Here is a 70,430-nt window from a genome sequence, read left to right on the forward strand (position 1 = left end):
TTGGATGGCACGGCTTCAATAGTGATTTGGGCACTGGTGGGCGGGTTCCAGAAGGTTAGAAGTGAGGCTGGGAGACAGGAGAGAGCATCAGTCAATATTAGGACCTGTGCATTGTGATGGAAAGATGGAGCCCTGGGTCCTGAGCAGGTCTCTTCACCCCTCCACCTTAGGGTGTCTGTGTGTGTGTGTGTGTCTGTGTGTCTGTGTATTCCCTACTGGGTCAAAGTCAGCAGTGTGACCCCCATTCCTTCAGCACCTCTGGCCTTGGCATTTCCCTGTGTGGAATTCTCTTCCCCAGGGGTCTGCACGGCGTTCTCCCCACCGCCCTCAGATCCTGCTCACATCAGGGAATTCTTGGGAGACCCCTCCCCTGACACCTCCTCTAGAGACCCTGGGTCTTCCCTTTCTGACCTTTCCCTGCTCTGTTCCCTCCAGGGCTCTTGTCAACACTGGACCTCACATTCTAGATCTCTTTGTGTGTGTGTTTTCCTCTTCACGACAGCATGAGCTCCCTGAGGGCAGAGACTGGTCTGGTGCTTGTTGTATGTCACTGACTAAAACTGTAAATGCTGGTGGATGAGTTAATGAGTGTACCTGGTGGTTATTTTTCAACTTTGGATTGGTGGGTAAGGGCATCGTTTAGTGCCCTGGTTCTATTTTTATTTGGAGTGTCACCCTGATGCAGTTCTTATTCCTATCATTTTTCAGATTGTAGTGACCAATGATGATTAACTTGAAAAACATTTTGAATTGATTTTCCTCTTTTTTTTTCAATCCCAGTTCAATGTGACTTTCCTGTTGTGACCCCTGTGCCTTTCTGGTGTTCTGTCTCCTCAGCCTTCAACAGAAGCCCTCTGTCCCCTCCCAGAGCCCTGTCCTCCCCAGGAGACCCCAGCCAGTCTCTGTGCTCCCTCCTCCCACACACTCACAGGGAGTCCTCCCCTCACCTGTGAGCAGGAGTTCCTTCCAGGGGACATGCACTCTGCAGGGAGAGGCTGAGAGGGGCCCCATGGTCTCTGCTGTCTTCTCGGTCCTCCTCTGTGCAGGGGAGCTTGGGCTCCAGGAACACTGTTATCAGGGCTGCTGTGACTGTCAGCTCTGCTGTCCTTCCTTCCTCTGTGCTGAGCCTCCTCCCCGGGCGGGAGCACTTTCCAGGGTCACATGGGTCATGGGTGCGGTCTCTGCTCAGGAGTCCTCTGTCCCCTCCCTTCTCATTTCTGCCTCTTTTGTCCCTCCTCCTCTTCCCCTTCTGTCTGTATTCAGCTCACCAAAAGAGGCTCTGAGAAGCAAGGCTTGTTTGGACCCCTGTCCCATAACAGGACCACCCCCCCTCCCCAGTGCTGACCTCTGCTGTGTCTGGTCTTGGGTCTGTCAGCACCAGGGAGAGTCCCTGTTATCCTCAAACCTGGTGTCATTTTCTCTGTGACAGAGAAACCCCTCTATGTGTCCAGGATGTTCCCGGTGTTTTCACAAAGGTTGGATTTCCTCCCAGAAAGGAGGTCACAGAGATGTTTGGGGTCCTAGAAATGGACACATCTAGGGACAGGGCCCAGGTCTAAGAGTCTTACTTGTTCTTTCTGCAGTGCTATGTGACCCTAATTTCCTGGGAGTGGCTGAGAATGAAGCTGCATGGTGCTGTGTGCTGTGGTACTATGTCACCCAGACCTCAGACCAACATTATGATTCTCTCTATAGCTTGTACCACCTTTATACTTTTTTAAATAATTAAATTTAGTTTACAAAACATCCTTGTCTTAGCAGGGCTCAGTGGCTCACATCTGTGATTCCAGCTTCTCAAGAGGCTGAGGAGAGGATTGCTAGAGGCCAGGAGTTGAAGACAAAATATTTTCATCTTAGACAATATTGTTCATGAAATTACAGATTTGATGTGCGCTTATGTTTTTTCCTATCACGCATTAAAATAAACACAAAGTCAAACAAAATTTATTTACGTTTCACCGAAAATCAGTTTTGGGAAACGCTGATATAGTGATATAAGCATGGACTTTATATTCAGATAGATCTGGGGTCAGCTACTGGCTCTGTCACTTAACTGTGTTGACTTAGACAAGTCACTTGGCTTCTCTGAGCGTTGAATCCCTGATTTGTAAAATGAGAACAGTAAAATCCACTTTGCAGACTTGTTAGGAATGAATGAACTGCTGTGGGAGCCCAGTGCAGGTGGGTGCTGAGTATATGATGGTTATCATCATGGTTATTGCTATAGAATTCTGGTTATTTTCCAGAAAGAGTGTCTATGCTGGAATATTGGGCTTGTGGCTTTCTGCTAACATGCATGTATGAAGAAAGTACTTTTACTTCTGCCGAGCGCGGTGGCTCACGCCTGTAATCCCAACACTTTGGGAGGCTGATGCGAGGGGATCACACGCTCAGGAGATCGAGTCATCCTGGCCAACATGGTGAAACCCCGTCTCTACTAAAAATACAAAAATTAGCAGGGCGTAGTGGTGGGCACCTGTAAGCCCAGCTACTCGGGAGGCTGAGGTAGGAGAATCGCTTGAACCCAGGAGGCAGAGGCTGCAGTGAGTGGAGATCATGTCACTGCACTCTAGCCTGGCGACAGAATGAGACTCCGTTTCAAAAAAAGAAAAAAAAAAATGTTGGGGCCGGGTGCAGTGGCTCAAGCCTATAATCCCAGCACTTTGGGAGGCCAAGGCGGGTGGATCACAAGGTTGACAGATTGAGACCATCCTGGTCAACAAGGTGAAACCCCGTCTCTACTAAAAATACAAAAAAATTAGCTGGGCATGGTGGTGCGTGCCTGTAATCCCAGCTACTCAGAAGGCTGAGGCAAGAGAATTGCCTGAACCCAGCAGGTGGAGGTTGCGGTGAGCCGAGATCGCGCCATTGCATTCCAGCCTGGGTAACAAGAGTGAAACTCTGTCTCAAAAAAAAAAAAAAAAAAAAAAAAAAAAAAAAAAAAAAATGTTAATTTCGTTTGTTAGGATTTGTGGTGCATCTGTCGTTGTTTTCGTTTCCCAGTTTCACTACCTATTTTCTCTGTGATGTTGGTCAAGTTGCCTATGTTTTCTCTTGCCTCATTTACCTAATTTGTGAAATATGAGTAGCAATACACTGGTGTGCGTGTGTGTTATTTCTCAGCTCTGGCCACTAGAGAGCATAGAAGCATTGGCACCAACTGGCAATGGCATATGGTCTGCAAACACCATTTTCCCATGAAAGGAACCAGGGCTCCCTGGAGAAACAGCTGATCCAGAGCTCGGTCAAGAAAGCCCAAGAGGAGCCTGGAGCATCTTATGGGGCTAGAAGTAAGGATCTGCTTGAAAAATGACGGAGTTGTGTCAAAAGGCACAGAAACCAACTAGAAGGAGCTCGCAATGGCAGATTTTTGGACAATATCAGCGACATAATAAATAATGCTAGCCACCGGGGGCGTTGGTTTGTGCTTTGGCACTTTGGCGGCCCGAGGTGGGAGGGTCACTTGAGATCAGGAATTGGAGACCAGCCTGGCCAACATGGCGAAACCACGTCTCTACTAAAAACAAAAATTAGCTGGGCTTGTTGGTGGGGACCAGCCGTCCCAGCTACTCGGGAGGCTGAGGCGGGAGAATCGCTTGAACCCAGGAGGCGGAGGTTGCAGTGAGCCAAGATCACATCACTGCACTCTAGCTTAGGTGACAGAGCAAGACTTCATCTCAAAAAAAAGGTGGGGGGGCATACAAAATGTGATTAGATTTTATTCTGAGAATTATTTTGGGAATGGAGGAGCTATTATTTCCTCCAGCCACTAAGTAGCTCAGACCGAGGCCCACATTGCAAACTTTGGCGGGGAAACAAGGTTCGAGCCCAGCACCACCCACCCGACGTGGTTTCTGGTGGCGCCCCCTGGCGGCACAGCGAGCTCTCCTCAGTTCCTCACTCTGGTGCTTCAGGAGCAACTTTAGAAATTCCACTCAGTCCATTTATTAAACCCTTTCTAGGTCACACTGCAGACCATCTAATCTTCACAACAAGTGTGTGTGAGAAGTGGTATTTATTCATCTTAAGATGATATAACAGCCTAAAAAAAGTGAAACAGGGGCCGGGCACGGTGTCTCAAGCCTGTAATCTCAGCACTTTGGGAGGCTGAGGCGGGTGGATCACGAGCTCGAGAGATCGAGACCATCCTGGTCAACATGGTGAAACCCTGTCTCTACTAAAAATACAAAAAATTAGCTCGGCATGGTGGTGTGTGCCTGTAATCCCAGCTACTCAGGAGGCTGAGGCAGGAGAATTGCCTGAACCCAGGAGGCGGAGGTTGCGGTGAGCCGAGATCGCGCCACTGCACTCCAGCCTGGGTAACAAGAGTGAAACTCCATCTCAAAAAAAAAAAAAAAGTGAAACAACTTGTCCAGGGTTACAAAGTGAGTGGCAGAGCCAGGATTTGATCTAGGCCCCCCTGATGTCCAGGCTGAGGGTAAATGCCCAGGTGAGTCTAAATGTGTGGCCAGGTGGAGAACTACTGGTGTAGCGCAGTGGTTGTCGCCTGGAGGTGGTTTCCCCCAAGGAGACATTTGGCAATGTCTAGAAATATTTTTTGCTTTTATGAAGGAAGATGGTGCATGGGAGAGAGGCTGCTCTTGGCATCAAGTGGACAGAGGCCACGCGGACGCTGCTGAACGTCTCACAGTGCATAGAACAGCCCCCACCACAAGGAACTGTTCAGCCCAAATGCCAGTAGAGCTGCTATGAAGCCCTGGTCTGACTTAGAAACCTGAGGATTCGTCTTGCACTTAGCTAATGTTTGCTGAGTGCTGAACTGGACAGCATGAGGGATATGGAAACAGGGCACCAGTCTGTGCCACCAAGGAGGCTGCAGCCTAGAAGGGCAGGGCGTGGAGGCAGGAGAGGCACATGAAGGCCTTCGGGATAAGGCAGCAGATGATCAGTGCAAGAAGAGAGCATCTGGTAGGGCTGAGCGGGCTCTCGAGAGAAAGAGCACTTGTCTGGGTGTGGGGGGAGCTGAGCGCTTGTCTGGTCTGTGGGAATGTGGTTTTGAGCTTGGCATGTAAGTAAAGTTGAACTGGTGGGGAAACACAAGCCCTGGTCAGGAAAGGGCAAAGAGTCTAGTTTGGGTGGAGAGGGAGTAATTTTTAGTGAGTGGAGGGGTTGCACTGGAAAAGGAGGTTGGGGCTAGAGCTTTGAGTCCAGGCTGAGGACTCTAGCCTGGGTGTCTGTCACAGTGATGGAAAAACCTTCCCTTCCTGAATGGTGGTTTAGGTGCTAGGGCTGTGGGGCTCAGCAGCTTTCAGAGGGCTCTTTCTACAAAGTAGAGAACATTGGAAACTGCGGTGGAGAAGGGTGAACATCTCCTGATTTTAGGACCAAGTTGATGCTGAGTATGTAACAAAACTGCTTCACCGCGAGTGGCCCTTGGGGAGACGGTGCTCCCAGGTGGAAATATACATGGGGATGAACTCTTTTCAGCATGATTTCTTTGCAAAGGGCTTTGCATTTTGGTTGTAGTGAAAACTGGAGCAGATTAGAAAGCCTTAACCAAAGGTCTGCTACCTAAATGGTGCACTGTTGCAGCAGGGCTTGGTGAGGCTAAAGCTTCAAATATGGACACTACCTGGAGAAAGAAGCTTCTTAAGTTTATCAGCTACCATTAAATAGCATTAAAATACATGCATGTATTGTTCTCAATAGCAAAGACTTGGAATTAACTCACATGCCCATCAATGAGAGACTGGGTGAAGAAAATGTGGCACATATACACCATGGAATACTATGCAGCCATAAGAAAGGATGAGTTCACGTCCTTTGCAGGGACATGGATGAAGCTGGAAACCATCATTCTCAATAAACTAACACAAGAACAGAAAACCAAACACTACATGTTCTCACTCATAAGTGGGAGTTGAACAATGAAAACACATGGACATAGGAAGGGGAACATCACACATCAGGACCTTTTGTGAGGAGTGGGGCTAGAAGAGTGATAGCATTAGGAGAAATACCTAACGTAGATGAAAGGTTGGTGGGTGCAGCAAACCGCCATGGCACGTGTATGTCTATGTCACGAACCTGCACTTTTTGCACATGTATCTCAGAACTTTAATAATAAAAAAGTACATGCTTGGTGCACGCTGAAGAATATAAAGAATTCAAGCAAAGTTTGAGATCTGCCTGAGCAATGTAGTAAGACGTTGACCAAAAAAAAAAAAAAAAAAAAAGAGGCCGGGCGCGGTGGCTCAAGCCTGTAATCCCAGCACTTTGGGAGGCCGAGGTGGGTGGATCACAAGGTCGAGAGATCGAGACCATCCTGGTCAACATGGTGAAACCCCGTCTCTACTAAAAATACAAAAAAAATTAGCTGGGCATGGTGGCACGTGCCTGTAATCCCAGCTACTCAGGAGGCTGAGGCAGGAGAATTGCCTGAACCCAGGAGGCGGAGGTTGCGGTGAGCCGAGACCGCGCCATTGCACTCCAGCCTGGGTAACAAGAGCGAAACTCTGTCTCAAAAAAAAAAAAAAAAAAGAAAGGAAAGAAAAGAATGAAAGGAAGGAAGGAAGAAAGAAAGAGAGAAAAAGAAAGGAAGCAAGGGAGGAAGGAAGGAAGGAAGAAATAGCCAGGCAGAGTGTCGCACACTTCTAGCTCTACTTACTTGGAAGACTGAGGTAGGAAGACTCCTTGAGCCCAGGAGTTTGAGCTGTAATGATTGCACCACTGTATTCCAGCTTGGGTGACAGAACGACCTCCTGTCTTAAAAATAAAGATATAAGCAAAGAGTTTCTTATTTTTTATGAATGTATGGTTGCCTTCAATACTCTCCCACAGCTGCCACCAAGTTCGGCCCTGGGGAAATGCATTCCTCTTTTGGAAGAGGCTTGGGGGAGAAGACATATGGAGAAGGCTCCATAGCCAACATTTGCTGAACCAGCAGGATCTCATTTAACCCTTGCAACACTGGATGTAAGTGCGGTTTGCTCCGTTTAGTAAAGGAGGATATTGTCACTGAGAAAGGCTCACTTGCCCCCAATCCCTGCAGCTAAAAGGGGCTGCATTTTGATGCATCTGTGGCCTGTTCTGCCACATTTCCTCCCCCCATTTTCCTCTTCATAGACTGTCTTGTCTAACTGGATTCGGGCTGCTGGAGACCATGGAAGTTAGTGGCAGCAGCAGGAGGAGGGAAGAGATTAGAACTTTCATTGTGACTGTTGGTGCACCTGTACGTTGCTTGAAAAGTATCCGAAAGATTCCCAGTTGGAAGCTCCTGACCTCTGGGGAGGGCTCAGGCTGGCAGTCTGCAGTATAGTCCCGGGCCAGTGTTCCTATTCAAGGGCAAGAACAGCATGAGGTGACGCCATCCTGCAGTTAGGTAACAGATTAGACCATGTGCTTTATGGGAATCTGGGAGGTGAAACTGGTCAAACAAAAGAAATGCAGCGTTCTTAAGAACATAAGAAGGTGGGCGGGGCGCAGTGGCTCATGCCTGTAATCCCAACACTTTGGGAAGCTGAGGTGGGCGGATCACGAGGTCAAGAGATCAAGACCATCCTGGCCAACATGGTGAAACCCTGTCTCTACTGAAAAAAAAAAAAAAAAAATTAGCTGGGCGTGGTGGTGCACGCCTGGAGTCCCAGCTACTTGGGAGGCTGAGGCAGGAGCATTGCTTGAACCAGGGAGGCAGAGGTTGCAGTGAGCCAAGCTCGTGCCACTGCACCCCAGCCTGGCGCCTGGCCACAGAGCTAGACTCTGTCTCAAAAAAAAAAAAAAAAAAAAAAAAGAGCATAAGAAGGTGACTGATAACTTGGCAGCTGTGCCCGTTCTCTCCCGTACTCCTTCCAGCCTCCCACACCCCAATGCCTCATGATTTCTTCCTTGAGTCTTTTTTGCTCACTTGGATTTCCTTATAGCTTCCAATGACCCTCTCTATGTGAGTATTTGGCAGGGAAGTGGGTGCTAAGTGTTGGTAGAAGAGACGGTGACAAGGTCTGTTTGCCCTCAGTGCTCCCATTCCCATCCTTGACAGAATACCTGGAATAGCAGTGTTGCTGCCTGGGAAGTTGCCCTGTCCTTGCTCTGTTCACAGTTCCCTCCAATTCTGTAGCCACATAAGGTGGGAGCAGAGCAGGATCTGGGGCAAGAGGCCGCTCCCCCTGCCCAGAACATCGCCACTGGAGCAGTGGGTAACACCAGGCCTCCTTGTGTGTCCATCGGGAAGATGGCCATGGCTTTGTTGTTCCAGCGTAAAGGAGAGGGAACTGGGTTGGGGGAAGACCCCCAGAGCTGCAGGTTTGAGAAACAGGAGCCACAGGAGGGAAGGAGCCCTGGAAGTGTGTTTGCCCAGCTGCTGGGGCGCCTGGCTCCGGCCCTTGTTTGGAAATGGCCCCAGGCAAAAGAAGAAAGGTAATAATACTTGAAGTAAACATGAAGGGTCATGGAATATCAGGACTTACTAAACTTGACATTTATTTGAGACTTTAGGAAATATGCTCAAAGGAAGAGAAGAGGCTGGGCCTGAATGCTGGGTGATTTTCATGGGGGCTGAAGGAAGGTTAGCAAGGGAGCCCTCCTTGGAAGCCTCCAGGCAGGAGTGAGAGCAGGGGGTGTGAGTTTGTTTCCCTGACAGGAGGGAAGAGGCAAGGTGTGAGTCAGAGCCCTTTGAGTTTTGTTCGATCATTCTTTTTTCTTCACGTTTTCAAATTATTATGGGTCAGAAAACGGTTTTCTGATGTCCGTCACGGCGTTTCTCACTGGATAATGGTCTGGCTTTGAGTGGGTTCCGTCTGTAGCCTGGAGCTCTGCGAGGCAGGGACCTGGTGTGATTCACCTTTGTCTCACCAGTGACAGTGCACAGCAAACTCTGATAAATATTTCTTACAAAATAAAACTGAGTAAAAAGTAGACACCTGCACAGGTGTGGGATGGCTGAGCAGTGACACAAGCAGGAAAAGTCAGCGTCCCCAGGTCAGCTGGTGTGGCGTTTAGCTGCTAGAAAGGGATGAGGTGCCAGGATGGGGACGGGGATCCTGTGGCTCTGCTGCTCTGGGGACACCCCTAGGATTCAGAGTGTCTGCTGTGGTTGCTGCACTTCACTCGCCTGTGGGAAAGCGAGCAGAGGGTGTGGGGCTGCAGGTCACCCCACGTAGGAAACTGCCTAGGAAAGGTGGTATGAGTGGCACATTGTCGTGGACCGTCCGGGACGGGTAGGCACGTCTGCCCGGGGGTCTCTCGACCTGCAAGAGGGTCCCAATACCTGGAAGAGGGAGTGCGCCTGGAAAATTAATAAAGACAGAGAGAGAGAAAGCGAGGTGTCTGGAGGGCTGATAGGCTGTGCCTAAACAGCAAATTTTATTTTTCAAAGGCCAGGAATAAATACATTTTCTTGGCTTTGGTTTATGTCATAGTAAGAGGAATGTAAATCTATGCCTCACATGGCCTATACAATAGAGATGTCAGATACGCGATCAATGGTTGTAAAAAGTAACAAAATTTTCTACAATCACAAAGTTTGTTTGCATCCAAACATTATTCACAAAGCTTGTTTATATCCAAACATCATTCACAAGACTTGTTTATATCCAAACATTGTTCAGGAGACTTGTTTATATCCAAACATTGTTCAGGAGACTTGTTTATATCCAAACATTGTTTCAGGAATCTCTGAGTCAGGAATCCAAGCCATCCCTTATGGTGGCATTTTTCTTTGCAAATATCAACAGTTAGACCATTATCTAGGGTACAAGGCAGTTAGGTAAGTAAAGGTTAAAACTTATTCTTTTTTTTTTTTTTTTTTTTTGAGAGGGAGTTTCGCTCTCGTTACCCAGGCTGGAGTGCAATGGCGCGATCTCGGCTCACCGCAACCTCTGCCTCCTGGGCTCAGGCAATTCTCCTGCCTCAGCCTCCTAAGTAGCTGGGATTACAGGCACGCACCACCAGGCCCAGCTAGTTTTTTGTATTTTTAGTAGAGACGGGGTTTCACTATGTTGACCAAGATGGTCTCGATTTCTCGACCTCGTGATCCACCCGCCTCGGCCTCCCAAAGTGCTGGGATTACAGGCTTGAGCCACCGAGCCCGGCAAAACTTATTCTTAAAGTCATAAAAAGGTCATAGCAGGAACTGGTTGCTGGTAGGGGGTAACTTGGTCTAGCAGCAACGTATAGTTTTAGGCCCAAACGATATTGTGGTTGATATTAGAAACTGATCGTTCATCTTTCAGTTCCTATATTTCCGGATAGCTCGACTGCCTCCAGTAGGAAACTGTGTTTGGGATCAAACTCACCATATAGTGAGACTCATGCCTTTTAGGGGTCTCACACGGGAGTGTTCCCCACAGCACATGATTTTTTTTTTTAGACGGGGTCTTGCTCTGTCACCTAGGCTGGAGTGCAATGGCACAATCTCATCTCACTACACCACCACGTGGGTTCAAGCCGTTCTCCTGCCTCAGCCTCCTGAGTAGCTGGGATTACAGGCATGTGTCACCACGTCCAGTTAAATTTCGTATTTTTAGTAGAGACCGGGTTTCACTGTGTTAGTCAGAATGGTCTTGAACTCCTGACCTTGTGATCTTCCTACCTTGGCCTCCCAAAGTGCTAGGATTACAGGGGTGAGCCACCATGCCAGGCCGGTTTTTTAAAAACCAAAATTTGAAGATTGGTTGTATGAAAAGATGTTGGACTTATTCCACCCTGCAGAGAGTAGAATAAGGCTTGCCGAGTGTGAATCAGACCCATTTTGGCTCACGGCGAAAAAGAACTGTCACAGTAGAGCAAGTTTCCTTGGCAAATTACAAGTTTACTGGTGGAGTTCAGGGTGCGGCTGATGCTGACAATACATGTTAGATTAAGTTGTGTGTCTTTTTTTTTTTTTTTTTTTTTTAGACGGAGTTTCGCTCTTGTTACCCAGGCTGGAGTGCAATGGCGCGATCTCGGCTCACCGCAACCTCCGCCTCCCGGGTTCAGGCAATTCTCCTGCCTCAGCCTCCTGAGCAGCTGGGATTACAGGCACGCACCACCATGCCCAGCTAATTTTTTGTATTTTTGGTAGAGACGGGGTTTCACCATGTTGACGAGGATGGTCTCGATCTCCTGACCTCGTGATCCACCCGCCTCGGCCTCCCAAAGTGCTGGGATTACAGGCTTGAGCCACCGCGCCCGGCCTCGATTAAGTTTTAAGGTTACTAGGGCAGAGCTTGGCTTGCAACCTTTTCCTACTGATACTAGGTAGTATTATAAAAAACTATCCTTTCCAATGGGACAGTGTTTTATGATGCAGGCTGAGCTGTCTCTGACAGTTACTTCCGGTCTTTGTGAGTGGTTATAACTCTCTTACCTCATCTGTGACTTGCAGTTCATCCTCCACACCCTCCACGCTCCATCTCCATCCGGTCCTTGACAGGTGAGGCCCTTTAAGAATTAAGTGCATCAGCCAGGCGCGGTGGCTCAAGCCTGTAATCCCAGCACGTTGGGAGGCTGAGGCGGGTGGATCACGAGGTCAAGCGATCGAGACCATCCTGGTCAACATGGTGAAACCCCGTCTCTACTAAAGATACAAAAAAATTAGCTGGGCATGGTGGCACGTGCCTGTAATCCCAGCTACTCAGGAGACTGAGGCAGGAGAATTGCTTGAACCCAGGAGGCGGAGGTTGCGGTGAGCCGAGATCGTGCCATTGCACTCCAGCCTGGGTAACAAGAGCGAAACTCTTTCTCAAAAAAAAAAAAAAAGAATTAAGTGCATCGCCGGGCGCGGTGGCTCAAGCCTGTAATCCCAGCACTTTGGGAGGCCGAGGCGGGTGGATCACAAGGTCGAGAGATCGAGACCAACCCGGTCAACATGGTGAAACCCCGTCTCTACTAAAAATACAAAAAAAAATTAGCTGGGCATGGTGGCACGTGCCTATAATCCCAGCTACTCAGGAGGCTGAGGCAGGAGAATTGCCTGAACCCAGGAGGCGGAGGTTGCGGTGAGCCGAGATCGCGCCATTGCACTCCAGCCTGGGTAACAAGAGCGAAACTCTGTCTCAAAAAAAAAAAAAAAAAAAAAAAGAATTAAGTGCATTTACCGATGATGGTCGCGAGGTGGCGGCACTGCCGCTCTTGTGTTTTATAAAACCGGTCTACCCGGATGTGGGCAAGAGGCTCCTGGGCTTAAGAAAAGGTCATGAATGAAGTGAAAGGTAAATGATATTTTCCTTCTTTGTCCTGTGAGGTGACAAGGTTCAGAGGAGTGTGAAATGACTGCATTTTAGAACTGGAAGACGTTTCAGAGAACTGCTTCGCCGTCTTTAATGTGCTCACAGGTCCCCCAAGTTCTTGTTAAAATACAGATTCAGATCCTTTTGGTCTGAGATTCTGCATTTCTAAGGAGCTTTTGGACATGTCATTTGCTCCTGGTTGCTGCGCCACACTTTGAGTAGCAAGGCTTGAGGGTCATTTAGAAATTAATTCTCACTCCGTGTGATTTATAGATGGAGAGAGACCGAACTGCAGAGAGAGACGGTAACTTGCCCCCGCTAGCCATGCCCTTGCTGCGTGACTTTTTGCATTTAAACTCGGGGCTTCTGCTTCTCCGTCCGGTTCTCGCTCCAGCATCTCATGGCCGCGTCACTGTTGCTGGCGGCGTCTCTTTAGCTTAGGAAACCCGGAACCCCATTTTCACCCCACTCTTTGGTCTTAGCTCAAGATTTCACTTTGACTGGTTCTGCCCTTACTCAAAACCTTCAGGGGCTTTGCTGTAATCAGAAGGTCAAGTTCAAACATCTGTGTGTAGAGCTCACGGCTCTGCAACATGTGATCCTCCTTTAGCAAGCTTACCTAACTTCCCTGTTTTAAAATGGCTTCTTTCTGCTGTAAGACTCCCTGCGCCTTCTTGTTCCCTACCATACCCTGTTCAGGTCTCTCTCGGTGGTGGTGGTGGGGGTGGCATGGGCTCTGGTGAAGGCTCACTGAGGTTCTAATCCCACATCCATCAACAACCTGGGCAAGTTACTTCACCTTTCTGAGGATGAGCTCCTCCTGTGAAATATCCCCATATGGTGTTTGAGAAGGGTAAGTAATAACATCTGCAAACCCACTCGTACTCCTGGGACCCTCTTCAATACCAGCGTCTACGGTGGGGCGTGTGTGCATATTTGTGCATCTATAGTGGTACAAAGTGTGCATCTTTGCGTCATTGAATATGTCCATCACATGATTCATAATTTCCTTCTAATCAGTGGCAATTAGGAGCTCATGTCAGGCATAGGATAATAAATTTATATGGCAAATGTTTTCACTACAATAAAGGTCTCTCTGAGGTCAGAAGAGAAAGTCAGCCAGGAGGGCTGGATGCTTTTCTTAGACTTATGTTTCTCTTTGCCTCTGTTTTTTTTTTTTTTAATTTTGCTTTATTTTTTATTTTATTATTTTTTCTTTTTTCTATCAGCAGCACCTTTAGGATGCTTGATTTATTTTACTTATTTATTTTTATTGTATTTTAAGTCCTGGGGTACATGTGCGGATTGTGCAGGTGTGTTACATAGGTATACACATGCCATGGTGGATTGTCTCTGCTTTCTTTTTTTTTTTTTGAGATGGAGTTTCGCTCTTGTTACCCAGGCTGGAGTGCAATGGCGCGATCTCGGCTCACCGCAACCTCCACCTCCTGGGTTCAGGCAATTCTCCTGCCTCAGCCTCCTGAGTAGCTGGGATTACAGGCACGAACCACCATGCTCAGCTGATTTTTTGTATTTTTAGTACAGATGGGGTTTCACCATGTTGACCAGGATGGTCTCGATCTCTTGACCTCGTGATCCACCTGCCTCGGCCTCCCAAAGTGCTGGGATTACAGGTGTGAGCCACTGCGCCTGGCCTTGTCTCTGCTTTCTTAAGGCTGCGTCGTTCAAGGCCTAACCCAAATTCTGTTGTGTGAAATCTTCAACCATTTCTGACCCAGTTGATCCCACCCTTCTATAAATTATTTCGCTGATGTGTTGGCATTTAATTATGTGCCAGTCTTCCCAGTGAGATCCCACAGGAGGCTGGAAGGGTACTGGCTATGTGAGAATTGAAGGTCCATTGAGTGAGTTCTTTTCTTACTACCAGCTGAGTGTTAGAGCTGCTGTCTCTTTTTTTCAGCTATTGCCAACAGCAATTCCTCCTGCACCAGCAGCACCAGACCCTGGCAGGCCTGTGAATACCTTCCGCTCTTGTCAGGGTCCTTCCTGCCTCTGGGTTTTGGTGAAATTGGCATTTCCTTTTGCATGTTATTAGATGGCCCCTCTGAGGAGAGGATTAATGATATTCCCTTACGGAGAACCCAAGAAAATAACTCTAAGGAAGCTGAGCACAGTGTCCTCTTGCTTAAACAGCTGAGTGACAGGAGATGCGTACACTTTACTATTTTGTGAAATTTACAACAGTTTTGTTCTCTCACTTCAGAAGAGATTAAGGACAAAGGACCAAGTGGGGAGGGCAGGGTGGTTTAGGGGAGGTCATGTCCCTCTGATGTGGATTTGGTGAATTTTTCATTCAACTGTACATGGAACTGCGCATCTCTGCATATGTAGTCATCTGTTTCTATCACATGATTTATGATTTCCTTCTTGTCAGTGGCAACTAGGAGTTTCCATCAGGCTTATGATAGTAAAATTACATGGTGTGTGCTTTCACTACAATACAGGTTTCTCTGAGGTCTGGAGAGAAAATAGTCCAGAAGGGCTGGACACTTTACTTGGCGTTTTGCCTTCTCTCTCTCTTTTCTTTTTTGAGACAAGGTCTTGCTCTCTTGCCCAGGCTGGAGCACAGTGGTGCAGTCATGGCTCACTGCAGCCTCAAACTCCTGGACTCAAGCAATCTTGCCACCCCAGCCTCCCAAGTAACTGAGAGTACAGGCAAGTACTACCATACTTGGCAAATTTATTTATTTATTTTAGAGATAGGGTTTCACCATGGTGTCCAGGGTGGTCTTGAACGCCTAAACTCGTTATCTGCCTGCCTTGACCTCCCAAAGTGCTGGGATTAGAGTCATGAGCGCTGCACCCGGCCCTGCCTTCTCTTTTTATTGGACAGCAGTCTACTCACCCATCATTTTCCCAGTTAGGAGATTTTTGGCCTTCCCATTCCCCTACCATGGGTCCATGCCAAATACTGTGTCTGGAACTGGATGTTAGGCCCAAGGAATGGCTTCCTAGCTGATTTCCAGGATTCCGACCTTCACTGTGTATGCTGTGGGTTCCCACTCCTGGATGCTGGTTAGAGTCACCTGTAGGGCATTTAAAAACCTACCAATAGCTGGGCGTGGTGGCTTACACCTGTAATCCCAGCACTTTGGGAGGCTGAGGTGGGTGGATCACCTAAGGTTAGAAGTTTGAGACCAGCCTGACCAATATGGTGAAACCCCATCTTTAAAAAAAAAAACAAAAAAAAAACCAAAAAACCTACCAATGCCTGTGCCTTTTCCGAAGAGAGTCTGGTTTGATTGGTCCATGGTGTGGCCTAGGTATTGTCACTTAAAAATGTTTCCAAAGAAAATAGCCATTTTACTGTGTGAGAACTCTAGCCCAGAGCTCAAAGTTAACATCTTCAGTAATCAGAGATACGGACATCTTAGGGCATCCTAATATGATGGATGGAGAAGGCGTGGCATCGCCTCTGTGGTATTCTTACCTAAAGGGCATAACCTGAGTTTAATCAGGAGAAAATATTAGAAAAACCCAAACTGAAGGCCATGGTCCAAAATAACTCCAGTACTCTCCAAAATGCAAAGGTCATGAAGGCAAAAGAAATTCTGAGGCACTGTCCCAGATTAAGGGAGACAGAGGACTGAGCACTGAGATGTGATGTGTGATCTTGGATTGGGTCCTGGTCCAGAAAGGGGATGCCACTGGGAAGACAAGTCATTTGCAGTTCATTTCCTGTACAATGTCAGTGATCGTTTTTTGATTTTCATATTGGCACTGTGATGATCTAAAACAGTATTTGGGGAAGTTGAGTGAAAAGTACATGGAGACTCTGACTATTTTTGGAACATTTTTGAAAGTCTGAAATTATTTCAAAATAGAAGTTAAAAAAAGGAAAAACAAGTCGAAAGCTTCCACATCATCATATTAAGTTGCCCGAGTTCAGAACCACTTCTTTAAGGTATCTTGCCTAATACTGCTGTAACCGAGTAGGCCTATTTTTCTAGAGATGGCTTACTTTTTAAAATTATTTTAATGGAAATATTTTATTTCTTATAGTCCCACATTGTTGCTAGACCAATGGCTAGTGTCCTGATTCAGGACCATCCTGGTGGCAAAAGCTGCTTGTAACATGGGTGGGCCCTGCATGCAGGGATAGGAATATTCCTCTGTTTCAGAGCTTCCTGCTTTTTTTTTTTGAGACAGAGTTTCACTCTTGTTACCCAGGCTGGAGTGCAATGGCGCGATCTCGGTTCACCGCAACCTCCGCCTCCTGGGTTCAGGCAATTCTCCTGCCTCAGCCTCCTGAGTAGCTGGGATTACAGGCACGCGCCACCATGCCCAGCTAATTTTTTGTATTTTTAGTAGAGACGGGGTTTCACCATGTTGACCAGGATGGTCTCGATCTCTTGACCTCGTGATCCACCTGCCTCGGCCTCCCAAAGTGCTGGGATTACAGGCGTGAGCCACCGCGCCCAGCCGCTTCCTGCTTTTATATCCTCTATATAAAAATATAAGGCAGGCCTTCCCAGAGACTTTCTAGACATAATGCTCCAATGTATATAATCTATAAATTGGGTACTCATAAATTTTTTTTTTTTTTTTTTTTTTTGAGATGAAGTCTTAACTCTGTCACCCAGGCTGGAGAGCATTGGTGGGATCTCGGCTTACTGCAGTCTCTGCCTCCTGGGTTCAAGCAATTCTTTGCCTCAGCCTCCCAAATAGCTGGAATTACAGGCACTCAGCACCACGCCAGGCTAATTTTTATTTTTTTAGTAGAGATGGGGTTTCATCATCTTGGCCAGGCTAGTCCTGAACTCCTGACCTCATGATCCACCCGCCTTGGCCTCCCAAAGTGCTAGGATTACAGGCGTGAGCCACCACACCCAGCCACTCATAAATACTTTTAACTCCAAGTAAATTGGTTTCATTCTGCTGTCCAATGACTATGCCGCCTTTCAGCAAAAAGTAGGCAGAACTTGTGGCTCCCATATTCCATAAAGATAAACAAAACTTGGCACTGGAAAATTGTAACAGTACCTCCATTTTTCTAGAGGTGTTTTATTTATCCCCCATCTCTTTTCTTATTTTTCTAGCACCCTGCTTCCTACTTAGCCCTTCAGAAATGCATGTATGACCTTTCACCTCCGCCATCACCGGACGCTCCCTAAGGGGCAAGTTCTTCTAGATTTGTGCTCCTTGATGGGTCCGTTCTCAAGAGTTGACAGTTTATTAGTAGACCGTAGAATTCGTGGCACAGAGCTTTCACCTTTAAGGGATTGCCTCAGAACTTGCATCCTGGGTCACCTGGGAACTCACACACATTCGGCTGGCATGTCAGAAGCATACCCACTTGGCCATTTTTTTTTTGAGACGGAGTCTCTATTGCCTAGGCTGGAGTGCAGTGAGGCGATCTCGGCTCACTACAACCTCCGGCTCCCTGATTCAAGGGATTCTCCTGCCTTAGTCTCCTGAGTAACTGGGATTACAGGCACACGCCACCACATCTGGCTAACTTTTTTGTATTTTTAGTAGAGACAGGGTTAGCCGGGATGGTCTTGATCTCCTGACCTCGTGATGGGCCCGCCTCAGCCTCCCAAAGTGCTGGGATTACAGGCATGAGCCACCGTGCCCGGCCGACCATTTTTATAACTTCTGTCCAGGAAGGTGCCAACTCAGTTGCCCAGGAGATAACTTCCTGGTAACAGGGGGACTGGGCAGTTATCTACGTCTCATTTCTTCTCTTTCTCATTTCTTGCTCATTCTTGTTCATTTCCTCTCTTACCTTATAAAAATTCCTGCTTTTTGCTCCAAAGGTGAAGCAGCACATTTAAAGGCAGAGTGCTCTGTGCCTCTTCCTCCAAGCTGGCTTTGGAATAAAGTTACTTTTTTTTTTTTTTTTTTTTTTTTGCTATCAGACCTTGCTTTTGTTAATGGGACTCTACATGCAGCTTGCAACTAACCTGCTTTTTTGTTACACTGTCAGAGTGATCTTCCTGGAAATGCTGTTTGTAGTGTTTCTGACCTTCTCAAAGCTTTCCAGTGACTCCTGTCATCCATAGGATGAAGTTCCACTTCCTTCAGCTGCCACTCAAAACGCCCATAACAAAGCCGCAGTCTACTCCCTTGGTCTATGTGGGAAGTAGAAAGGTTCCTTTTTAAAGTTTCTTTTCCTGTTAAAGAATAAATATGCTAGTAATTCTTTGTTAAGCCCTATCCTATGTAGCTGTTAGACATGCCATGCTTACAAACATTAGAACATTCTATGTCCTTGTACTTTAACCAAAATGTCTGTGCTGGACGTGCTCACAGGCATGTCCCAGCTCTCCATTGCTTTTACGTGTTTAGAAAAGTTTTAAGTTATTAGCCAATCGGGTTTTTAGTTTAGATGGTGAGGTCTGGCTCCAACCAATGGAGATCAGACACAGCAGTAAGGACGACCCCAAATGCGTAAAGAATAAATTTGTCTGTTTTTCTTTGTTGGTTGTACTCTCATGGCACAATGGCTAGTGGGAGTACCCTTCCTGCAGTTCAGGAAGTGAAAATTGTGTTGTTGAAAGCTCCTTTGTCTCAGTGCTAATTTTTCTTTGTGACACTGAGCATCTATTTCCAACAGTCTATGTAGAAAGACTTGACCCACATTTTATGTTTTCATGTCTGAACTGATTCTAATTCTTTCACTACTTTCCACAATACCCTCAACTGTTTTCTCAGCCTCCTAAGCTGTTCTTTGTCCTAAGGCCCATTTCAGACTCTGACTCTTCGTTGAAGCCTGTTTGGTTATTTCAGTTAGAAGCAGCTCATCCTTTGAATTCATATAGGCTCAAAGGTTCTGCAGTAAAACACAATCTTTAGATTCAGAAATGTTCAGTGTCTGAATCCTGGTTCCACCTTTGACCAATTCTCAAATAAAGGACAAGTTAATTGGTATCTTGGGATAGAGGGATAATAGTGCCTACTTCTGTAATCCCAGCACTTAGGGAGGCCCAGGTGGGTGGATCACGAGGTCAAAAGATCAAGACCATCCTGGCCAACGTGGTAAAACCACATCTCTGCTAAAAATACAAAAATTAGCTGGGCGTGGTGGCATGTGCCTGTAGTCCCAGCTACTCGGGAGGCTGAGGCAGGAGAATTGCTTGAACCCGGGAGGTGGAGGTTGCAGTGAGCTGAGATCACGCCACTGCATTTCAGCCTGGCACGTGGCGACAGAACAAGACTCAAAAAAAAAAAAAAATAGTGCCTACTTAAAGTGTCATTGGGGGCATTAGATAAGATGGAAATATAAAGGTCGACAGTATATAAAAACATAAACAGTCTTAGACAGGATAACTGAAAGATAGTTCAGTGCTCCCCAAAGGTGTTGTGGGTTGTGCAGAAGCTCTTACCAAAATTTTCTGGAGAGCCTTTTAAAAATATTTCTGCCTGGTCATCACTAAAATGAGAGATACTCTTTTTTTTTTTTTTTTTTTTTTTTTTTGAGACGGAGTTTCGCCCTTGTTACCCCGGCTGGAGTGCAATGGCACGATCTCGGCTCACCGCAACCTCCGCCTCCTGGGCTCAGGCAATTCTCCTGCCTCAGCCTCCTGAGTAGCTGGGATTACAGGCACGTGCCACCAGGCCCAGCTAATTTTTTGCACTTTTAGTAGAGATGGGGTTTCACCATGTTGACCAGGATGGTCTCGATCTCTCGACCTCGTGATCCACCCGCCTCAGCCTCCCAAAGTGCTGGGATTACAGGCTTGAGCCACCGCGCCCGGCGAGAGAGATACTCTTGAACTGGACTGAATGCTTGGGACTTTAAGGAGTTCAACTGAAATTCCACCCCCCCCAACACAACTCAGTAAATTCGTGATCTATGGACAGAGGAATGTAATCCGATATGGGGAGAAGGGAGGGACAATGGGTTTCTAAATGAGAGAAAGCTGTGATGCCATCCACACCCATCCCTTTGCTCTCATCAGACGGCATCAAGGAAGTACAACTCCTAAAATTACGTAAAGGAAAAGAAAAATCTCAGGGCTATCAAACTCATTACACCAAAAGGGAAAGTTCACTCCAGAGTCACGTAATGCCACTATCTTTTTTTCTCCAGATGAACAGCTACACAGCCTTGTGTCAAGGCATTGCACATTAGCCCCACAGGAAGGTGCAAAGGCCTCAGGTTTCTCTAGATGACTGCCTTCACAAATTGTTCTTTGCTGGCCTTGAAACCTTTTAAGATGCAAAACAAGGACATGCCAATTGTAAATGTAGGTTTGCAATCTAAGATTTCACACAGATAATGCTTATCTTTCCAAGTAAAGAAAACTGGATGAGACCAATCATTCTTCCCTCTACTTGTATCTTCCTACCTGCCTTTCCCACTTGAAGGAGATATATAAATGCCAGCCCCCCTGAAAACCTCTGCAAAGACAACACAAGCCATAGAGAGAATTTCTTTTTTTTGAGATGAATTTTGCTTTTGTAGCCTAGGCTGGAGTGCAATGGCGTGATCTCGGCTCACCGCAAACTCTGCCTGCCAGGTTCAAGTGATTCTTCTGCCTCAGCCTCCCAAGTACCTGGGATTACAGGCCACCACGCCCAGCTAATTTTGTATTTTTAGTAGAGATGGGGTTTTTCCATGTTGGTCAGGCTGGTCTTGAACTCCCAACCTCAGGTGATCTGCCTGTTTCAGCCTCCCAAAGTGCTGGGATTACAGGCGTGAGCCACCCCTACCTGGTCTACCATGGAGGATTTCTGACCTTGTGATCTGCCTGCCTCGCCCTTCCAAAGGGCTAGGATTACAGGTGTGAACCACCGTGCCCTGATTTTTTGTTTAAGATACGATTTTTGTTTTGCCATGAACTCCTCTACTCATGGAGCTTTGCTCACCTGCTGTGAGGAAGGTGAGTTTCCTTGTCCTGTGACAATGGAGAGCAGCCTTCAGCTTGGTCCACTCCCAGAAAAGGAGCTGCGTTTAGGGTTTTATCTTAAAATGTGGTAGCTGCAGGTGAAGGTTTATTGCCAGTTGGCTTTAACCTCTCCTCATGCTTACAGTTCAACAGTGCTTAATTTGTGTGATCACTTTTTGTGTTTTTGATTTTCGTCATTCTTTCTTTGAGCTTGTCCAACTCTTGGCCCTGTCTAGTGTCCAAAACACCTTCCAACTTGGTCAAATCCATCAGGAGCTCTAGAAGATGGCGAACTGGCTTCAAAATCAGCTAAAACCCCTGAAACTGCATAACATCAAGTTCTACCTCAAGGAATCACCTGACAGTTGAAGGAAATATCCAAAAATAAATTTATTTGACATAATTTGGGATGTCAGCAAAAACCAGTCCTGCAAAGGTGTCTTTCATGGGAAAACTGGCATCTGTAGAGAATTTTCATTAATGTAGCCAGGATTTCTGTTGTCTGGATCTGGAAATAATTAACTGAGCCTGATACCTTAAAGATCCAAAGGAAATATTTACCATCTGTTCTCTCCAAGGGCTGCTACCTGTGAGGTTTCATCTATATAACAAGACCATCTTTGTTAGCCAAGCCGCCTCCTTTCTTCCTCTCATAACCTGTCTTGCTACTTAAACCTGATTTACCACCATAACCTGTTTTTGGCCATGCAGGAATCCAGGAAAATGATCAACCACCAAAAGGGTAGGAATTTATTATCAGCAAGGCTCCTGGTTTCTCTCTGTCTGTGCAATCTGTTCAGGCACATGGGAAAAGCTAGTTTCCTCTGCAAACTTTTGGTTAATGGGAGGAGAAGACTTGTGTATGACTAGCCTTGGTGTAGCGATTCTGGTGTAGTATTTGGTACCTTTTTTCATATGAATATGTATATTGTTTAATCCCTTTCATTCCAGAAATAGTCTTTTCCTCTGTCTCTTTCCTTCTGTTTCATTCATAAACAAATAAAATTCCCTCTTATCTTGTTTTATGTCCTTGAGGGCTTGATTTGTGGCCAAGTGGGAGGACTTGCTCTTGGACCCCACTATCTGGAAGGTGTGATTTCTGAGTCACATCAGGTGATCAGCCTGAAAATGACTGGGACCTGAGATTTTTTTATTTTTTATTTTTTTGGTTTGTTTGTTCCAAATGAGTTGAGCTCCCAGGAGATTTTGTCATAAGAGTCCCATCCATAAGGGGTTTTTGTTGCCCCAGCGCTTGTTGCCTGGTTAGTGCTATGGAAACAAGAGTCTTCTGTGGTCCTGTTCTATTTCTGGGAGTGAACATTTTATTTTGTTGGGGGGACAGATCTTTGGGATTGCATCATCACTGAAGAAACTACTGGGTCGAGTCATTATTGGGATCCATATACCACTGGATCCCAAATTCTAATTGTCAGTGGCCATAAGATGGATCCTTTAAATTGGATTCCTACATTAAAAGATTTTGGAGATCTTTTATTTCAAGTAGTTGATGGAAAGTTAAAATTAAAAGAAAAAGACACATCATAGTGCTATGACTAGCTTTAAAAATTCTCTTGGGTAAATTATAAAAATTTGACCTAAAACAAAGTTAAAATCCTTCGTTAGCTCAACCTGCTTGCTGTAGATCTCCTGAGAGGATTAGAATAAAAGCCACTCCACTCCAAGAATAAGAATAAAAGTCTTCCAGTGGTTAAAATTCCATGCTTTAACTCATGCAGCCTGGGTTTAATTCTAGGTCAGGGAACTGGTGCCTTTTGGTTTGATATTTGTGTGATTTTTGACTTTTTTTGGGGTATTCGTTCATCTCTTTGGATATGTCTTATACATCCTTGGTTAAGTCACAACCCTGGTTAAGGCTTATTAGTTTTAATTAGGAGGGTACCTTTGGCAAAAAAAATTAAAAATTAAACCCAGAAATATCAGCTGTTTGTCCCAGCTAAAATCTGATAACAAGGAATCTGAAAGAATTAGAAAAGAAAAGAGAGATCTGTGGTTAAAAGTCAGCCTGATTAAAAACCAACACTCAAGACCCTCCCACTTTTTCTCTTTTGTGTCCTTTAAAAAAAACTCTTGTTTCCAGTTGACTGCCATCTTTTGAATTGCGTGTTTGATCTCTCTTTTTTGTTTCCTTTCTTTTTCTTTTTTTCTTTTTTTTTTTTTTTTTTTGAGACGGAGTTTCGCTCTTATTACCCAGGCTGGAGTGCAATGGCGCGGTCTCGGCTCACCACAACCTCCGCCTCCTGGGTTCAGGCAATTCTCCTGCCTCAGCCTCCTGAGTAGCTGGGATTACAGGCATGGGCCACCATGCCCAGCTAATTTTTTGTATTTTTAGTAGAGACGGGGTTTCACCATGTTGACCAGGATGGTCTCGATCTCTCGACCTCGTGATCCACCCGCCTCGGCCTCCCAAAGTGCTGGGATTACAGGCGTGAGCCACCGCGCCCGGCGTTTCTTTTCTTAAAAATTGTTCTTCCAGGCCCCTCGAACTGCAAACACTTTGTCGGCCCCGCTCCTTAGTGGGCCCCGTCCTGAGCTCAGTGGCCCATGTGGAAAACACACACGAAATTAAAAGAAACAAAATCTCCTTGTAAAATCCTAAGGTAAATTTCTGCCGTTTTGTGTTACCTTGGTGTCTGTTTTTTCCCATGCTAATTAACACGGGTGGCATCCTTTTTTTTTTTTTTTTTTTTGAGACGGAGTTTCGCTCTTGTTACCCAGGCTGGAGTGCAATGGCGCGATCTCGGCTCACTGCAACCTCCGCCTCCCGGGTTCAGGCAATTCTCCTGCCGCAGCCTCCTGAGTAGCTGGGATTACAGGCATGCGCCACCATGCCCAGCTAATTTTTAGTATTTTTAGTAGAGACGGGGTTTCACCATGTTGACCAGGATGGTCTCGATCTCTTGACCTCGTGATCCACCCGCCTCGGCCTCCCAAAGTGCTGGGATTACAGGCTTGAGCCACCGCGCCCGGCCAAAGGTGGCATCCATTTTTAATATTCCTCTGACACACCTAAATTCCTTGAAAAATCTTCAATTCCCTCTCAGTGCTTTGGGGTGTCAATTTGTTACTCATTTTATCTTAAAACTTGGTCAGGACTTCTCCAGATAAAATGTTAACCATTTCCATTTCCAGTGGTAAAATTTGAATCCAACTGCCCTTTTAAACTGGTCAGTTTTACTGGTCCCATGGTTATAAAGTTCTAAAATCAAAACTCAAATCTTTGTATCTGTCTCTCTGTGTACATATGTATGTTAAATGTCGTGTCAAGATGTGTATATGTCTGTACATATGTTTACGTAATGTCTACACATGATATCAAATTAATGTAAAGATAAATGAGTGCTCATAAATTAAACAAATAAGCCCAAATGCTTTTCAAGTTCATGTGATTTTAGCAATCTTTGGAAAACAAGAGTAGTTTTAGAATTGTTTGTAAAACAAAGTAGCAATGTCTTCAGAATTTAATGTAGACATTTTTGCCTGTGTCTACTGGACAGACAGGTTTTTGCTGTCTCTAAAAAAGGTTTTAAAGTCATAAAACTGTTGCTTCTATTATATATTATATAAATAATATGTAAAATATATATAAAGCAATGGTTATATATATAAATTAAGCAACAGTTGTATATATTACATACTTATATAATAACTTGCTTACTTCCTATGTTTTTCTTATTTTCAGACACCCTGAAAATAAGGGCGTCTAAGAGTTAACAATGTAATGAATGTAGGTATTTAAGACTGCTAGATTTAAGAGAAACAATTCTATGCCAAAGTGTATAAGGAAAGTTAGGATGTGTTTTTGGTCAAATAAAATTTATAAGAAGTGATGAAATATAATATTTGTTAAAGGAAGAGTTATTTTGTCTAGTTTAGGGATTTTTAAGGATGATTTTAAATTGAAGGAATGAAAAAATGATATGTAATACTGAATGGAGTTAGAAAGTTGGAGAAAGAGAGAATAAGCAAAATTATAAAAGGTTATAAAATGTCTTATGGAAATCTTACATTGTAGTCAAAACTGATAAAAATTTGATAGATTTGTTTATAAGGTTTTATTAAAATTTACATAAGCATTAATAATACAATAAAACAAAGGTAACATTTTTTTTTTTCTTTTGAACAAGATTTTCATGTAGCATTAATAGGAGATAGTAAAAGTTTTTTGTTTACCTTTTGAGAAAAAAGTAGGGAAAGAGAGATTCAGTTTACCTCATGATGTCTTTATTAAGCCTTATGATTATTTGGAAAACAAAATCTCTTCTCAGAGTAAAGTTTCCTCAAAGAATGAAAGTTTTTGCTGGTCAGCCATGGTGGTTCATGCTTACAATTCTAGCACTTTGGGAGGCTGAGGCCGGAGGATGGCTGGAGTGAAGGAGTTTGAGTGAGATCAGCCTGAGCCACACTTAGAGGCTCTATCTGTTAAAAACAACAACAACAACAACAACAACAACAACAACAAAAAAAAACCCAACAGAAAAATTAGCAAGGTGTTGTGGTGGTAGCCACCTGTGGTCTCATCTGCTCAGGTGGCTGGGTTGGGAGAATTGCATAAGCCCTGCAGATCAAGGCTGCGGTAAGGTATGATGGTGCCACTATACTCCAGCTTGGGTGACAGAATGAGACCCTGTCTCAAAAAAATAAAATAAAATAAAAAAGATTTTTCCATCTTAAAATTTTTCAGTTATCACTTTGGCTAAATTAGTGACTATTATTTTACAGTGACTTGTGACCAATTTTCAATGTGTCTTAAACCTTCCATATTTGACAAACTTTCCAAAATCAACATTTCAGGCCAATGATGAGACTAAAACTTATTTTGCAAAGAACTTGGGTCCTGCTCTAATTTGCCTTTGGTAAAAACGAGGAACTGGAGAGAGAAAAGATTATGTTTCAGAAGAAACTACAGTACAGCTGACATTAAATTCTGGTGTCACTCGTTGTTTTTCAGTTTTGTTATTTCCTTACAGTTCGGACTGAATCCTGAATTCTTTCCTTTCTGCAGGTCTTGAAACTAACATTTTCCAATTTTTCTTCTGTTTTTCTGACTTGGAATCATTAGAAATTAAAACGATGCTTTTTCCTAAAGCCCTGCAACCTGAAGCTAGACAATTTAAGTGAACTTCAGGAGAAATTATAACTTATAGATCAACAACCCTTGTGCCTGCTGCTGTGTGGACTGCTCAAAAGGTTCCCTTGAACACCTAAACCAGATTGCAATCCAGAGAAATCTGCCACTGCAATCGGAACATGCTGCAGAGACTGTAGACAAATGAGTCAGTAGAATGCTCCAGATATTCCAATTGAGCCAACATAAAACGGAAACGGTTAGGGTGATACTTGCTGAAAGAATTGCTTTAATTGAAGAGGCAGCTGTGTAGCCTGGACAGGATTCCACAGTTTCTTTCCCTTTGTTCCAGTAACATGACTTTGGCCCTTTGCTGCTGCAACTCCAAACCCCTCTCCATGAAACAGAACTTCCTAGGAATGAGCCTTCCTAGTGATACATAGGATCAGATGAAACATAGAACCACAAACCCATATCTTCCATAATGCTTTCTCTGAAAGATTTTGTCATCAAAATCTTTCAGGGGGTTGGACAGGTGCAGTGTCTCACGCCTGTAATCCTAGCACTTTGGGAGGATGCGGTGGGTGGATCACTTGAGATCAGGAGTTCAAGACCACCCTGGGCAACATGGGGAAATGCCACCTCTACAAAAAATACACACACACAAAAATTAGTCGGGTGGAGTGGCATAGGCCTGTAGTCCCAGCTATCACCTGGGAGACTGAGGTAGGAGGATTGCTTGAGCCTGGGAAGTGGAGGTTGCAGTGAGCCGTGATTGCACTACTGCACTCCAGCCTGGGTGACAGAGTGAGACCCTGTCTCAAAAAAAAAAAAAAAAAAAAAAAAAAAAAGGAATAGCAAGTAAATGTAAAGGGGAAAAAAGACTTCAGGACCCTCTTTATGTCAAAGGGAAAGTTAAGCTTTGAGACTGAGTCATGCAACACGGCTATCATTTCCCCAGGTGGATCCCTGTTACTACAAAACCTTGTGTCAAAGGATTGTGCATTAGCCAGACCTCCATAGGAAGGCAAAAGGCCTTGGGTATTTCTGGATGACTACCCTCATAAATTGTTCTTGCTGGCCCCAAAACTTTTAAGATGGATATCCTCCCACATAACAAGGACCTGTCCATTGTAACTTCAGTTCTGAAATCTAAGCCTAGCCCCTAAGGCGTTAGTTTTAGTCCTTAGGATTTCAGGCTGATAATGCTTATCTTTCCAGGTACAGAACAAAGGCAAGATCAATCATTCTTCCGCCTGCCCCCCTCTTCCTATCTGCCTTCCCCCTTTTAAGGCCTCTGAAAACCTGTTTAGAGAGAACACAAGCCACAGAGGCTTTCTGTGACCTGTGTTTTCCCAGGGCGTGCCCTCAAGGTCTGGCTCAGTAAAAATTAATTTAGACACTTGCCTCAGTCACTCATTTTGAATAACCACCTTGAGTTCTGCAGAGCCCTTCACTAAACCATTTCCTGCCCAGGTGATGTGTACCTAGGTGAGTCAGGTCCTCCCACCCACCACTCAGTGCTGTGTGCTCTGGTCTGGCCCCAGCTCCCGAGCTGTTACTATCGGTTTAAGAAAGCAAGGCCAGGTGGGAGAGGCTGAGAAGGAAGTCGGAGGCTACCAGGCATGGAAAGAGACAGGTGGGGCTGTCACTGCTCAAAAGTCACACAGTCTGGGTGTGTTTTATGACTGTTTTCTGGATTTGAAGTCTTCTCCCCTTTGTGACCACTCCAGGAACTCAGGCTTTTCCTGCTTCCTTCTCATTACACACTTACTGTTGCTCATGTACCTCATTTATGGCCAGAAAATGGCTGTGCAAATAGTTGACAATATAGTAAAAATGTCTTTTTTATGAGGACAGGGAACCTGGCCCTATTTTTCCCCAAAGAGATTGGGGTTCATAAAAGCTAGCTTTTATGCAGGTGTGAGCAGTTGCGAGTGTGGGTGAGACAGAAAACAAAATCCTGGCTGTTTGTCAAACCCTGAGAGTAGAGGGGACAAAAACCATTCTGGAAGGTGGATGTCATTTAGGAGACCTTGGACATCTTAGGGTGTCCTCTGCCCAGATAAAGTGGAGGAAGAGGTTAAATTATAGAGTTGGGTGACACTGGGTACGTTACTTCACATCTCTGCCTCAGTTTTCTTTAATCTGTAAAAACTGAGATGATAGCACTCAGGATTTTTTGTGAGGACTGGAGATACCTGGAAAGCTCTTAGGATAGTGCCTGGTGCAAAGTGAGTGCTGCATCAGTGTAAGCGATTATAATTATAGGAATAGGCAAAGGTGCCATCCTGGGCATGCAGGGTCGGGAGGTATTTTCCAGCCAGAGTCCTGGCAGGCCAGCTGGAGATGAAGATGGCGATGGGGGAGGCTTACCCTCTAGGAGTGGAAGGATTGGGGAGCAGTATTCATGCACAACATTCTGTGAAAATGCCTGTACCCAGCACCAGGTGTACGCAGAGTGGGTGTGGCTTCTGTCACTTATTACCTCCTGGGGGAATATGTCCTAGAGTTAAATGATTTTTCTGAAAGCCAAGCAAGCCTAGAAACAGGTTTGAGGGGGTGCCTTGCAAATTAGCATTCATTATGCCAAAAGAAAGCATTTATCTTTTTTTTTGAGATGGAGTTTCACTCTTGTTGCCTGGGCTGGAGTGCAATGGCGGCATGATCTCGGTTCACTGCAAGGGCAATTCTCGTGCCTCAGCCTCCCGAGTAGCTGGGATTACAGGCATGTACCACTATGTCTAGCTAATTTTTGATTCGTAGAGATGGGGGTTTCTCCTTGTTGGTCAGGCTGATCTTGAACTCCCAACCTCAGGTGATCTGCCCGCCTCGGTCTCCCAAACCCAAAGTGCTGGGATTATAGGCATGAGCCACCATGCCCTGCCAGGCATTCATCTTTTTAAAGGAAAGCATTCATCTTGCTAAAGGAATCCCGTCTTTTGGCCCAGGTCATTATTTTCGTCTCTGTACTATCCAAATTTATAAGGTGTAAAGAGAAAGACGGGAAGAAGAGTGAAATAAGAAAGTGTGTGTATGAATTAACAGGGCAGAATTGGGACTGATATGTGTAAATTAAGAGGAAACATGTATAGGTTTTATGTGGACATAAAAAGGACTTGTTTTAACCCGACCTCTCCGTGTAAATAATGTGGGCTGTCTTGTGTGGATAACAGACTTCATCACAAGAACATTCCAGCAGAGTCATCAGAGAATGGGAAGTGTGGCGTCTTTGCTAACTGGCAGCTTAGCCAGAGTAAGTTGCTGAAGAGAAAGGACATGAAGGAGCAGATGGGTGAGGGTGAGATAAATAGGATGGTGAAAGAAAAGGACAGAAAGGAATGTTTACTGAGGGCTCATCAGGTACCAGGCTCTGTGTCCAAAGCCTTACATGTCTTAATTTACTCTTTCAATGTCATTTTCTGACGCAGTAAGAGTCACCCTCAAACTGCAGATTAGAAGAGGCTGAGGCAGGTGAAGTGGGTGGTCCAGGGTCATCCAGCCAGCTCATAGCAGAGCTGGTGTGTTTCACCTTAAACTTTGTGCCCAGACAGAAATCTTCAGGTGTCCTCTTCCCGGATAAAGTGTAGGATGAGATTAAATTATGGAGTTGGGTGACACTGGGTACATGACTAAAGGAATGTTCCTGCTAAAGGAATCCTGTCTTTTGGCCTAGGTCATTATTTTTGTCTCTGTACTGTCCAAATTTATAAGATGTAAAGAGAAAGACTGAAGAAGAGTGAAATAAGAAGGTGCATGTATAAGTTAACAGGGCAGGACTGGGACTGGTATGTGTAAATTAAGAGAAAGCATGTATAGGTTTTATGTGGACATAGAAGGACTTGTTCATTTATACATGCACTTTCTTATTTCTGTGAGACATGGAAGGCAAAGCAAATTTTTGTCGTGGGTGAAGTTTATAGAAGGTACCTGCGTTGGGCAGAATAATGGCCTCTAAAAATATCCATGGATAAAGCTGGAAACCATCATTCTCAGCAAACTGACACAAGAACGAAAATCAAACACCACATGTTCTCACTCATAAGTGGGAGTTGAACAGTGAGAACATATGGACACAGGGAGGGGAACATCATACACTGGGGCCTGTTGGGAGGTGGGGGGCTAGTGGAGGGATATCAGGGGGTGGGGGGATTGGTGAGGGATAGCATTAGGAGAAATACCTAATGTAGATGACGGGGGGATAGATGTAGCATGGCACGTGTATAGCTATGTAACAAACCTGCACGTTCTGCATATGTACCCCAGAACTTAAAATATAATTTAAAAAAATTAAAGAACCAAATAAAGAAGTTAAAAATATATCCACATCCTAATCCCTGGAGCCAGTGCATGTTAACTTTATTTTGCAAAAAGACTTTGCAGATAAGATGACCTTACGAGAATCTTGAGATGGGAGGTTATTCTGGATAATCTGGGTGGGCTCAGTGTATTCAGAAAGGTCATTGTAAGTGAAAGAGGAAGGCAGGAGGGTCAGGGTGAGAATGAGGAAGTCTGAGCGACTCCACTGGCCATCACTGGCTGTGAATGTGCATCATAAAACAAAGTTACAACACATTCAGTCATACATCAAATTGGCTTTTATTTGGGATTTATAATTTAAGGCATCTTCCCCTTTAAAAATACAGTGATAGCTCCCCCTGAGCAATATAATAAGAGAGCAGTGAGTTTGTCAAATTTGAAGAAGAAAAAAGAGCAATGGAAATAAATAGATTGGTTAGCATCAGGTTAATTCAGGTTACTTTTTTATAAAAATGAAAGCAAAGGGGACTTCCTTCTTACGTTAACTCAAGTAGATTGGAATCTCCTCTTTTTTTTTTTTTTTAAATTGGTCTGTTTTGGGATCTATCTGCTTTCTTAAAATTTCAGTTGGAGTACATAACATTTAGCATCAGTGGCACTATTCTGGAGTCTCTATGCTCTCATTTAGGTGAGAGTGTGACCAAAACTTAAAGCACTGATATTATTCTCAGCTACCATCATTTTGGGCTTCCATCATTCATAGGTCATGATGTCCTCCTGATCCCACGTTCCTTTGAGTCTTGTCATTCCAGCCAAAGTGACACCATTTGACATTTGAGGGATAGCTGCATGGAAACGTTGAAAGCTTTTAGAGAATACGGCACACCAGGGAGACTACTAGCATGACTATCAGGAGGATAACACCAAGAGTTTGGGGTGTGCACCTTAGAAAGATGCAAACCAACTAAAGTGGAATAGATCAAAGAATGAGCCGGAGGAGTCTACCCATTTTAACCAAGCCGCACGTTTGTTAATTTCTGCAACTGAGTCTCTGTATTTATCTATGTTCCATAGAAAGCATCAGAAACAGCACAGGCTCCTCCTTCCTGTTCAGCTAGTAGGAAGTAATCCCATTATCTAGCATCTCATGGCTGGGTTACATTAAAGCAGGGAGTGAGAACAAGTGAGTCTAAAAGTGTAGCTCTAAAAGGGACCACGGTACATTTGAACAAAGAGTTGTGTTAAAGATGCTGTTAATGGCAGCCACTGAGTGGACTAAAGGATCTCTTATGTAAAAATTTGGGGGTGGCATGATAGATCTGACATTCTCTTAAGCTGCCTTAAGAAGCTACTTCCTATGAAATTCTAATTGCAGTATTATCCTGCCAAGGGAAAGAGGCATGCACGAGCAAAGACAAGTTAAGCAGGGTAGGAGCCTCATCATGATGGGAAGTCTTGTTCTGATGTCTTGGGAAAAGCTGTCCACAGTACGAAGTTGTCAACTTCTCATCCTGGTTTGCAGTTTCAGTGTCTGTAGTTATGGTGTTGAACACATTGGTGAACTCTGAGTGGCCCACACCTTAGGCACGAGTGTTTTCCCATGAAATTTACGTTGAGTTGTCCATCTCTAGCTTATTGAGCTTCAGGAACAGAGCAGATTTTGTTCTTAGTGATTGCATGGGAGAAAATGGGATTGAAGACCCTGGAAGAATTCAGGATCCACTCTAGTCTACAGGTGGATAATAGAAACTCAGTAACAATGTGCAAAGCGACAGTCTCATAACGGGTACACTATAGCTTTTCTTTTCAATATAATTTCTCTCCATAGGCATCTCTCTCTCTACCAAAGATAATCCCAATAAGGCAAATTTGTTTTCAAAATAAGTTTAGTCTCATCAAACTTGGCCTCATTCTTTTCATATAACTGCAGCAACAGTGGAGACGGACCATGTAGACTTTTTAAAGGTTCAGTTTGCTGGAAGTTTTTATAAGGAATCTCAGATTAAACTTAGAAACCTCTTGACGCTAGGAAGCCGAACTAAGGCTGACTCCAGACTTTTTCTGTGGTATTTAGGGGTTTATTCTCTGTATATCTTCAAGTATGACATTCTAGTCAATAGAATGGTAATATAACCAATGTTTTCAAATGTATTCTGTTATAAAAAATCAGATTTTTATTGAACTTGTGCAATAATTATATCACCATACAATAGAAACAGTCATAAAGAGTTTCCCAAGTCTGGCGCAGTCACGTAGGGAGGAAATGTAAATGTCTCCATTTTTGTTCACGAAAATATATTTTATCAAATTGCTGTAAGCTATGGATAACTTAAAAAAACTTTCCTGAAATATGGGAAACAAGACATTTAAAGAATCAGCAAAATTTTAAATAAAAAATCATAAAAATATTGTCCTCATTAGTTCATTTAGTCCTGTGAAATCAATTATTTTCTCTGCTTAATCTTGGTAGACAGTTTCATGAAGCTATCAATTTGTTCATTAAAGTTTTGGAAATTCTCAGACAGTCCAATGATATGATCTCTATGTTATCAGAAACTTGTATTCCAGAGTACAGGCCAGAGTCTTTTCTATAAATATCCCTGACAAAGAAGCAATTTTAGACTGTAGCTGGTTGCAAATGCTTTAAGGAAGAATCACAACCGTCTGTGAATGAAAAAGATTTAAAATGAGCATGGTTAAAAATCTGATGAGAGTTTATTATAATAAGAACATAACTTACACAGAAATTTAGTTACTTCTGTGGCATATGGCATTATGGCTGATGCCCTATTAGCTTTCTAGAATTTCTTACATAATCTTTGGAATACTTACATCAATAACATACCCATAAATGTAACTTAGAGATTTAGCATCACTTATCATTTGCTTCCCATATAATTTAACGTATCAAATAAGGTGGCCTTTCCATTTAGCTTCTGTTTCTCAACTAGATTACTGAGTTATTGGGTGAGCCCATTAATGAACAGGGCCAACAAAGTATAGGTATCTCCATACGCACTTCTAATACCCCTCGCTGAAAATCGTGGGTTCAGCCCTAAGTCCTCATATTAGAACAGGGATTCTCCATCCTGGCTACACATTAGTAGTATCTGGGGACGCTTAAAAATTACCAAGGGGTTCCACTCCAGACCAGTAGATGAGAATTTATGGGTGGGGCTTAAGCATCCATTTTATAATTATGATGATTTTTCAGGTTTTGTCTCCTGTCATAGAACTTGTGTTTCCTAAGGGAAGGACCTTGCCTTCTTCATTTCTGTATCTCTCTCTCTTTTTTTTGAGACGGAGTTTCGCTCTTGTTACCCAAGCTGGAATGCAATAGCACGATCTCAGCTCACCGCAACCTCCGCCTCCTGGGTTCAGGCAATTTTCCTGCCTCAGCCTCCTGAGTAGCTGGGATTACAGGCACACGCCACCACGCCCAGCTAATTTTTTTTGTATTTTAGTAGAGACGGGGTTTCACCATGTTGACCAGGATGGTCTCGATCTCTTGACCTCGTGATCCACCCACCTCGGCCTCCCAAAGTGCTGGGATTACAGGCTTGAGCCACTGTACCTGGCCCATTTCTGTATCTCTTATGAACACATAAATTGGTCAACAGGAAAAGGTTCTCAGCCACAGGTAGGCTGTGTGCTGAGCTTGAGATTCATCTGTTAATGCTACAGCCTTTGTTCTCCATGAGGACAGAAACTGCTTGTGAGGAAGAGTGTGGGTAAATCCACAGTGCAGATGGTGGAGGGAGATTGCCCTGTTTGACATGCTTTTAGGTGTAACGTTGAAACTAAGAATTTTATGTACATAGAGGGTAGAGAGGCAGGGAAGTGCAGGGAGACAGATCTAATTAGGATGACAGAATTATACAAGGGACTGGTGGTAAAGGAAGTGAGAAGGATTCATAAAGAGAAGAAATTTGAACTTATCTGATAGACCGCAGTAGCCCCTGTAGCTTCTTGAGTGTGTGAGTGAACTAGATTTTAGGAAGATAATGAGGCAGTCATATGCAAGGAAGATTTCAGACACTGGCAGCAAGGGGTCAAACAGGACTTTGAGCAGCTGTTGAGGTTTGTGGAAATGGTGAAAATGACCCAAGTGAGAGGCATTAAAAAGGGATAGACAGTGAGGTACAAGGAGCATGAAGAGTAGGGAGGAAGAGACATGCAGGAATTCGTGTGAGAAGCAGGAGTTTAGGGGCAGGAGGGGGAGATCCAGGCCCAGACGCAGGTGAAGAAGTCCTTTCCCTCTCCCGAGCATGGTGGTCAGCTCTGCAGGAAACAGAACAAGAGGGAAGGCCACCATACCTACCAGTCCTCCTGAAATGCAGAAACTACACCAGGGCTGCTATCAGAGCCACCCCAGCCAGCACTCCAGTCATGATGCTGGCAGTGGTCCCAGCTGAGACAACAGGACTGTCTGGTACTGGAAAAAAAAAAGAGAGAGAGAGAGAGAGAAGGAGTGAAGGGGATGTGATTTTACAGTGGGGTGCCCCAGGTACCAGCTCTCAGCATGAAGTAGTCTCTACTTGTTCCTTCAAGGAATGCGTTCGTTTTGCAGGAAGGTTCACATGTTTTCTCTCTCACTGTGTTTCTAGTTGGCGATCGGTCTTCTGTCAATTCCATCCTGGCCTGTCTGCACTCAGCTATTTCTGAAGGCTTTGAAATTTTAGAAAGACCGATTGCTGTTCTGTGTCTCATTAGAACTTTCTATCTTTTCATGGTTCCATCTTTTTCTCAGTGTCTCAGTGGAGGGAGACATAAATATGAGTCTGTGGGGTCTCTATGACTGGGACTTGATTGACAGAAGGCCCAGGCTGGAGCCTTCCGTGTTTACCAAGCCCTTTGTACACAGAACTCACTTCTCACGGGCTCCCAGCAGGGGAATGAAATCTCAGTTCTGGGAGACTCTGCTTCTCTCTTATGGGTGAGGACTCCCCATCAGCCTTGTGGGAACCCTGAGAACCGCCTCACGATCTGAAACTCTCTCCTGTTTCTCCTTCTCAGGAATCAGATCTGCATCATGGTCTGTGGGCGCAGACTCCTCCCACTCCTGCTCTGCTTTTCCTCGGGGTTGTTTTCCCCAATAATTATCTTGCACCTCTAACCACATCTTGGCTGCATCTCAGTGGATAAAAACTAACATACCAGGCTTGATTCTTTGCACTTAACTTTTTTTCTCTCTCCCATTTTTAGCCAGTAACCATGTCCTGGTGGGTTTTCATTTGGGGCTTAGCTGTCACCAGTCAACTCGGGCTGACGGTTAATGCTGTGTTAGCTACTGTACATGCTTTTCTGGTATCTCATTTGATCCATACAATAACCCTGTTGGGTAGACATGATTTCCATTTTACAGATGAAATGACAGAGGCTTAGAGTGGTGAAAAAACTTACCCAAAGTTGTATGATTAGTGAGAAATAGATCTAGGATACGACTCTAGGACTGCCTGACTTCAACCTAATGATAACAGTAGTAATAACAGCAGCTAACATTTGTGAAGTTTTCCTCTGTGCGTAGCATTTTGCTGAAGGCTTAATCAAATATTACATTAAATCTTTAAACCAATGCTATGAAACAGGCACTCTCATTGCAATTCCATTCCCTTCGTTTCCTGGTGATGAGAATTATTACGATTTTCAGTTGAAGAGTTGAAGGCTCAGAGAAGTTAAGAATGTTGTGTGAGAAATTTAAAATGATAAATACATTAAAAATAGAGACCTCAAATCAACAACCTAGTTTTACCACTTCAGGATATAGAAAAAAAACAACCTCAAACCACAGATAGTGCGTGAAGGAAATAATAAGGATGAGAGTTTAAATAAATAAAATGGAAAATAGAAAAACAAGAGAAGGAATCAATGAAACCAAAAGTTGGTTCTTCAGAAAAGATCAACAAAATCGACAGTCATTTACTAGATTGACTAAGAATAAGAGCATATTCAAATTACTAAAATCAGAAATGAAAATGGAAGTACGGTGGCTCACACCTTTAATCCCAGTACCTTGGGAGACTCAAGTAGGAGGATTGCTTGAGGTCAGGAGGTCGAGACCAGCCTAGGCAACATAGGGAGACACAGTCTCTACAAAATTTCTTTAAAAAACGATCCAGGCGTGATGGCACCTGTCTGCATTCCCAGCTTCTCAAGAGGCTGAGGGAGGAGGATCACTTAAGCCTGGGAGGTTGAGGCTGCAGTAAGCTATATGATGGCACCACTGCACTCTAGCTTGGACTGGGCTGCAGAGTGAGATCCTATCTATTAAAAAAAAAGGAAAAGAAAATGGAGACATTGCTACCAATTCTACCAATTCTACAGAAATATTAAAGATTACAAGAGTGCTATGAATGATTGTATGCCAACAAATTGTTGAATAACCTAGATGAAATGGACAAAGTTTTGGAAACTTTAAACAGATTGATAATTAGATAGAACCAATAAAAGCATCTGACAAAATAGAATGTTCTTTCATAATAAAAATATTCTATGAATGGAAGGAAACCACCTTAATATAATAAAGGCAACATGTGAAAAGCCCAAAACTAACATGATACTCAACAGAGAAAGACTGAATGCTTTCCCTGTAAGACCAGGACAGAGATGCCTGCTTTTGCCACATTTACTCAGCATGGTATTAGAAGCCCTAGCCAGACAAACTGGAAAGAAAAAAGAAGACATCCAAATTGGAAAGAAGAAGTAAAATGATCTCTGTTCTCAGATATCGTGAACTTATATGTAGAAAACCCTAAAGATTTAAAACAATCTGTTTGAATCAATAAATAAGTTCAGGAACGTTGTAGGATACAAAATCAACACGCAAACATCCGTTGTGTTTCTACATGTTAACAACGAACAATCTAAAAGAAATTAGGAAAAAATTCCCAATTCGCATTAACATAAAAAAGTATAAAATATTTAGAAATAAGTTTAATAGGAGGTGAAAGACTGTACCTAGAAAACTGTAAAACATTGCTGAAAGAAATTAAAGATGACACGGATAAATGGAAAGACATTTTGTTTTCATGGATGGGAAGACAGTTGCTAGGAGGACAGCACTAGCCACACTGAGCTGCAGGTTCAGTGCAATTCCTACCAGAGTCCCAGTGACAGTTTTTGCAGAAATAGAAAACCTATCCTAAAATTCATATGGCATCTCAGGACGGTAAATAGCCAAACCACCTGGAAAATAAAGAATGAAGCTGGAGGACTCACACTTCCTGACTTCAGCATTTACTGTAAGGCCACAGTAATCGATATACAGGGTGGTCCTGGCCTAAAGGAAGATACTGAAGCCCATGACATAGAATAGAGAGCCCAGAAAGAGATGCTTGAATATATGGCCAAATGCTTTTTGATAAGAGTGCCAAGACCATTTAGAGGGGAAAGGACAGTCTTTTCAACAAATGATATGGGGAGAAAGCTGGATGTCTATGCATAAGAACCAGTTGAATCTTTACCTGACACTGTATATGAAAATTAACCTAAAATGGATCAGAAACTTAAACACAAGAGTGAAAAGTATAAAACTCTGAGAAGAAAACGAGGGAAAAAAGTTTTGGCCGGGCACGGTGGCTCAAGCCTGTAATCCCAGCACTTTGGGAGGCTGAGGTGGGCAGATCACGAGGTCAAGAGATCGAGTCCATCCTGGCCAACATGGTGAAACCACATCTCTACTAAAAATACAAAAATTAGCGGGGCGTAGTGGCATGTGCCTGTAGTCCCAACTACTCGGGAGGCTGAGGCAGGAGAATTGCTTGAACCCGGGAGGCGGAGGTTGCAGTGAGCCAAGATTGTGCCACTGCATTCCAGCCTGGTGCCTGGTGACAAAGTGAGACTCTGACTCAAAAAAAAAAAAAAAAAGTTTTATGACATTGAATTTCATAGTGATTTCTTGCGTATAACAACAAAAGCATGGGCAACAAAAGAAAAAACGGATAAGTTAGACTTCATGAAAACTGAAGACTTTTATATATCAAAGAACGTTCTTGAGAAAGTGAAAACACAACCTATGAAATGGGAAAAATATTTGCAAATCATATATATGATAGGGGATTAATTTCCAAAATATATGAAGAACTACTATAAATCAACAACCACAAAAATCCAAAAACCCAATTAAAAGAATGGACAAAGGACTGAAAGAGAGATTTCTCCATGAAAGATACACAAATCGCCGACAAGCATATGCAAAGATGCTGAATACCATGAAGACTTAGGGATATGCAAATCAAAACCACAGGGATACTCCACCCTACACACATTAGGATGGCTTTGATAAAGAAAGAACACAGAGTAATACGTGTTTCCAAGGAGGAAAAATGGGAACTCTAGTGCAATGCTGATAGAAATGCGAAATATTGGCTACTGTGGAAAATGGTATGCTGGTTCCTCAAAAAATTAAAGAATTAACATTTGATCCACCAATTCCTTTTTCTGGACGTACACCCAAAAGAATCGAAGGCAGCAATTTGAACAGGTATTTGTACACTGATGTTCACAGCAGCGTTCCTCACAAGAGCCAAAGAGTGGAAACAACTGAAAAGTCCATTGAAAGATAAATGGAGAGGAAACTGAGGTCTGTCTATACAATGGGATGTTATTCCATCTTAACAAGGAATAAGATTGTGATACATGGTGCAAAATGGATGACTCTTGAAGACATTCTGCGAGTGAAATAAGCCAGACACAAAGGGACAAGCGTGACGTAATTCCATTTATATAAGATGATTAGAATAGTTGACTACCTGGAGTCAGAATGTAGAATGGAAGTTCCCAGGAGTTAGGGGGAGAAGGAATGAGAGTTACTGTAAATTATTGGGTACAGAGGCTTAGTATGGTAAGATGAAAAAGTTCTGCAAATGAATAGTGTGATGGTTACACAAGAGTATAAATATACTTGACTTCTTTTTCTTTTTTTTCTTTTTTGAGACGGAGTCTCAGTTGTCACCCAGGCTGAAGTGCAGTGGTGCCATCTCAGGTTACTGCAACCTCCGCCTCCCAAGTTCAAGTGATTCTCCTGCCTTAGCCTCCTGAGTAGCTGGGATTACAGATGCCCACCACCATGCCTAATTAATTATTTTTATTTTGTGCTTTTAGTAGAGACAGGGTTTCACCATGTTGATCAGGCTGGTCTCAAACTCCTGACCTCAGGTTATCCATCCGTCTCAGCCTGCCAAAGTGCTGGGATTACAGGCGTGAGCCATCACGCCCGGCAATATACTTGATTTATATTTATGCTGTGTCACTGAACTGTACACTTAGAAGTGGTTAATGTGAAGTTTTATGACAGATAGATACAGTGGCCGGTAGTCTTACCCTCTCTATAAATCCACACTTTTTGGAACTGCATCCCATGCAGAGCCACCACGGCCGAATCTCCCCATTTCTCCAAGTATGTGTCTCTCGCTGTCCTCCATGCTGTGTCCTATGTGCTGTGCCCACAGCCTCATACAGCCAGTGACTTCAGGGCCAGGACACAGCTCAGGAGTCTGTCCGAGGCTCCCTCTCTTCCCATTTCCCTGAAACCTTACCTGGGGGAGGCTCTGCTGTGGAATGGCAGCTCGATTTAGCCAAACTCAGAACAGGCCACCTGGACACCTTCTCTACATGCCCCAGTCCCACCCCAAGTGGAGTCAGGGCAGAACCAGTCACTGGGGGAGCTGGTGCCGAGCAGGGAGCAGAGTCTGAGCTGCTCCTCCCTCAAACAAGGGGCTTCCTCCTCTCGTTTGGGGAAAAAGCGTAAGCTTGTTTCAAAGCCTCCTTATTCCTTGTAGCTCATTGAGTAGGTAAAACAACACGAAGAGGTGACAGAAGGGTTTCTGCACAACATAGTTTCTCCTGCACTATGAAGCCCCTTTCACTATAGGGGGCCTGTTGGGGCTTAGAGAGCCCTGTCCCCACTTTCCGGGCTGGACCCAAGGTCAGCCATGAGGTATTAGAGAAGCAAGGGGTGGAGAGAATCTACCGAGATGGAGTGAGAGGGCTCAGGATAGGATTTGGGGTTTGCTTGTGCCCAATTCTTGGCTCTTTTTTGAGACCCAGCCAGACTCCACCCCAAAGCATGATGCTGATGCTCCGGAGAGCCCCTTACCGGAGACTGTGATGTTCTTGACTGTGGAATTATTGCGGCCAGTCGCTGAGTTAGAGACACGACAGGCGTAGGCACCGTTATGATCTGAAGTGATTTGGGCAATGAAGAGCACTTGTGTGTTTGACTTCGACGTCCCATTGATATACCAAGAATACGTCGGGGGTGGGTTAGATGCCGAGTGGCAGGAGAGGTTGAGGTTAGCTCCTAAACGGTAAGATGCGTCTGGAGGGGAAATGGTGGGGGTGTCCGGGCCATCTGGAGCAAAGAGAACAAAGCCACAGGTGACGTCATCAGAGGAAAGGGGAAGCTCCTGATTGTAGAAGGACCACAGTGTCCCTCTGAGTCTTGTCCCAATCCTGTGTTAAAAAGTCCAAACCATAACCCTCATGTCCAATGAGTCTGGGTCTGAGACATTCACCTGTTTCTCCCATCACGGGCTGTTGGACCCTGAGCCTCCCAGGGCAGAATCAGCCCCTCCCCTCCTATTCTTGGTCCAGGCTGAGCCCGCCCAAGTTTTCCTGGGGCAGGAAGTTAGGACCAGCCTGGGTGTACAGGGGTGGGGATCTGCATCTTTGGATTTGAGGGGGACTGAGAGGCCTGGCCTCTGGCTGGGTGGATTTGGGCTGTCAGCCAGGGCCACAGAGCAGAAGATACTCACAGAAGACATCCAGAGTGACTGGATCACTGTGGTTTGCACTCACTGGGTTCTGGATTCCACACTGATAGGGTCCTGTGTCATTCCTTGTGACAGTCAGTAGAGTGAGGGTCCTGTTGTCACTGGACAGCTGCAGCCCGGGACTGACCAGGAGGCTCTGACCATTTACCCACCACAGGTAGGTAGATTCATGAGTCTCAGGTGCACAGGTTAAGGCCACAGCATCCTTGTTCTCCACAGGGTTGGAGTTGTTGCTGGTGATGTAGGGCTTGGGCAGCTCCACTGTGCAGATAACAGAGAGAAGATTGCCCTGTGTGGTACCTGTGATTCCTCCACAGAGACCATGAGGCTGCCTGCTCTGTGTGGGAGAAGCACAGACTTTGTCAAGTGTGGATTGGATGGCAGCATCCAGTTGTGGACAGACACAGGCCTGGGAGTCACAGCCCCCAGCACCTCTCCTGGTCCTTCCCTGATGGCTGACGGCCTGGCCCACCTGGGGACTTGTGGGTGCTGAATCCAATTCATCTGCACAGCCCCATACCACCCAGCTGAGGTGTTTTCTCTGAGCCTTTTTTTCAAGGCTATCCTGGAGATAGGTAACGATGGGGAGGGTGTTTCAGCAGGAACAGCAGAGGAGACCAGGAGCAAGTCTGGACGTGGGTTCAGGGGTCAGGCTGTGGGCTACAGGTGAGGCAGCTCTACCCAAGATTTTGATGGAAACAGAATTTCATTTTGGGAAGGAGAAAAGAGTTCTGTTGGCCGGGGGAGGTGGCTCACGCCTGTAATTCTAGCACTTTAGGGGGCCGAGGCGGGCAGATTGCCTGAGCTTGGGAGTTTGTGGCCAGCCTGGGCAACACGGTAAAACCCTGTCCCTCCTAAAAAAAATACAAAAAATTAGTGGGGGCATGGCAGCGTGTGCCTGTGATCCCAGCTACTTGGGAGGCTGAGGCAAGAGAATTGCATGAACCCAGGAGGCGGAGGTTTAAGTGAGCTGAGATTGAGCCACTGCACGCCAGCCTGGGCAAGAGAGCGAGACTCTGTCTCCACAAAAAAGAAAAGAAAAAAGAGTTCTGTGGTAGTAGGACAGTGGGAATATATTTAGTACTGCCGAGCTGCACACATGGAAAGGTTAAGATGGTATCTTATGTTAGATGCGTGCAGTGGCTGGTAGTCTCACCCTCTCTATAAATACACACTTTTTGGCACTGCCCTTTCCCGGCCACGCAGGGTCCCTGTGGATGAATCTCTGTACGTCTCCAACTGTATGTCACTCACTGTTCTCTGCTGTGTCCCATGTGCTGTGCCCACAGCCTCATACAGCCACTGACATCAGAGCCAGGACACAGCTCAGGAGTCTGCCTCAAGGGTCCCTCTCTGCTTATTTCCCTGCAGCCTGACCCTGGAAAGGCTTGGCTTCAACTGGCAGCTTGACTTAGCCAGATTCAGGACAGGCCACCTGAGCACCTTCTCCACATGCCTGGGTCCCACTCCAGGTAGAGGCAGGGCAGGGCCAGTCACCAGGGGAGCCCAGAGCAGAGCTGGGAGCAGAGTCTCAGCTGCCCCTCCCTCATCCAAGGGGCTTCCTCCTCTCATTTGGGGGAAAAGTATGAGCTTGTTTCAAAGCCTCAGATGTTCCTTGTAGCTCATGGAGTAGGTAAAAGAACACAAAGCGATGTCAGAAAGGGACATGCTGGTGACAGAGAGGAGCAAGTTGACCTTGAGACCCTTTGTCCTTCCCCCTCTGTGAAGAAAGGTTTGCTCCTGAACAGTAAGATGAGTCTGGAGGGGAAATGATGGGGGTGTCCGGGCCATCTGGAGCCGAGCCCTATGGAGTGGGATTCATCAGCCCCTTCCACTCCATGGGGCTCGGGGCTGATGAAGCCCTCCCCACATTTCTCAAGCTGGACCCAGGGTCAGCCATGAGAAATCAGAATAACAGGAGGAAGAGGGTCTGTAGAGGCAAATTGGGAGGGCTCAGGATTGAATGTGGGATTTGCTCATGCCCATGGGCTGCACACTGGGAAAGAACATTTCTTCCTGGTTCTTCTCTGAAAACCAGACAGATTCTACTCCAGAATGTACTGCTCATCGTCCTGGGATCCACTTACCAGAGACTGTGATTGCCTTCACTGTGGTCCTGTTGCGGCCTGTGGCCGAGTTATTGGCATGGCAGGTATAGAGTCCACTGTTCTTCTCAGTGATGTTGGAGACAAAGAGCTCTCCCGCGTTTTGCTGGAGGCTCCCATTAATCAGCCAAGCATACTGTGCAGGTGGGTTAGAGGCTGCATGGCAGGAGAGGTTGAGGTTTACCCCTGGTTGGTAATGGGTGTATGAGGGGGAAATGATGGGAGTATCCGGGCCATCTGCAGCAAAGAGAATACACAGGTGAATGTCATCAGAGGGAAGGGGAAGGTCCTGATCTGTGGAAGGGCCACAGTGTTCCTCTGAGCCAAGTCACAATCCTGAAGTCCCTGCAAAACCCCCATGTGTCCACTTAGTCAGAGTCTGAGACATTCTCTGTTTCTCCCATCACAGGCTGTGGACTTGAAGCAGCCCTTCCCCTCCTATTCTTGGTCAGGACTTCCCTGCATGGATTTACTGGAGAGGGCCAGCCTGGGTGTCCAGGGGCAACTGTCTCTGTCCTCCGACCCGAGAGGGACTGAGAGACCTGGCCTCTGGCTGGGTGGATTTGTACTGGCAGTCTGAGTCACAGAGGAGCAGAAGGTACTCACAGAGGACATTCAGGCTGACTGGGCCACTCAATTGGTTCTGGGTTCCACACTCATAGGGTCCTGTGTCATTCCTTGTGACGCTGAGTAGAGTGAGGGTCCTGTTGTCACGGGACAGCTGCAGCCTGGGGCTGACAGGGAGGCTCTGACCATTTACCCACCACAGGTAGGTTGCGTTCTGAGTCTCAGGTTCACAGGTCAAGGCCACAGCATCCTCGTCCTCCACGGGGTTGGAGTTGTTGCTGGTGATGTAGGGTTTGGGCAGCTCTGATGTGCAGAAAACAGAGAGAAGATTGCCCTGTGTGACACCTGTGATTCCTCCCCATGGACACCTTTCAATAAGAGTTGGCATCTCACACCTCTCAGCCCAACTGAGGCCTTTAAAGCTCATGGCATGTGTGTGTGTCACAAGACAGATGCATGATAATCTGAGGGCGCAGAGACCATGAGGCCGCCTGCTCTGCGTGGGAGAAGCACAGACTTTCCCAAGTGTGAATTGAGCAGCAGCGTTGGGTTCTGGGCAGACACGACTGGGGGTCACAGCCCCCAGCACTTCTGGTCCTTCCCTGACTGGCTGACTGCCTGGCCCATTGGGGTCCTCACCTGGAATTTGAAGGAGCTGAGTTTCTCCCAGCTGCACCGTCCTACACCACCCAGCCAAGGTGTGTTTTCTCTGAGGCTTTGCTATTTAAGGATATCCTAGAGATGGGTGATGATGGGGATGGGTGTTTGAGCAGAAATAGCACAGGAGGCCAAGCAAGTCTAGAGGTGACAAGTCAGCGGTCAGACTGTGGGCCAGGGGTGGGGCAGCTCTGCCCAGGAGTTTGATGGAATCAGAGTTTCATTTTTGGAGGAAGAAAAGAGTTCTGTGGGTGGACGGTGGTGATGGTAGCAGAACAAGGGAAATATATTTAACACCTCTGAACTGCACATGTGGAAAGGTGAAGATGGTAAGTCTTATGTTAGATGTGTACTGTTACCCTCTGTGTAAATACACAACTTTTGACACTGCCTCTTCTCCACCATGCCAGAGCCCCTGTGGGTGAGTCTCCCGATTTCTCCAAGTGTGTGTCACTCACTGTTCTCTGTGCTGTATCTCAGGCCCTGTGCCCACAGCCTCATACAGCTGGTGACGTCAGAGCCAGGGCACAGCTCAGGAGTCTGCCCTGAGGCTCCCTCTCTTTCCATTTTCCTGCAGCCTGACTGGGACCAAAGGAGGCTTCGATGTTGATTGGCAGCTTCGTTTAGCCAAATTCAGGACAGGCCACCCAGGCTCCTTCTCCATACATCCAGGTCCCACCCCAGGTGGAGTCAGGGCAGGCCAGTCACTGGGGGAGCCGGTGCAGAGCAGGGAGCAGAGTCTGAGCTGCTCCTCCCTCATCCGAGGGGCTTCTTCCTCTCATTCGGGGGAAAAGCGTGAGCTTGTTTCAAAGCCTCATCTGAGTCACAGACAGCCTGGATGTCCAGGGGTGAGGGTGTGTGTGCTTGAACCTGAGAGACTGAGAGACCCTGCCTCTGGCCGTGTGGATTTGGGCTGGCAGCCTGGGCCAGAGAGGAACAGAGATACTCACAGAGGACATTCAGAGTGACTGGGTCACTGTGGTGGGCACTCACTGGGCAGCTCATGGAGTGGGCGAAAGAATGCAAAGAGGTGACAGGAGACATCTTGGTGACAGAGAGAGGCAACTTGACTTTGAGAACCTTGCTCCTTTACACTCTGTGAAGCTTCTTCCACTACACAGGGCTCTGGGGGTAAGGGAACCTCCTCCCCACATTCCAGGCTGGACCCGGGGTCAGCCGTGAGAAATCAAAACAAGGGGAAGAGTGTGTAGAGACAAATTGAGGAGATTTGGGAGAGAATTCGGGATTTACTTGCGCCCATTGGACACAGGCTGGGATAGAAACTTTCTTCCTGGCTCTTCTCTGAAAAGCAGATAGACTCCACCTCAAAACATGATGTCTGTTCCATGGATCCACTTACCAGAGACTGTGATGATCTTGACTGCGGTGCTGTTGAGGCCAGTGGCTGAGTTTTGGGCATAGCACATATAGGATCCGCTGTGATCCACAGTGATGTTGCGGATCAAGAGCTCCTGTGTGTTTATCTGGAGTGATGTTCCATTGACAAGCCAAGAGTACTCTGCAGATGGGTTAGAAGCTGCGTGGCAGGAGAGGTTCAGATTTTCCCCTGATCCGTAAGATGTGTCTAGAGGGGAAATGGTGGGGGCATCCGGGCCATCTGGAGCAAGGAGAATAAAGCCACAAGTGATGTCATCAGAGGGAAGGGGAAGCTCCTGCTCTGTGGAAGGACCACAGTGTCCCTCTGAGCTGAGTCACAACCCTAATGTCTCAACCAAACTCCTTTTGTATCACCTGAGCCTGAGTCTGAGACATTCACCTGTTTCTCCCGTCTCACGCTGTGGACCCTGAGCCTCCCAGGACAGGGGCAGCTCCTCCCCTCCTATTCTTGGTCAAGGCTTGGTCTGCCCAGGTTTTCCTGGGGCAGAGAGTCACAGACAGCCTGGATGTCCAGGGGTGAGAGTCTGCATGCTTGAACCTGAGAGAGACTGAGAGCCTGCCTCCATCTGTGTGGATTTGGGCTAGCAACCTGGGCCAGAGAGGAACAGAGATACTCACAGAGAACATTCAGGGTGGCTGGGTCACTGTGTTTCCCACTCACTGGATTCTGGGTTTCACATTCATAGGGTCCTGTGTCGTTTCTTGTGATATTGAATAGAGTGAGGGTCCTGTTGTCACTGGACAGCTGCAGCCTGGGGCTGACCAGGAGACTCTGACCATTTACCCGCCACAGGTAGGTTGTGTCCTGAGTCTCAGGTTCACAGGTTAAGGCCACAGCATCCTTGTTCTCCACGGGATTGGAGTTGTTGCTGGTGATGGAGGGCTTGGACAGCTCCGCTGTGCAGATAACAGAGACAAGATTGCCCTGTGTGGCACCTGTGATTCCTCCACAGGCATCTTTCAGTCAGAGTCGACATCTCCCACCTCTCAGCCCACCCGAGCCCTTGAAAGCCAATGGCTGGTATGTGTGTCATTAGACAGATGCATGATGATCTGAGAGCTCAGAGACAGTGAGGCTGCCTGCTCTGTGTGGGAGAAGCACAGACGGTCTCAAGTGTGAATTGAGCAGCAGCGTTGGGTTATGAACAGACACAGGACTGGGGGGGTCACCACCCCTGGTGCCTCTCCTGGTCCCTCCCTGACCAGCTGACTCCCTGGCCCACCTTGGGGTCCTCACCTGGAATGTGCAGGTGCTGGGTCCCTTCCATCTTTGGTCCTACTTTGTTACCCTAGATGTGTTTTTTACGTGGTTTCCCTTTGTAAAGACATCCTAGAAATGGGCAATGATGGGACTTCCCATTGTCCTTAAGCCCTGTAGATACTGCGCAGCCTGGCCTGGGATTGGATGTTTCAGCAGAAATAACCCAGGGGACACAGGGGCCAGCCTGGAGGTCAGTTCAGTCATCAGGCAGTGGAGGCACAAGGTGGGGCAGTTTCCCGAGATATTGGATGATGACTGACTTGAGCCAGTGACCCCTAAAGATAGAGCAGAGTTTTGGGAATGATCTAGAAAAGAGTGAGGGGACAGGCAGGGCTGCCTGGATTTAACAGCAGAACCATGTTCTTTGTCGTTGATTTTTAATGTCCCTTCTCCCCTTGCAGAGGGCAGATGAGGACGCTGTGGATCTTTCTAGAAATACATGTGGATGTTTGCAAATGCAGAATTGACTGGCGGAAAAAGGGGAGCATGAACTGCTGGAAATCTGGCTTTTATAGACCATGTGTGTTTGAGTTATAAGACAGAACTTTGAGAAGAAGTTTTGCAAACATCTTCTCCCATTGGACATTCTGCAAAATGAAAAAAGCCACTCACAGGGCAGATACTGTAGGATTCCACTTACATGAGGTCCCTAGAGTAGTTGCACTCATGGAACCAGAGAGTAGAACTGTGGTTGTCTGTCAGGGGCTGGGAGTGGGGAGCTGGGGAGTTGTTCGGGGGTCTGCAGTTTCAGTTACGCAGAATGAAGAGGTTCTAGAGACCTGCTGTTCAGCTTGGTGCCTGTATTTCATTACAGATTGAGTGTCTCTTATGCATAAGGCTTAGGACTAAAAGTGTTTTGGATTTCAGAATGTTTTTTTTTTTTTTTTTTTGAATATTTGCTGTATACTTAGCAGTTTAGCATCCCAAATCTGAAAATACAAAATGCAAAGTGTTCCAGTGAGCATTTCTTTTGAACATCATGTCAGTGGTCAAAGAAATGTTGGATTTTGGAGCATTTTGGAGCATTGCAGATTTTGGATTTTTGGATTTGAGATAATCAACCTGTAATACTATAATTTGCCTTTTAAAATGTTTCAGGAGTGGCCAAGCGTGGTGGCTCATGCCTATAATCCCAACACTTTGGGAGGCCAAGGTGGGTAGGTCACCTGAGGTCAGGAGTTCAAGACCAGCCTGATCAACATGGAGAAACCCCATCTCTACTAAAAACATAAAATTAGCTGGGCATGGTGGCACATGACTGTAATCCCAGCTACTTGGGAGGCTGAGGCAGGAGAATTGCTTGAACCTGGGAACTGGAGGTTGTGGTGAGCTGAGATCGTGCCATTGCACTCCAGCCTGGTCAAGAGGGAAACTCTGTCTCAAAAAAAAAAAAAAAAAAAAAAAAAATGTCAGAACTTTAGATCTCATGTTATGTTCTGACCATAGTTAAAAAAAGAAAAAGAAAAGAAATTTGGGGGAAACATTAAATTTTTTTCCATAAGTGGAAATGGTTACTAATGGCCTAAAGGTCTAAGATCAATTGCCGGAAGTAGTACTTTTCTTAATCATATACTAAGGTTTGGGTCTGCAGTGAGTTCAGTGGGATCACATTATGCTCAAAGGAAAATGCAGAAGGTTTGAAATCAGTGGCTTCCTGAGTAGAGAGAGTGGTGTGAGTCCTGTCAGGAGGACAGAACCGGTCAGAGAGGAAGTCTTAGGTGTGTCAGTTGCATAAATAGAGGAATGATGCCAAATTAGCAGAAGCAGTCTGTGTTATGTTAGCAAATTTAGAAGGTGCTCCCTGCCACTAATTCCTGTGCAGAGTTAGGCAAATAGGGGAGGAGCCCAAAACAGGCATGTGAAATGCTCTCTTCCTCTCCTCTCAACCTCAGAAAACACAACTAGAGTTTAAGTTTTTATAACTGGGCAGAGTCTGAGGGAGACACCAGTGACTGGTGTACTTCTCAGTCCCAGGGACCCCACCTATGACAGTAGCATCATCATGGGGACACAGGTGTGTGCGGAATGGGCAGCAAACCCATCAGACAGCACCTGCCTGGCCAGCTTCACCTGGGGGAGGTCCCGGGATCCACTGGAGGACGTGAGCCTCACACTGGGATGAAGATGGAGTAGGTAGTGAAATGGGTGCAATTAGTATGTGGGCTTTGGGGACTGCCCAACTGTCCTTCTGTCTCTGACCCCCTCATGAGTCAGTGTAGAGAGCAGATGGAGGAGTCGCTCGTCCCTGTCCTGTGGCCTGGTCCAGGTGTTGTTCTCATGGAGGTAAAGAGCCCTGAGCAGGGACACAGTGGAAGCTCATTCTCCTGGTGTGACCTGTTGACATTGGCTTTTGATAGAGCCTGGCAGGGGTGGCGGCTCTGGGCTGATTTCTGTGCTTTTCCTATTGCTTTGGAGGTGGGCCAGGCCAGAGCATGAATGGGAGGAAACAGGACAGCCATCCCTGATCAAAGGAGTGTCTGGGGAAGACCTGAGTGGAGGAGGATGTTCAGGGATGAGCATCCTAGCTAGAATGAGGACGGAGGAAGATGAGGAACACGGAGGAACAGGAGACAGTCGGAAACACCCATGGCAGTGAGCCGTGCAGGGTATAGTGACTTCAGAGACCCCGGGGACCAGGAGTCCCTTGGCTGTCCCAGCCAGACTAGGGAGCCTTGAAAACGCTCCCATGGCCAAGGAACCCTAGAGTCATATGACATAGGGTGACTTTCGGGACAGGGGGTTGGTCAGAGGAATGGAACGTGGATCTCAGCCCCTGACGGACAGGGAATGGTGTGGCCAGAACCTCCTAGGATTCTGCATCCAGGATCCAGTCTTATAGAGGGTATGGGTCATTCATTCATTCATTCATCCACCCATCCATCCATTCACTCACTTCTTCATGAGAGAGCTACTGAGCAAGCATGTGTCTCACTTTGACCTGTGTTGGTGCAGAGTGTGAGTGGGGAGGGAAAGCAAAGTCCTTTCTTTTATCCCACCATGGGAATGACACTGACACATTGAGAAACATAGGATTTCAGTGCAGTGATGGGGTTGTGGATCTAAGGGAGAGGCCTGGACAATCCCGGCATTGACCTTGTCAGTTAAGGTGATTTAGTTTTAGAGTAAAACTGACTAATTCTCTGTTTACTCCTCACTCTCCAGACCAGAATCTCCCTCTCTGCGCTGTGGATGCCCAAGACGAAAGGAAGCAAACCCACAATGAGTACGGGTCTGCAGATGCCTCATAACAAACAGCACCCCCAAACCCCTGGTGGAGGAGAGGAGGGGGCTCTGGCTGCAGACAAGCCTCACATGTCTCTAATCTGCCACCTATGGCCTGTGGACCCTTGTTAGTGACTGTCTCCTTGCCCCTCAATTTCCTTTCAGTAAGTAAGATAAGTGCTATTTGGCTGTGAGGTTGTTTGTGAATTAACCTCAAAATATTTTCAATTACTTGACCTCAGTTCTGCTGCCCAAGTGAACAGCATTTATGTTTATTTGCCTCCCAGAGAGAGGGCCCTGGGCCTGATCCCTGGTGGACAAGAGGCTGCTGGGAGCATCTCATCTTCTCCTCTCTGTTCCTCCTCCTGGGGACTCTGAACTTCACATGGAGTCACCTGTGTCCCTCAGGGCAGTGGGCTCATGCCCTAGTAACCTTGTCTGTCTGTCTTCTCACATTGATTCTCGAGTAAAGCCAGACAAGGCTCTGTCCTTGCCTACATAAGACACAGGGAACAGGGACAGCTCTGGCTAGAAACTGACTTTGCATCCAGGATCCAGCTCCAGGAGCCATGGCCCTTAGACAGCTGGCAGGTCTTTGCTCCCAGTTGACCGTGCCTAGAAGGCCACAATACAGCCCTGGTGCAGGCTCCCCTGTGTCACTTGGAGTCAGGAGCCCTGGGGCTGAGCTTCTCTGTGACGATCCCAGGGGGCCCCTCAGGCAGCCCTGACCCAGTTCTCCAGGGTCTTCTCAGGGTCAGGTCCATGGGGTGCTTGACTGAGACGGACTTCCCCCTGCTCAGTCCCCCTATCAGACTGTCCTTCCTCTGCTGTGAGTGTCTGCAGGGTCTGGAGGCAGGAAGGGTATTCTGATCTGTGGAAGTTCATCTCCCCTGTGTGTGTCCTGCACTAAATGCCCAAACCCCAACACAAGATGTAATGCAGAGGGGGACACAGGCACAGCCCAGCCCTGAGAAACCCGTGTGTGGGAAGCAGAACTGACCGCAACACCCAGAGATCACGGGGAAATACTCACGGTATACACGGAACTGGCCTGCTGCTTCTGTATTCACAAGATTTGCCGTTATGACTTGTAGCATGTAGAATCCTGTGTCACTCAGGGTGACATTCTGGATCAGCAGGGAGGCATTGGGGTATATTGTCTCTCGGCCGCTGTATGCGGGCCCTCGGGTAGTTAGTTGAGTTGCTATTACATATCCTATAATTCGACGGGTGCTGTCCACGCTTCCCCCTTTGTACCAGTTGAAGCCAGCAGTATCCTGGGACAGATTGCGGGTGAGTAGAAGAACCTCCTTCCCCTCTGCAGCATTGGATGGCACGGATTCAATAGTGAGCTGGGCACTGGTGGGCGGGTTCCAGAAGGTTAGAAGTGAGGCTGGGAAACAGGAGAGAGCATCAGTCAAGATTAGGACCTGTGCATTGTGATGGAAGGATGGGGCCCTGGGTCCTGAGCAGGTCTCTTCACTCCTCCACCTTAGGGTATGTGTGTGTGTGTGTGTGTGTGTGTGTGTGTGTGTGTGTGTGTGTCCTACTGGATCAAGGTGAACAGTGTGACCCCCATTTCCTAGCACCTCTGACCTTGGCATTTCCCTGTGTGGAATCCTTTTCCTCAGGGTTCTGAACGGTTCTCTCCCCACCGCCTTCAGATCCTGCTCACATCAGGGGATTCTTGGGAGACCCCTTCCCTGACACCTCCTCTAGAGACCCTGGGTCTTCCCCTTCTGACCTTTCCCTGCTCTGTTCCCTCCAGGGCTCTTGTCAGCACCGGACCTCACATTCTAGATCTCTTTGCGTGTCTGCCTTCCTCCCCATGAGAGCGTGAGCTCCGTGAGGACAGGGAGTTGTGTGATCCTGGTTGCACCCCAATGCCTGGGATGGGCTGCAGACTCCTGTGGATGAGCTTGTGAGCATTCCCAGAGCCCTCCACAGCCTGGGGTTTATTTGCCAGTGTCTGTGGTAGGTGGATGAGGACAGTGTTTCATGGCCGAATTAGCTTTTTTTCTTTTTTCCTTTCTTTTTTTTTTTTCTAAAGAGACGGGATCTCTGTTGCCCAGGCCAGAGTGCAGTGGCTATTCACAGGCACGATCCCACTACTGATCAGCACAGGAGTTCTGACCTGCTCCGTTTCCAACCTGGGCCGGTTCACCCCTCCTTGGGCAACCTGGTGGTCCCCCACTCCCGGGAGGTCACCATATTGATGCTGAACTTAGTGCGGACACCTGACAGGCATAGCGCACTACAGCCCAGAACTCCTGGGCTCAAGCGATCCTCCCACCTCAGCCTCCCGAGTAGCTGGGACTACAGGCATGCTCCACCGTGCCTGGCTATGCTTTTATTTAAAGTGTCATCTGATGCAATTATTATGATTTTTAAACATGTAGTGGCCAGTGATGACTAACTAGGAAAATCAAACACTTGAGGCTTTCCCACCCCTTTCCAATTCATAAGCTCAATGTGATTTTTCTGGTGTGATTCCTGTCCCTCTCTGATGTCCTCTTTCCTATTCAGACAGGAGCCCTCTGTCCCTCTCAGAACGCCGTCCTCCCCAGGAGACCCCAGCCAGTCTCTGTGCTCCCTCCTCCCACCCTCCTCCAGGTTGTCCTCCCCTCACCTATGAGCAGGAGCCTCTGCCAGGGGATGCGCCATCTGTGGGAAGGGGCTGAGGGGGGCCTCATGGTCTCTGCTGCCTGCTCTGTTCGCTATGGAGAAGAGCTCGGTTTCCAGGAACACTCTTGTCAGGGCTGCCGTGACTGTCGGTCTGCTGTGACTGTCGGTCTGCTGTCTGACCTTCCTCTGCCCTGAGTCTACTTCTAGGGCAGGAGCACTTCTTAGGATCACGTGGCTATGGGTGTGGTCTCTATTCAGGAGTCCTCTGTCCCCTCCCCTCTCATTTCTGCCTCTTTTGTCCCTCCTCCTTTTTCCCTTCTATTTTCGGTTTCCCAGAGAAAGCTTTGAATAGCAGGGTGGATGGACCCCATCCCCTGAGAGGACAGCCTGCCTTCCCCAGTGCTGACCTCTGCTGTGTTCTGTCCTTGGGTCTGTCACACCAGGGGGATTATTTTCCTCCGTGACAGAGAAACCCAGCTGGGCCCCTGGTTTCCCCATGCTCTCCAGGGCTCTGGGAAGGTGGGATGACACCTGGCAGGAAGGTGTCAGAGGTGGCTCTGGGGAATAGAGAAGGGCTCACTGGGTGGTGGCTGGGGAGGGACCAGCCCTCTGTCTCCAGTGTCACCAGCCTGGCTTCTGACCCAGGGATGGAGACCCAGCCCCAGGGGTCTCAGGAGACCCCCAGCTCCTGTGTGTGGAGGGCGAGGTGTCCTGTGTGTCCTGGAAAGAGAGGACAGTGGTGGAGGGAGGTGGGAGGCTCTGGGTGCTGCTGTCTTTGGGGAAGGCTCCAGGGGGACTCTCCCTCTCTGTGTCTGTTGGCTGAGCTGTGGCTCGGGGCCTGTCTATATTCTTCTTGACCACCCTGGGTGGTCTCTGTCCTATGTGAGGCTGACTGTCCTGTGGTTACCCCCCAACTGCCCATGGTGGGAGGGAGTCAGAAGTTCCACAGGGACCCCTGGCAGAGCAGGGTCCTCACAGGACCCAGAAAGGGACAGAGCAGGTACGTGGGAGGGATCGGAAGAGTCCAGTTGGAGCAAGGGATGGAAAGCAAGCTCTATCTCCACCTCCTTAGCAAAGCCAGGTTCTTGGCCAGGGGAATCCATTTCCTGAACGTTGTCTGTGTGCTATGTCGCCCCCTGGAGGGCGAGCGGAGCCCTGTAGCCTTATCAGGAGCTGCTCCAGGGATGCTAACCAAGGGTCCACGTGGTGTGAGCGGGACCTGAACCCTGGATTAATTAGGCTGCAGGGTCAGGGTGGTCCAGGTTCTATTCCCACAGGGCTCTGCCTTCCCTCCTGAAGTTCCGGGGTTCAGGATCCATCTCTGGGGCAGCCGCGGGCACCCGCTGGCCTCCCCCCGTGCTGGCGCCAGTGCCCCTGCGTCCACATGGAACAGGCTCTGACCCAGGGCAACATGGAGGTGATATGCTTCTTTTCAGAGATCTCCCACACATTTAACCAGTATTTATTGAGCATCTGTTCTGTGTCAGGCACTGGGCTGGGCCCTGGGATTCCACAGAGAGCAGGATAGACGTGGCCCCTGCACTCACGGAGTTTCCCTGTAACAGGGAGACAGGCGCTCAGTGAACTTCGTGGGGCTGAGGAGTTAATGGTAATGAGAAGGGCTGTGAGGTGACGGCACTGGGGGCGTCGGAGCTTGTGAGAGACGAACAGTCGTGGAAAAATGCCCTTTTGGCTGAGCCCAGGGAAGGAGAGGGTGCCGTCACCTGCTTAGATAGCTTCACACTCACAGTCCCACCCTGGACTACAACCCAGCAGAGCCTGTGTCTTCCTCTCTTCTCCTGCCCATTCCTGGGTTTTCCTTCCGGCACCATCTTCTCCCTGTGGCTTCCCTGTGGCTTCCTGCTCCCGTTCCAGGCAGCTGCCCCTGGATCTTTGCCCTGTTACCGTCTCTGGACTTATTGGCCTCTGCCATTTGTTCTGAGCCCTGAGCCCTGTGAGGGAGGAAGGGTGAAGCTGGGGTTGGTGCTGTCCAAGGTGCTGCTCTCTCTGGACAGCTTGAGTGAGGGATGCTGATGTGTCGCCAAGGAGGAGGCCCCAGGAGGGAGGTGTGTCGGGGTGCCTGGGTCGGGGGAGGGGACACCTATGCCAGGGTGAGCTGTGAACTGCAGGGACCCTGCTCCGTGTCATCCATCAGCTTCTCCAGCTCTGTGGTCCTCTCTGTAGCCGATTCTCTGGTGTGATCGCTGAGGCTGTGCTGCAGTCCCCCTCACAAGGCCTGGTGGTCAGAGTTGTGTGTGGAGACCTAGTAGGGGGGTCTCCTGTGCTCACACAGAGTGCCCTGGGGACAGGCTTCATGATCTCCCTTGTCCCAACCCCACAACAAGATCTGGACAGGGGACTGGGTCAGATAAAGTCAGATCCATGAGAAGGATGTGTATCCTGGCAGTGCTGAGGTCTGTACCCCCAGCTTAACTCTCAGTCTCTTCGCAGATAATTTATGTTGTGCATCTGCAATTGGCTGGGAAGTCTCATGTCCTTAAATCCTTGGTTATTTCTGTACAGAAGGTCATGAGGGCCTGCGCATGGGTATAATGAGGACTATCTGATTAGGATGGGTATATTTTACGTGGTGGGCTTTCCCTCTCCAAGTGTTTTATAGATGTGGTCAAATGTATAAGAAAATATGCAACATGAATCATGTGAAGTGTACAATTAAATGCCATTAATTACATTCACAACATTATATTATTACATTACAATATTACATATTACAATATTACATTCACAATATTACATTACACAATTACATTCGCATCCTCACCATAATATTTTTCCAGAAAATTTTCATATCTCATGTAGAAATTTTATACTATTAATCATAACGCCCCACTCTCCCTCACCCCAGCCCTTGGTAGCCACTGATGCTGTCGGTCTCTCTCTCTCTCTCTCTCTCCCTCTCTTATTTGAGATTTTTTGCTTTTTTTGCTTTATGCTTTTTTCCTCTTTATGCTCAAATTCATATACTTTTAGATCTTTCCCTAAATAAGAATATGTCCCCCTAAGTAAATGGAATCAGTGACGGGATACTGTTGTTTCATTCCCAGCCCCTGTGTGGTGACAGTGCCCTGCATCCCCAGCCCAAATCAGAATTAACTCAGAGAGGATCAAATACCAAAATGCAATTGAAAAATGTACTCAACTCTTAGAAGAACAGGTAGATAAGGGTAAAATGTCATGATCTTTGTTAAGGTCCAGCGCCCACGTCATCCAGGAGGGGCTGGGTTCAGGCGCAGGAGCTGCGCACTCAGTGTGCAGATGCCCCTGCCCTGTGTGGGCACTGGGGACATGGCCATGTGCCTGTGCCCCTAAAGGTTCTGTTACTCAGGATCTGTGTCCAAGGGCCTTGGCTGGGCTGCTGTGGAACCTTCCACACGGGCCTTTCCCAGTGGGGGATGCGTCCTCCCAGGGATTTCAAGGATTCTCAGCTGGAAGAATCAGGAGGGATGTGGCAGCCACTAGGGTGCAGGTTTCCCTCAGGGACAGGTGGCCTCCAGGCTAATCCATCACCCCCAGAGTCAGGCCCCCCGGCACGAGGGGTGTGTGATCCTCCCGACCCCGCCTCCACAGGACCCTGTTGCTGGGTGGTCTGTGGGAACGTGGCCTCCCCTCCATGCAGTGCAGGAGAGGGACCCTAGAGGCCCTTTTGTGTGGAGTGAGAGAGGATGCACGTTAGGGCAGGAGCCGTGTCCCTGGAGGCAGGAGCTGTGAGGATGGGCAGAGGGGAGGCGCACAGCCCGCCCAGTGCTGCAGGCTACATCGGGGTGGGAGCGTTCCCTTGGCGCACTGAGTCTTGTCCCTGAAACATTCCAGAACTTCCCACTTCAGCGCTTCTTTCCCACTGAGGCTCTTCAGGTCTGTACTGTCCTTGAGCTCCCAGCTGAGCCTCCTGACCCATCTGACACCCTGAGTCCTGTGTCACCCTCTGTCCCCATCCTCCTGTGCAGCTCTGTGGGACGCCCAGCTCTCCGGACACCCCCAGTCTTCAGAATGGAGGCCGAGTCCTGCCTTTCTGTCAGTCATGGGGCCAGCTCTAGGCTCCCTTGTCCTGATCATCAGTCACCCCAGAGGGGCAGCAGCTGAGCCAAGGGGAGGAGCAGGGACAGGTGTCAGCCACTCCCTGGAGTGACTCAACGTCTGATTTAGAAGGTGCTAGCTTATGCTTAGGGCCTTTGAGATTTAACAGGAAAAGTCGGGTTATTTCCTGTTTTGTAGGCACAGTAGTTTAAGCTCGGAATCACAGGTTCCCCTTGGATGTCACTGAAAATCTCAGTCCCACCCATTGGGGCATGAAATCCGGAATCCACACCCTGGCCCAGGGCAGGCAGGGGGCCTCCTGTGTCTGTGCAGCTGGTGCAGGAAGATGTGCTTTCTGATGGGAACAGTGCTCTTGCCTCCCTGGAGGGCAGTGCTCAGCTTCCTGCAGGCCCCACCCTCTCTGAGTCTCCCCACTGCCTAGCCCCATCTCAGCCCTCACAGGGTCTCTGAGCTGATGGGCCCCAGGGTACTGTGCGGGTCATTTACGCTGTTTGCTCTGCCCCTGATGCCTGCCTGCTGTCATGTCTGCATTCCTGTGTCCAGGATCCTGCAGGTTCTCTGGGTGTGTGTATGTGTGTTTGTGTGTGTGATAGACCTACACACAGGTGAGATCTCAGGGCGAGGGCATTTGATTCATTTAACAAACATTTATTTAAATGCAGGGGTCATGGAGCAGGGCGTCTACTTATGATAGACAATGGTTTGTGCTGTAGGTTGGACCACTCTTTCATGGCCTCTCTTCGCACGGACCCTGGGTTCCATCACTAAAGGGGGTCCTGTTCCCCTCCTCCCACATGGGTCCTGGGCTTGGCCATGTGACTTACCGAGGGTAATGCGTGCAGGGGAGTGGTGTGGGTCAGTCCCGGTCACGCTGTGGGGGCCTGGCATGTGTCCTCACTCCCTCCTGATCTGCCACAAGAACAGTGTCCCCTGGTGACCCCTTCATCTCGGGTGCATTCAGGAATCCTGCCATGTGTCACACCCCTGCTGTCCTGTCAGTCACCCTAGGAAAGGCCTAGAGTGGTGGCTTCTCCCATGTGGGCTTTGAGGTTGGAGCCTGGTTGCCCCCATCCAGGGAGCCACCTCCCCTTAGGCCTGGGCGTCCTCAGGAACCTCTGACCCCAGCAGCTCTGCTCTCCAGCCCCCATGGCTCTGGCCTCAGCTTCTGCCATGTGTGGGCATCAAAGACTCTGCCCTGCCCTCATGCTGTTGCTGTGCAGTGGCCACAGGAGAGCCTCTGCGGGAGGGTGAGGCCCCTGGGTCGGAGGCTGTGTGGCCATCACAGGCAGCCTTGCCTGGGGCTGATGAAAGGGAGGCTGCAGTCATTCACTGGGAAGCCGGGTGCTTGCTGGAGCTGTGAGGACATGTTTACCAGGTGACGGAGGTCCCTCTTTTTATTATTTGTCATTGGTGTCTGCACTGTGATGGAATGATGTGGGATTTCAGGAAAGGCCATTTTGCTTCTGTTCTGCTAATTATAATGTTTTTCTAGCTAATCTGTGGATGTAGCAAAGGCAATGGTTGATTTTCAGGTGTTAAAATCACCTCGAATAGCTGGGGAATCAACTCACCGCAGTAAATCCTGGCTCCTTTTGGTCATATTTTATTTGTGGATTTTCCCTCTCTGTTCCCAAGTAAGGCCTGCAATCTGACTTCCTCACTGTGTTCTGGTCTGCTTTTCACATGGTTTTACTGCCACAAAAAAATGAGTTAATGAGTATTCTTCCTTTCCTGTTCTCTGGGAGAGCTGTGTAAATTTGATAAGAGCTGGTGTTTGTTTTGTGCATTTTTTTTTTTGTTTAACCCAAAAAGATTTTATAATTCTTTTTTTTTTTTGTGGGTTGGGGGACAGGGTCTCACTCTGTTGCCCAAGCTGGAGAGCAGTGCCATGATCTCGGCTCACTGCAACGTCTGCCTCCTGGGTTCAAGCAATTCTCCAGCCTCAGCCTTGTAGGTAGCTGGGATTACAGGCACCTACCACCACACCTGGCACATTTTTGTATTTTTAGTAGAGACAGGGTTTCACCGTGTTGGTCAGGCTGGTCTAAAACTCCTGACCTCAAGTTATCTGCCTGCCTCAGACTCCCAAAGTGCTGGGATTACAGGCATGCGCCACTGCGCCTGGCTGATTTTATACTTCTTTTTTGTGAAGTAAAATGAACATAGCAGTAACGTCCGCGTTCCCATGTGCTCATGAAAGCCCAGCCCAGATTAAGATACAGCACATTGCCTGCACCAAGTGACACTCCCGTGCCCTCACTGCCATTGCCAGGCACAGGTCACCTCCATTCTGATCTCTAGCACCAGAGTTGGGTTTTCCTCTTGGAAACTTTACAGAGGTGGAATTAGTGATCATTTTCCCTTTCTTTCTCTCTTTCTCTCTCTCCTTCCTTCCTTCCTTCCTTCTCTCTCTCTCTCTCTCTCTCTCTCTCTCTCTCTCTCTCTCTCTTTCTCTCATTGCCCAGGATGGAGTGCAGTGGCATGATCTCTGCTCACTGCAAATGCTGCCTCCCAGGTTCAAGTGATTCTCCTGCCTCAGCCTCCCAAGTAGCTGGGATTACAGGCATGCGCCACCACACCTAGCTAACTTTGTATTTTTAGTAGAGACAGGGTTTCTCTATGTTGGTCAGGTTGGTTTTGAACTCCCTACCTTCAGGTGATCCACCCGCCTCAGCCTCCCAAAGTGTTGGGATTACAGGCTGAGCCACTGCACCTGGCCTGGTGATCATTTCCTATTCTCCGCTGGCTCCTTTCTTTCCACTCTGTGTGTGGGATCACCCACGCTGTGTGCAGCAGCAATCCATTCCTTTCTCATGTTCTACAGTGTCTCTCAGTTTGAACGCACCACAGTTTTATCCGAACTGTTGCACATTTGGACTGTGACACTTTTGATTCTTCTGAACCACGCTGGAATTTTACAGATTCTCCTCCCTGATAAATGAACACATCTAAGTTTCCACAAGCAGCATCTCCATGTCTAGTTGTTCCAACACTTGGTGGTGTCAATCTGTTGAGTTTTAGGCTTTCTCATGTGGGTGGATTAAGATTTGATGATGAGATTTGAGACACCCATTTGTTGGTTGATAGTGGGAAGGAGGAGGAGGTCAGAGGAGGGGCAAGACCTGCTTTTACCTCTGGACAGAAGGATCTTCGCTCTGCCTCACGGAGCAGAGACCCTGAAGGTCCTGAGTTTTCAAGGACAGGTATGTGCTGCCCCCATCTGCCCCAGGCACAGATCTGAGGCCTGGTCTCCCTGGAAGAGAGAATTGGCCTCCCCTGGGTACAGGCTGTCCCCACACATGCTATACCTGCAGGGCCTGGGGCTGGGGCTTTGCTGTGGTTTCAGGGTGACTGGGACAGATGCAGAAGCGACCACCCAGGGTTGACCCTCTCAGTGGCACAGGGAGGAACAGGGGCCCTGTCCTCAGCACCCCATCCTGGAGACCAGGAATGTTTCCTGATGTGCCTTTCAGACTCAGATGAGAGTGTTCCCAGAGACTCAGCTTCTCCCACCACCTCTCAGAGAACAGGTCCAGGCCAGGGCTGTCCAGGGCAGCTGGAGAAAGACCCAGAGAGGCCGGAGTGGGGAGGGCAGGAGATGGGCAGAGCCAGTAGCATCTGGCTGGGCAAAAGCACCCCTTCTTGGGCAGTGTCCCCAGGTTATGACCATGGGAGGGAACTTGGCAGAGACCAGGGAATCCCACGTGCCCACTCCCACAGCCTCCCTGTTCCTATCACCCTCCCTGCTGGGGCAGCCTCTCCTGGCCTCCCTCTCCCCATCTGGGCTCCTGTGCCTCCTTAGCCCGGGTCCTGCCTGCCCCGGGCTTCTCTCTCAGGTGCCCCCAGCACATGCTGTGACCCCTCCCAGCAACACAAGCTCCTGCCTTCACATGGACTCCCCAGAGCCCACCGAGCAGATGTGGTTGGTTCTGGATGCTCTTCAGGGAATCCCGAGGAACAGAGGGAGAGGCCAGCCCAGCAGGGCCCTGCATGCCCATTCACCAGTCACCTGCCTGGGTGGAGACACTGGGGTGCTCCTATGCTGGGGAACCCCTGGATAGCTGAACCCCGGCCAGCTGAACTGTGGCCAGCTGGTTCTATGGGGCATGGAATCCCCCCCCCCATACTCAGAGTGGGGACACTGAGGAAGGAAGTCACATACTTCCCCTCTCGTTTACGAAACTTGGCCTTACTTGCTGAGATGGCTTCACACTCACAGCCTCAGCCTGGGCTGCAGCCCCACAAAGCCTGTGTCCTCCTCTCCTGCCCATTTCTGGGTTTCCCTTCCTGCATCACCTTCTCCCTGTGTCCCCACCTGCTCCTGCTCCAGGCATCTGCCCCCGGGTCACTGCCCTGTCACCATCTCTGGGCTCACTGGCCTCTGCCATTTGTTCTTAGCCCTGAACCCTGTGAGGGAGGAAGGGTGACGCTGAGATGGGCGCTGTCCAAGGTTCTGTTCTTCTGGACCGCTTGACAGTGAGGGATCCTGATGCGTCACCAGAGAGGAGGTGTGTGTTAGAAGTGCCCAGATCATAGGGGGCAGGAAAGGCTCACGGACAAGGGAGAGATCCCTGATGGGGGAGAATCAGGGTCCTGTTCTGGGAAGGATGAGAACAGAGAGGTCATTGTCATGTGATTAAAACTGGCCTGTTTGGGAAATTGGGCTATTATCTCCCTTGATGGCTCTAAGGTCAGGTAGTGACTCAGTTTCCCTTTGGTGACCTGTGATGTTGGGGAGGAGCTGCATTGTGCTGTTGGTCTGGTCTGTTGGGGACTGGAGCAGAAGCTCAGCCACTGCCATGGCCTCTTCTGACTGCTGTTTGGCAAAGCTCTCAGGCGGGGCTGATGGCGCTTTCCTGGGGAGGCCCTTTCCGTAGTGAGGCTGGTGCACCCTGTCCCTGGGAGGATGACCCACCCTCCTCAGTGCTGCCCTCTGCTGGCTCCTGGCCTCCAGTGTGTCAGCTCCACATGCAGAGCCCTGGGTATCCAAGCCTAGGCTTTTATTTTCTTCATGATGCAGAAACCCATGCTCTTTACTGCTGGGGACGGTGGGATGATGCCCAACAGGATGGTGACGGAGGTGGATCTGGGGGCTAGACAGGGGCTCACTGTTGACTGAATCCACCCACCCAGTGAGGGGGGATTTGCAGGCTCAGGATCTGAGGGGTGGTCCTGGGTGTGGTCACACAGTGGAGAGTGGAAGGGCCTGGACAGGCTGGGCAGGGTCAGCATCCGCCATGGCTGACGCAGAAACTGCAGTCCCTGAGGTGTGGGACAGAGAACCTGGGCCTGCCGGGACAGCATGTCCTGGAATGTCCTTTACATCTCTTGCCAAATGGTGGAGAGAGAGGACAAGGCCATTGTCCCATTTCAGCATGTCCAGGTCTGAGCAGAGGGTCTGGCCATGGCAGGGACACTGAGTTCAGGGAGAATCCAAAACACATGTGGTCCCCCAGTGTCCTGCACATGCAGCCAGCCCTGGGCTCTCCCTCTGTTCCTCAGGATTCCCCTGCTTTCCCTTAGGGGCCTTGACCCTTCCTCTTAGACTAACCCTGGTGGTCTGACTGCTTTCTTGGGTCCTCTTTCTCTCCTGGGTCAACATTCCCCTGGTTCAGCAGCGGATGGTTTTTCCACTCTGGCCAGGACAGATGCGACTTCTTCAGGTCTTTCCTTAGCTTCTCTATCCTGGACCCTTTTTACCCTAGGAGCAATGGGTCCTGGGTTATCAGGGCATGGGTGGATGCATCCAGGACAGGGACTAGGTGCTGTGTCTAGGTTGAGAGGCTAAGCTCAGGACGCAGAGCTGGTCATTGCTGAAGGGAAATGACCAAAGGTAGATTCAGGGAAGTAAGTTCCAGATGGTCAGAGATAAGAACCTTCTAGGCTGGGCCTGGATGACCCTTCCTCCCTGTTCCCTGAAGTCCTCTCTTCCCTGCTCAGGCCCTGCCGGCCCAGCCCCAGGGTAGCCATTCCCATCTATGAGGTCAGTGTGCGTGATGAATGTTCTAGTCCTGCAGGACCCAGGAAGACCCATGATCTTCCCCACCTGCTGTTCTCACACAGCTCCGGGGATGAAGGCCATGCACAGCTCCTAGCCTGTGTCCTTCTGTGAAGGCACAGCAGATGTGCCCATCTGATATCAACAGAAAGGTGAGCAATCAAGGAGCATCCATTGGTGCTGTAGATCATGGGTGTGGTTTCACTTAACCCCCAGTGTCCTGAGCCTTCCTGCCCTCTTCACTGAGGCCCTGGTGGCATTGTCTATCCCTGGCCTCCACAAATAAACTTGTCTGTCCCCAAATTCAGAAGCCTGGTTGCTTAGTTTTGATAACCAAGGAGTGGGAAGAAGGAAGATGCCAAATGAATTCTCCTGGATTGATTGGGAGCATGAGCAACCCCCTTCTCCTTCAATGCACTGCTACAGTCACTGGCATTTGAAAAAGCCACCATGTTAAGGCTATCTATAACCAAAGAGTTCATAGAGAGTCTCTGTCACTGAAAGCACCCAGAAGGAAAGCCAAATGACCCTACTCAACATATAATATAATAGTATCCTCAAGAAAGAAAAATTCCATCAAAGCAAAAGTAAATTCAAAAATAAAAAGAATTGACTATTTCTACAAATGAGAAGAAACCAGTGTAACAAATCTCAAAGTATAAAAAAAACAGGATGTTATAATAACACTCCAAAAAGATCATATTAACTATCCAGCAATAGGTTCTAATGAAAATGAAATCTTTAAGATACCAGATAAAGAATTCAAAATATTGTTTTTCAAGAAGTTTAATAAGATCCAAGATAAATATGAAAATTAATACAAAGAAATCAGAAAATCAATTCAGGATACAAATGAGAAATTTACCAGAGAGATAGATGTTAAACAAACAAACAACTGGAACTTCTGGAAATTAAAAAAAAATCATTGAAGGAATTACAGAATACAATTGAAAGCTTTAACAACAGACCAGACCTAGCAGAAGAAAGAATCTCAGAACTCGAAGACAGGTCTTTAGAATTAATCTATTAAGACAAAAATAAAGAAACAGAATTAAAAAGTGAACAAAGACTTTGATAGGCATGGGACTAAGTAAAACATCCAAACCTATGAATTACAGGTATTTCTGAGGGAAAAGAAAAACCATAAAGTTTGGTCAACCTATTTGAGGGAATTATTGAGGAAAACTTAGCTAGTCTAGTTAGACATCTAGGCATTCAGATAGAAAAGGCTTAAAGGACACCAGGCAGGTAGATTGCAAGAAGGAGCTCACCACAACTATAATTATTAGACTGTCTAAGGTCAACATGAAGGAAAAAGTTTGAAAATCAGCAAGAGAAAAGTGTTTCATCACCTGTAAAGGAAACCCCATCAGACTAGCAGTAGACTTCTCAGCAGAATCCCTACAAGCCAGAAGGGATTGAGAATCTATTTTTAAAGTACTTAAAGAAAAAACAAGGCCGGGCGCAGTGGCTCAAGCCTGTAATCCCAGCACTTTGGGAGGCCGAGGCGGGTGGATCACAAGGTCAAGAGATCAAGACCATCCTGGTCAACATGGTGAAACCCCGTCTCTACTAAAAATACAAAAAATTAGGTGGGCATGGTGGCACGTGCCTGTAATCCCAGCTACTTAGGAGGCTGAGGCAGGAGAATTGCCTGAACCAGGAGGCGGAGGTTGCGGTGAGCCGAGACCGCGCCATTGCACTCCAGCCTGGGTAACAAGAGCGAAACTCCGACTCAAAAAAAAACAAACAAACAAAAAAAAAAACAACAATAAACATCAACTTTGAATTTTTTTTTTATCCTGCAAGAATAAACTTCAAAATAGAGAAATAAAATCTTTCCCAGAAGCAAATGCTGAGGGAATCTGTCACCACTAAACTGGTCCTATAAGAAATGCTCGAAGGAGTTATAAACATGGAAATGAAAAATCCATTAAAAAAAAAAAAGCTACAGCCGGGCACAGTGGCTCAAGCCTGTAATCCCAGCACTTTGGGAGGCTGAGGCGGGTGGATCACGAGGTCAAGAGATCGAGACCATCCTGGTCAACATGGTGAAACCCCATCTCTACTAAAAATACAAAAACTTAGCTGGGCATGGTGGCATGTGCCTGTAATCCCAGCTAGTCAGGAGGCTGAGGCAGGAGAATTGCCTGAACCCAGGAGGCAGAGGTTGCGGTGAGCCGAGATCGCGCCATTGCACTCCAGCCTGGGTAACAAGAGCGAAACTCTGTCTCAAAAAGAAAAAAAAAAAAAAGCTACAAGTAACTAGCTGACAATTATCATTACGACAGGAAGAAAACCTCACATGTCAATATGAACCTTGAATGTAATCCATTTACATGCTCCACTTGAAAGATACAGACTGGTGAAACAGATTTAAAAAACATGATCCAAGCATATGCTGCTTGCAAGAAACTCTGCTTATTCATAAAGATCCTAACAGACTGAAGGTAAAGGGGTAGAAATAAATATTCCATGCAAATGGAAACCAAAAGTGAGGAGAAGTAACTACATTTATATCTGTCTCTGAGGAGGGATATGGGGAGACCTGAGGGGTGACTGGTGCCCCTGACACTGAAACCTGATGTCTCTGCTAAAAAATCTCTGGGTCGGTCTTTAAGGACTCACCATCTTTCTTCATACGAGGAGACCCAGGAATTCTGGTGAGGGACATGAGGGAGAACTCCCCAGAGAGAGAAGGAGGAGGAGGAGGCACAGAGCCCCAGCCCCACCCCTGATTCTGATTTCATCAGGCTCTGCTCCCTTGTTCTGAGGACTTTTGGAGTCAGATGGAGACTTATCCATCCAAACACTCTGGCTCTTGTGAGATACATGGACATGAATCTTCCCTTCTACCCATAACACATGTACCAGCCGGCCCTCAGGTGTGAATACTGTGCAGATCCCCCGAAGTGCACACAGAACTTGGCCTGACATAAGACCGCAAATCCGATTTTGATGATTCATCGGAGGTAGACTAGAGAAGGGCTTGCGTGAGAGATTTGTAGAATTTAAAGTGTGGAGCAAACATGTGATCAATGCTGAATGATCATGCTGAATTAAACCTATCCTGATTTTTTCGTTTACATTTTCCTGAGTGTCCACCAGAGGGCGGCAGAGTCCCTCCTGGGGCCTGGAGCCTCTCCAGGGGCTGCTGACTTCCCTTAGCAGGACCCACAGCCCCCCAGGAATTCTCACCACTCGACCCCTCATCACTCGACCCACCTCCTCCTCACCCTCCAAGCTCCCCACACGGACTCTGTCAGCTCCTCCCTGCAGCCCGGTGGCCGCCCCCCTAAAGCCACTCCTGCGGGCAGCTCCTGCCCCCACATCCCCTCCTTCCTGGGCTCAGCTGAAAGGGCATCGCCCAGGGCAGCTCCCTGTGATCCTCAGAGCCAAATCACAGCCCTTCTGTCGTTATTGCTAGCTCCTCAGTCCCACGACATTACAGAGCACCTGTCTCCCTGTTTCAGGGAAACTCCGTGAGTGTAGGGCCTACGTCCGTCCTGCTCTGTGTGGAATCCCGGAGCCCAGCCCAGTGTCTGACATACAACACATCCTCAATGGGAATGCTGGCTAAATGCGTGGCGGCCACACAACAGAAGCACATCACTTCCAGGTGACCACCACAGTCAGGGCCTGTTCTGTGTGGGCACAGGAGCACTGGCATCATCCCAGCAGAAACCCCATGCCCAGCTGGGTTTCTCTGTCACAAGGTAAGTCATTGCCCTGGCGTGACAGACCTAAGGCCAGAACACAGCATAGGTCAGCGCTGGGAAAGGCAGGTTGTCCTCCCAGGAGACAGGGATCCATCAGCCTTGCTTCTCAAAGCTTTGTCTGGGGAACTGAATATAGGCAGAAGGGGAAGAGGAGGAGGGACAAAAGAGGCAGAAATGAGAGGGGAGGGGACAGAGGACTCCTGAGCAGAGACCACACCCTGGACCATGTGACCCTGGAAAGTGCTCCTGCCCTGGGAGGAGGCTCAGCACAGAGGAGGAAGGACAGCAGAGCCGAGAGTCACAGCAGCCCTGACTAGAGCATTCTTGGAGCCCAAGCTCCCCTGCACAGAGGACAAGCAGGCAGCAGAGACCATGGGCCCCGCCTCAGCCCATCCCTGCAGAACGAGCATCCCCTGGCAGGGGCTCTTGCTCACAGGTGAGGGGGGGACTCCCTGGGACCAGGTGAGAGGAGGGCCAGAGAGACTGGCTGGGGTCTCCTTGGGAGGACGGGGCTCTGAGAGGGGACAAAGGGACTTGTTGAAGCTTGAATGTGGGAGAGGACATGAGAGAGGAACAGGAAACCAGAACAGGAAAATCACAGTGAACTGGAATTGGAAAAGGTCAAGAAAATCTCACATGCTCTCTTTTCCTGGCTAATGAGCACTAGCTGCTACATTTTGAAACATGATAATAATAACTATATTACATGACATTTCAAATAAAAACATAACCAGGGCATAAGACATTATCCCTAGCCACCAACTTCAGATATTGGCAAATAAACCCCAGGATGTGGAGGGCCGTGGGAACTCTCATGAGCTCATCCGCAGGAGTTCCCAGAAGGTCCCAGGCACTGGGCTGCAACCAAGATCACACAAGTCCCTGCCCTCATGGAGCTCATGCTCTCATGGGGAGGAAGGCAGACACGCAAAGAGATCTAGAGTGTGAGGTCAGGTGTTGACAAGAGCCCTGGAAGGAACAGAGCAGGGAAAGGTCAGAAAGGGAAGACCCAGGGTCTCCGGAGGAGGTGTCAGGGGAGGGGTCTCCTAGGGATGCCCTGATGTGAGCAGGTCCTGCAGTGCAGAGGGAGCTGGGCAGACCCCTGGAGAAGAGGATTCCAAATAGAGAAATTAGAAGGTCAGAGCTGCTGAAGGAATGGGAGGGGCGCGTGCGCACACACACACACACACACACACACACACACAGTCTCTCTCTCAAGATGGGAGTGGGTGGAGAGACCTGTTTGGAACCCAGGGCTCCATCTTTCCACCCCAATACACAGGTACCAATATTGACTGATGCTCTCTCCCCCTCCTAGCCTCACTTTTCACCTTCTGGAACGTGCCCACCACTGCCCAGCCCAGCATTGAAGCTGTGCCACCCATTGTTGCAGAGGGGAAGGAGGTTCTTCTGCTTGTCCATAACATGTCCCAAGATCTTATTGGCTACAACTGGTACAAAGGAGAAAGGGTGGACGCCAACTATCGAATTATAGGATATAATGTAGCAAGTTCTCAAGAATCTCCACCAGGGCCCGCATACAGCAATCGAGAGACACCGTACCCCAATGGATCCCTGCTGATCCAGAGCATCACCCCCAATGACACAGGAAGCTACACCCTACAGGTCATAGACACAAATCTTACGAGTGAAGAAGTACTTGGCCGATTCGACGTGCAGGGTGAGTGATTCCTCCGTGACTTCTGGGTGCTGGGGGTCAGGTGTACTCAGCACACACGGGGCTGTCAGGCCTGGGTTGTGCCTGTGTCCCCGTCTACATTTTGTCCTGTGTTGGGGTTTGGGCATTTAGTGAAGGACACACACAGGGGAGACAAACTTCCACAGATCAGAATCCCCTTCCTGCATCCAGACCCTGCAGACACTCGCGGCAGAGGAAGGACAGTCTGATGACGGGAACTCCGCAGGGGGACGTTGATCTCAGCCAGGATTCTGTGCCCTTCCCATGAAAAAGACCCTGGAGAACTGGGTCAGGGCCTGGCCTGAGGGGTCCCCTGGCATCCTCAGAGAGAAGCTCAGCCCTGGAAGCACCAGCCCCAGACCCCTGTCCCAGGGCCCCTGACTCCAGGTGACCCTAAGGAACCTGTCCCAGGGCCCCTGACTCCAGGTGACCCTAAGGAACCTGTCCCAGGGCTGGGTTGTGGCCTCCTGGCTGAACTGACTAGGAGCAAGGATTTAAGCTGTTTGAGGACCATGGCTCAGGGAGCTGGTCACCAGCCAGGGCCCAGCCCCCAGGGCCTCATCTGGGCAAGCACAGAGCCTCATTCTTCACCTGAGACTCAGCCCCAGGAGAGGACAGATGGACAGGATTACTAGGACCTCAGCCCCCTGGATGAGGAACTTGAGAGGTCCTGGGAGGGGGGTCAGTGTCTTCAGGGGCAGAAAGAGAGGAAGAACAATTCTGCTGTAAGCTCCTTGTACACCAGGAATCAGGCCCAAATCACCCACTCGTGGAGGCAATCAGATGCCGCTCTTCTACACAGGGCTCTAGGCCAGGTTACTGTGATTATTTTAAGGTGAATTCACAGACAACAAGGCAAGCCAGAGACTATACACCCTGTACAAGCCAGGACCCCACCTGAGACAAACACTTGCTCGGCAGTTCTCATGAAGGAGGCAGGGAATGAACGAAGGAATGAATGATCCATAATCTCTTCAGAGACTGGAAGCTGATGCAGGATCCTAGGAGGTCCTGGCCTCACCTGTTCCCTGTTCCTCCAAGGGGCTGAGATACCCCTGTTCCACCCCTCTTATCTCCTGCCCCTAAAGCCACCCCAGTGGGAGACTGAGGCAGAAGGGTGTATTGAGCCCAGGAGTTCAAGACCAGCCTGGGCAACATAGCAAGATACCTGGCTCTTAAAAAAAAAAAAAAAAAAAAGAAGCCACCCAGGTGTTGAGTCTCATGAGTGTGTAAATGCTTGGACATGGGACAGGGACAAACCGCTCCTCTATCTGCTCTCTACACTGACTCACCAGGGGCCCAGAGGCAGGACAGATGTGCAGTCCCCAGCCCATGGGTATATTTCACCCATTTTACTACAACTCTCTCCTCGTCTTGCTGTGGGCTCAGGTTCTCCAGTCATGCCGTGGGTATCTCTGGCTCTCTCTGCTCCTCCATGTCCTTCATCTTCCTCCCCCTTCATTCTAGCTGGGATGCCCTGCCCTGCACAGCTCCCTCCACCCTTAGGCCTTCCCCAGACATTCCCTGTAACAAGGCTGACCTGTCCGTTCGCGCTCACACTGTGGCCAGGCCCACCTCCCAGGCAATAGGAAAGGCAGAGAAATCAGCCGGAGCAGCTGCTCCTGCCAGGCTCCATCATAAGCCTATGTCCCCAGGTCACCAGGAGAACGAGCTTCCACTGTGTCCCCATCCAGGGCTCTTTCCCTCAGTGAGGCCGACATGTGGAACAGGCCACAGGACAGGGATGAGCGACTCCTCCATCCACTCTCTACACTGACTCACCAGGGGGTCAGAGGCAGAATGACAGGTCTGCAGTCCCCAAAGCCCATGGGCTCACTTCACCCATTTGACTCACAACCCCATCCCCTCCCGGGTGTGGGGCTCACATCCTCCAGTCATTCCCAGGACCTCCTCCACGTGCAGCTGGCCAGGCGGGTGCTGTCTGATGGGTTTGCTGCCCGTTACTCATACACCTGCATCCTCATG

At 47.8% G+C, this 70,430-nt stretch overlaps 3 protein-coding genes across 4 annotated transcripts in view; 1 reads left to right on the top strand and 2 right to left on the bottom strand.

The window, feature by feature from the left end:
- The window catches only part of LOC104650116 (CEA cell adhesion molecule 6), a 14,884-nt gene extending 13,782 nt beyond the window's left edge, over window positions 1-1,102 (bottom strand). Inside the window, exons 1-2 of the mRNA XM_010331107.3 lie at window positions 948-1,102; window positions 1-67 (exon numbers count right to left, since the gene is read on the bottom strand). The exon at window positions 1-67 is cut by the window's left edge and continues 293 nt beyond it. Coding sequence (XP_010329409.2) covers window positions 1-67; window positions 948-1,011 — 131 coding nt within the window. The 5' untranslated portion in view covers window positions 1,012-1,102. The remainder of the gene's footprint in view (window positions 68-947) is intronic.
- A 29,586-nt stretch (window positions 1,103-30,688) lies between these two features.
- On the bottom strand, window positions 30,689-53,171 carry CEACAM5 (CEA cell adhesion molecule 5). Of its 2 annotated transcripts, none has more exons than XM_010331062.3 (10): window positions 52,977-53,171; window positions 51,381-51,740; window positions 46,483-46,761; window positions 45,827-46,084; window positions 43,849-44,112; window positions 43,225-43,479; window positions 41,120-41,398; window positions 40,462-40,716; window positions 34,687-34,800; window positions 30,689-33,029 (listed from the first exon to the last, which is right to left on the bottom strand). In XM_010331062.3, the coding sequence occupies exons 1-9, from the start codon at window positions 53,038-53,040 to the stop codon at window positions 34,709-34,711; spliced, it is 2,106 nt and encodes a 701-aa protein (XP_010329364.3). In that variant the 5' UTR covers window positions 53,041-53,171; the 3' UTR covers window positions 30,689-33,029; window positions 34,687-34,708. The 2 variants fall into 2 exon arrangements, with proteins under 2 accessions (XP_010329364.3, XP_074241717.1); XM_074385616.1 differs by having other exon boundaries at window positions 34,683-34,800.
- A 13,820-nt stretch (window positions 53,172-66,991) lies between these two features.
- Window positions 66,992-70,430, top strand: part of CEACAM7 (CEA cell adhesion molecule 7) — a 16,404-nt gene continuing 12,965 nt past the window's right edge. Inside the window, exons 1-2 of the mRNA XM_010331061.3 lie at window positions 66,992-67,181; window positions 68,064-68,426. Of these exons, the coding sequence (XP_010329363.1) occupies window positions 67,118-67,181; window positions 68,064-68,426 (427 nt within the window). The 5' untranslated portion in view covers window positions 66,992-67,117. The remainder of the gene's footprint in view (window positions 67,182-68,063; window positions 68,427-70,430) is intronic.

The sequence above is a fragment of the Saimiri boliviensis genome, chromosome 14 (genome assembly GCF_048565385.1).
Source record: "Saimiri boliviensis isolate mSaiBol1 chromosome 14, mSaiBol1.pri, whole genome shotgun sequence".
In the NCBI taxonomy this organism is placed as follows: Eukaryota; Metazoa; Chordata; class Mammalia; order Primates; family Cebidae; genus Saimiri; species Saimiri boliviensis.

Bases quoted from the DNA above. Each gene is read 5' to 3' on its own strand.
- CEACAM5 (XM_010331062.3), bottom strand. From the start codon at position 53,040: ATGAGGCCCCCCTCAGCCCCTTCCCACAGATGGCGCATCCCCTGGCAG. The intron at 46,762-51,380 runs GTGAGTATTTCC...TTATCTGCACAG, and splicing joins AGGCCAGTTCCGTGTATACC to CGGAGCTGTCCAAGCCCTCC. The intron at 43,480-43,848 runs GTGAGTACCTTC...TCTTTGCTGCAG, and splicing joins AGTCAGCCTGAATGTCCTCT to ATGGCCCGGATACTCCCATC.